Source organism: Monodon monoceros, unplaced genomic scaffold (genome assembly GCF_005190385.1).
Source record: "Monodon monoceros isolate NGI ecotype Baffin Bay Population unplaced genomic scaffold, NGI_Narwhal_1 Super_Scaffold_18, whole genome shotgun sequence".
Taxonomy (NCBI): Eukaryota; Metazoa; Chordata; class Mammalia; order Artiodactyla; family Monodontidae; genus Monodon; species Monodon monoceros.
The window spans coordinates 166,656,087-166,720,918 of record NW_021703774.1 but is presented as its reverse complement, the minus strand read 5'-3'; the positions used below and the strand labels follow the sequence as shown (position 1 = coordinate 166,720,918).

Sequence of the window (64,832 nt, the reverse complement as noted above, 5' to 3'; positions counted from 1 at the left end):
CAGCTAGAGTCCCAGCCCTACCACTCTCGCTGTCCTTGGCCAGTGGCTGCTAGACTATTCGACCGTGCAGGGCTGCATAGCGGCCAGCCCCCTACCTCAACTCGGGGGCTGCAGCCCCTGGAATGAGCCTGCTGCCCCTGGCTCTAGCCTCCTGGTTGGGACTCAGCCGCCCTCCACCTCCCGGCCTGGCGCGGGGCCACCCAGCTTCCTGAGGCCTAGCGCTTAGATAAATCAGCCTGCTTCTTTGCAGATTACGATCGATAAAAGATAAAACCGGAGCCAGTCTATGCTCAGGCTTTCCTTCAAAGCCTATGGAGGCGGAACCAGTTGCTCCTTTGCTTTATTTTTGCGCCCCGCACCAAAATTTGAATTTTCGGGGAAGTTTTCTGCCTGATGAACACGTGAACGTTATTTAAAACTCGGTTTCTGAAGTCTTCCAGAGGATGTAATCTTAGGGACCCATTCGATTCCTAAAGTACTGTTACAGCGTTTCTAACGCTCGCTTCTAATATATCTGTTTATATTTCCTCTAGCAGCGTGTACCGAGAACTTGCTTAGGAGTCAGAGTTCAGTTGCTGATCATGGTTTCTCCCTATGACAAGGGCGAAATACGTAATTCTTCCTGGGCTTCAGTTTCCAAGTCTGTAAAGTGGGGATAATAATACCCACCTTAGAACGCCCTCATTATTTCACGCTACTCCTTTCTCCAGGAGGGCACACTCTTTAAGGCACTTTGGAGAATTTAAACAGAATGGGGAGTGGGAAAGGAAACTACAGTCGTCTCTCGGTCTTGGTGGGGCCTTGGTTCCAGGAGCCCCTGCAGATACCAAATCCACGATGCTCAAGTCTCTTACATAAGATGGCACAGTACGGTCAGCCTTCCCTATCCAAGGATGAGAAACTTGCAGGTTCGGAGAGCCATTTGTACGTTAAGCACAAGTCTTAGAGATGGTAAAAAGTTAATTGGAATTGGCAGTGGCTGTTTTTCTTCATCCTTGAAGAAAACCCTAGTCACGGGCCCAGTTCACACAGGTCAATGTCTCCCTGAATTCAGCCATGAACAGAAAGAAACTAGAATATTGGACAGTGTCAAATCCAGAGCCTAGGAGGTAGCCTTTCAAGGGCACTGTGAGGAGGTTTATGAAATGGGGTTGATTGATTAACAGGACCTCAACTCCAAACCAGGCTATGCCAGTTATTCAGTCTGTGATCTCTCTGGCTCTCTTCCCCTTCTGTAAAATATGTATAATGATTTCTGCTTTAACTACTTCCGAAGATTTTATTGTGAGATGCAAATATAACAGGTGATGTGAAACTTCCCTATTTGATCACTAGTCAGCTAATTACTTTAGTGGTTATGTGGCCCACCATCCTCTTGCCCCTCCCCATCACCTCTTTATCCTTAATTTTTTTTATCCTTAATTTAAAAAAAAAAGGCACCATCAATTCTAAGACATTTCACTTTATTTAAAAGAAGCCAATATACAGGATATAAAGGGCATGATATTTACAACAGTACAGTAAACAGGTTGGTTTCCGGTAGGATCAGTAGTCTTTCCATGAATATAAACCCCCCCTTCCCCTTGACGCTAGACCCAGCTGGCAGACAAACAGCAACAGTGGGGTAGGATGGGACTTCAGGATAGAAAGTCTCCCTGGATGGGGCTAAAAATCAGGTAGATGCTAAAATGTCCACGAAGGGGTCTGTGGGTGGGTTTGCCTTTGCCTCATCTCTTTGAGGGCTTGGCAGAGGGAATGGTGAGGGATTTAGCCTGAGACTAACAAGCAGCCCACCCCGAGCCTGGAAATCTTCCACTCATGGAAAATTCCCTTCCAGAGAGAATCTGCCTTTGCCGACACCCACCTGGCTGCTTCCAGACTCCCCACTCTAGGAGAGTGCCCTCTAGAACCAGAGCTTAGTGTCTCAAGGTGGAGGACCCAGGAAGCTCCCAGCACCCTAGTTCCTCATCCAGGTCCCTGGAAGAGCACAGCAAGGACTACATCCCAGGCCTTGGCCTGGGGTTGGCACAGCCAGGGCTGGGCTGTAGGCATCTCATGGCGTTTGCACTCCTGCTCCAGCTGCCTGACAACCTTGGACCCACTGAGGCCCGGGCCCCAAGGAAGCTGTGGGCTCCGTGAACCAACAGCCCATTGCCACCCACACCCTACTGCTTCTCAGCTCTCTCCAAATACAGCTGACTTGGCAATGGATCTTGGCAGACCAGAGTTGGAGCAACTAATCGGAGCCCACCTTCTGAAGCAGAGCTTGTCCCCTACCTAGTGCCCCCCTTCCCTCCCACCACCCACCTCCGTTCTGAATTCCCCACTGCCCACCCACTCCCACAAGCGCCCAGCCCCCTGGACTTCCAAGGACCAAGGAGCTGGGGGATCAAGGGACAAGGAAATGAGGTGAGGGGTGACCTACACTCTGCTGAAGCCGCCCGTGGGTGTGGATGAGTAGGTGGTGATGATGTGGAGACAGGTGAGGGGTACTGATTATATTAAATCCAGCAGCAACATGCATCTTGTCCACAGAAAAATGCTGGGCTACCATAACTGCCTACCCTAGATTTAAAAAAAACTTTCATAAAAATAGATGAGTCTCTTCCTTTATAAATAGATTACATTTAGCTTAAGTTACACCTTATATGATCCCCTGCCCCACACCCTCTCCCCCATCCCAAGCCAAAGTGGTCTGATTCTCCACAGGTCATATGAGCTACATCCACAGAGCTAAATCCATGATGGACAGGCCCATCAGACACCTCTAGACATACTGCCACAAGAAAACAAAATGTGTTTACTTGCCAATCATTTTTTTTCCCTGTTCAGAGTCTCAGAGAAGTGTGTGTGTGTGTGTGCGTGTGTGTGCTCCACAACCAGGGAGCCCAAAGGAAGCTACTCTCCCTGTCCCTCCCCAATCCTCTCTTTTTATAAAACCCCCCAAAATAGGAGAGTGAGAGAGGGCAGCACAGGAGAGCCCATCTGAGACCAATTCTAAAATACCAATGTCAATATGACACTGGGCTGAGAAATAGAAAACCAAAATTACGTATTTACATCTTTACAAAGGATGGACCAGTTCATCCCAACTGGACCTGGTGCTGCCCCAGCGAGCGTTGGGGTCTTTCTCGGCAAGCTGTGGGCCCATGGCAAGGGTACAAGCGGGGCCCACTGGCAACTAACTCAAAAAAGAACTTGGTGGGGAGGGAGGCAGCCAGGCCAAAACCAGGATCGCACCCTGAAGGCAGGTCACTAACACTCTTGTTGTCCCCCCATCCACCAGCCCCAAGTCCTTGCTCCCCAGCGAGAACAGCTATTGAAAACCAGCAAGATGGATCTTTCTGGCCAGCATCTGACTCTGGCTCCTGCCATTTCCATACTCCCCAGATAAATTCAGAGTACGCTAGTCCCCAAAGACAAATATCCTATGTATCCAAGGGGGAAAGCAAAAATAATACCATTGGACAGCAATCACCATGGTAACCTTAGTTACCCCCCAATACTTACATTGTTGCCTAACTGTCTTAACTCTAAAGATAGGTCTGTCACCCTCCCACCACCTTGAGGAAAAATCCGGGGCAGGCCTCCACTCTGCCTACCTGTCCATGGAATTCAATGCCTCCCTCACCCTGGGCAGAGGAGGCCTGAGAGGCAGCCAGTTTCCCAGCCTCCCAGAAACGGAAAATCTTTTCAGCAGCTGAGGTCCAAGCCCAACTGGCTCTGATAACCTTTGGTTAAACTAAAACTAAAACAACAATAACAATAATGACAATAATAATCTGATATGTTTGAACCCTGTAACCTTGAGAACAAGTGTCAGTGAGGAGGAGGGGAAGGGGTGATCTCTCCTCCGAAACCTCGTCCCTCCACGTACCCGACAAGGGACTATTTGGCTAATAAGAGATTCTGGGAATGGAAGACTTTCAGCCAGACTTTCACAGGGAAAGAGCAGGAGGTTCCTCCACAACAACAACAACAAAAAAGGAAAAAACTCACAATAAAGGCCACCAAGTTCTGATAAATAAAATTACACACAATCACTAACAATCTCCTCTCTCTCCATAGATATATATTTATATAATATGAATATTATGTACAATGATTTTAAGACTGAAAAACAGGTGGGGGAAAACGGAAGAGAGAGGAGGTCCTTACAGATCACTGGTACCCTGGGAGAGAAAAGACAGGGGGCCTGATCTACACAAGGCCAGATTTCCCCCTCTGCCTGCAGACACAAGCAGTGGGTAGCAAGGAGCTCAGGTCCTTGGGCACATTTTGCTCCTCTGACCTCCAGGGGGAGCTCCTGGGCCAACAAAAACAAAAATCAGCAATCACACCCACAGTAGTGGGTCCAAAAAGAAATTTAAAAAACGAGCAAAGCTGGCTCTGCTGGCTCCAAGCTGAGATCTGGGGGTGGCCGCCACACAGTGCCCTTTGACTCAGGCCCTCTCAAGTCTGGGGAGATATGGCTCAGCTGAACTCCCCAACTGGTCAATCAGTGAATTATGGAAAAAGGTGAGCTTATGTCCATGAGCAGAACAAGGACGGCTCTCACTCGAGCTCCTCCTCTCACCACCTCCTCTCTGCCAGCAGGCCCCGCTAGCTCCCTCCCCTTCCCTTCCCAATGCCTGCCAGTGGCCAAAGAGTGGGCCACTGCGGCACCGTGGAGAAGCAAGATGGCGGCGGACGGTACCGACCCAGCTCCGAGGTGGAGGGGGTAGATACCAGGCCTGGCCCCCTCCAGACTTTCTCACAGAGAAATTACAGATCGATAGCCCCTTACTGTTGGCTGGGAAAAACATCAAGTCATCAGGGCAATAAAAGACCCGCTCCCCAACCCCAACCCACAGAGGTCCCAAGAAAGCAAGCAGTCAGGTGGCCGAGGGCCTTACGGGGCCCAGGCCTCGCTAACGACCTTGACCAAACTCCCTCCCAAGTCAGTGCTCACCCCCAGAGGTTGCGAGAGAGGTCGCCCTAGCTTCCTCCCTCCCAGCTCCAGGGGAAAACCAGGGATCTAGGAGAGGGCCTACCTTCCACAATGGTATAAGGCAAGCTGCTTTTTTTGTTTTGTTTTGTTTTTTGCATAGTAGTTTAAACACAGTGAGGTTCCGCCTTCCCCCACAGTGCCTTGTCCCTCTGCTTTGCCACTCGATCCAGAAAGAAAAGAAAAATTTGTCTTCCCTCCCTCCTTCCATCTTTTCTCTCTTTCAGCTCCGAGGCCTGGAGAGCTCGCAAAGGCCAACAGCTCCTTCCTGGGGGGAGGTGGGCCATCCCAAGTCCAACTCCAGCAGAGGAGGGAGGGCAGAGCTTATGGCCAATCAGAGGAGCAGGTGGGAGGGTAGAAAACGGCATTGTACCACTCCAGGGGCCCCCCCCCCCCGCCCTCACCTTAGAGTTTTGTATAAAAACACCTGCTAGGAATAATTCTTTGGAGCTCAAAGTGGCTCAGCTTAAGGGAAAAGGCACAGTTAACACTGCATCGTCCGGACAGAAGTCTGCATCTGTAATGTGGAGAACAATAGAAATTGACAGCACCATTCCTTGGGTGGGTGGATGGAGAAGGGGCACTGGTTGGTGGTGGGCGGAAGGAAGGAAGGAAGCAGCGGTCCCTTGGGGCCTCCAGAGAAGGGAGGGCATAGGAAGTCTGGCGTGGCGAGGGCTGGAGCCCCACTTCCTGGCCCCGTGGGGAGAGGCGGGCAGAGGCCCCATCACCAAGACCACCAGGCACGGGCTGGGGGACCTCAGTCATCAGCTGACCATGGGCTCCACATCCGCCTCCCGCTCAAACTCATCCTGGATCTCGTCTGTACTTCCTGAGTCGCTGCTGGCCATGGAGCTAGGCGACGGTGAATTCCTGGAAGGCACAAGAGAATGGGGGACATCAGAGGGCAGCCTGAGGACCTCTGAAGGGATTCAAAGAGCTGGAAAGATGGAGCAGCCATTCCTAGAAAACCTAGCCTCAGAGGGGGATCCTGCCCCGAGGTCCGCCCTTGCACCACTTGCCTTAGAATCTTCAAAGCCCAGGAGCTGAACATGGCTATAGAGACCTATTGGGACGCCCTGCACCCGCCTCTGTAATTGCTTGGTCCTGAGAGCTCCTTGGGAGCAGAAACCATGGGTCAAGCTCAGTTTTTACACTCCCATCACCTAACACATGTCTGGACAATTAACTCAGAGCCCAAAGGGAGGCCACACAGGACAGTGGTTAATAGCACTGGTTTTGAATCCTCACTCTATCACTGCTGAGCTGGGGGGCCTGGCGCAAGCTATTTTCCCTGCCTACGGGGCGCTCCTCCATCCCAACAATGGAAATAACAACAGTGGCTTCTGGGAATCAGTGAGCTAAAGGTGACATGCTAATAAGCCCAGGGCCACACACACACACACACACACACACGCAACCTCCCCCTGCCTCTCCCTCCCTTACAGCCCAAACAACGGCCTGCAAGAATATCGTCATGATAAGAGAACAATTATAATTAATATATCTGTGTTTGATGCCAAGCATTTTACGTGTATTATCTCATTTTATTATTAGCACGTCTGTCTTCCCCGAAAGGCTGCGTGTTCCTTGAGGGCAGGGGCTCTGTCTTGGTTCTGGTGTCCCCCAGCAAATAAAAGAGGCCTGATGCATGTCAGTCTCCCGGGGACAGACCCACATGGCCTCGGGTTGGAAGACGGGAAAGGAAGGAAAACGGCTTCCTAAGGACACATGTGAGCCCCGGCCACCACCTCCACCCACCAGCTCAGCAGGAAGTGGGGCGTGGGCTCCAGGAGGGCCAGGGCTGCGAATGTTCTGCTCCTAACTATATCCCCATGGCTTTACACAGAGCCAGCCTTCAACAGTAGCTGTTGAGTCAATGGGGGCAGGGTTGTTGTGAGTGGTCACGTGAGATTAGATGTGTGAGGCATTAACACATAGTAGCAGGCTAAAAGTCATCGGATGCATGGACAGGTGGATGGACGGATGGACCAATGGCCTGGGCAGGTGAAACCACCAGGCTATAAGTTGCAGCCCCACAAATCCCGCCACCCACCCCAAGGATGCCACCACTGCATTGCCAGGGAGGACAAGGCCAGGTACCTGTCTGCGGAGCCTTTGATGAGCCGGCGGCAGGTCTCCATCTGCACGTCCAGGCCCCGCTTCATGCTGCACATCTCCATGTACTCATGCAAGTGTCGGTTCATGTCGCTCTTGGCCGTGGCCAGCTCCAGCTGAGAGGAACCAACACGGCATAAAGGGGAGGCCAAGTCGTCCTCCCTCATAGCAGACCACTCAGCAACCTCCCGTCCTCAGTGGTGGCGGCAGCATCGGGGCCACCCCAGGACACCACGCCCTCAGGGCCCTCCCTCTGCTCCCTGCTCTCTACATACTGGTGCAGGGCCCCTAGAACCACTTCTGGTGGAAGGTGAATGGTTGCTTAGCAACCACTGGGGTAGCCCTAGCAACTCCACCCTGTCCAGCATCCCTGCAGTCCTTTCTGTGGACTGGATTAGAAAAGTCCTGAAGTCTCTCGTGTTTCTGACCCTTCTCCTCTACCAAGTGATACATCCCCCAGGAAAGGAGCTGGCCTTCTCTTTCTCCAGCGTGACAACAGCAGTGACTCTCACTGATAGATGTGGCCCAGCACACAGGCTCCAGAGCTGGGAGAACTGGGCTTACAGGCTGCTTCCTGGCTGGGGAGCCTTGGGCAAGTCACTTGGTCTCTTTTAACCTCAACTCCTCCTCTGTAAAATGGGGCACACAGTACCTACTGCATAGCGTGGAGGCACCCAGGTCCCTCTAGGTACATACATAAGGTATGCAGATACCAGGGAGGGTGTATTTTTAAAGGGCTGAGTGCCCAGTGTCGCTTGATGTCACTCAAATGTCAGTTCTCATTATTTTGAGATCATCATCTCAGTCAATAACTTAAAAAAAAAACCTCTCTGGGGCCAACATGGATCACCACCCCCATTTCACAGATTAGGAAACTGAGGCCCTAAGAGGGGTGTGACTTGCCCAACACTAGGCAGGGAATCAGCAGATGTCCTGACTTCCGATCCTGCATCTGCGTCGCTCTCCCAGCCCCTGTCCACACGGGCACCTAATCACCATGAGTCTTGGGGGTCACAACCGGGTGATGTGAACAAGCCAACGCCTCACCTCGATCTGGCCTATGGTCTCCTGGTACTCCTTGTCTCTCGTCTTGAAGAAGGATTCAGTCTCATGGATCAAGTTGCCCAGGTTTTCCTCTTGCTGGGGAAACAGAAAAGAGGGGACAACTTAGCTGGGTGGTAAGGGCTGCAGGGTAAGAGTGGGGGATGCGGGATCGTGGAAAGGAAGTGCTCCCAATGCCTACCTCCCAGCCTCTAAGAAGCCATGCCCGGCTCACCTCACCCTGCAGGTCAATGCTCGGATTGCAGTTAGTGAAGTCCTCCCAGAGCAGAAGTGTGTCTTCGTTCTCCTCCCACGTCAGGCTGTCACAGTCATCGTCGAAATCAAAGGTCTCCCGCCTGTTGGGGGGGGACACAGGAGGGCATGAGTGAACAGAGCCAGGCTCCAGGGGCCTGGACAGGGGAGAGCAAGGGACACTGCCCTGATGATTGGGCTCCTGCCAGGTGGCCATCCAAAAAGGCAGGGGCGGTGGCCAAAGGGGACGCATGCCTTCTCCTTGGAGTTTAACTCTTTTCAAATGCAGAGTGTATTTACATATTATTTATACAATTTAAAATGTACATTCCTAAAGATGCCAGGCTTTCATTAATGGAGACTAAAGATATTTTCCTCCCAAGTCCAATTTTGTTGACTGTTTTCCTTTCATTTAATAACTCATTCCTGGAGCCCCTGCTATGCCTGAGGTGATTCATATAACCTTTTCTGCAACTTGGAAAGGTGGGTATTATTATTATTCCCATTTTACAGATGAGGAAACTGCAGCTCAGAAAGAATAATTCACTTGTCCAAAGCCACACTAAGCTAGGCTGTACCAGAAACTAGGGCTGATAAAAAAGAACAAAATAATGCCATTTGTAGCAACATGGATGAACCTAGAGATTGCCATACCGAGTGAAGTAAGTCAGAGAAAGACAAATATCCTACGATATCGCTTATATGTGGAATCTAAAAAAAGGGTACAAATGGACTTATCTACAAAACAGAAATAGAGTCACAGATGTAGAAAACAAACTATGGTTACCAGGGGGTAAGGGGGGGAGAGATAAATTGGAAGATTGGGATTGACATATACACACTACTATATATAAAATAGATAATTAATAAGAACCTACTGTATAGCACAGGGAACTCTACTCAATACTTCGTAATGGCCTACATGGGAAAAGAATCTAAAAGAGTGGATATATGTATAACAGGTTCACTTTGCTGTGTACCTGAAACTAACACAACATTGTAAATCAACTATACTCTGATAAAAATTAAAAAAAAAAAAAGAACCTAGGGCTGAAAGCCAGATCTTTCTGTTTCCTACGGCTTTTTCCTGCCCATCAAAACATCACCAAGCACCTATTATGTGCTGGGCACGGGACAGGCCACCATGCATGTATTAAAATGCAATTCATTCCATCCTCACAACAATCCTTTGAGGTGAGCATGATTGTTAGTCCCATTTTACAGGTAAGGAAATTGAGGCTCAGAGGGATTAGGTGGACTTCTAGAATAATACATGCTGGAAATCAGACTTGAATGCAAAGCCTGAGCGATTTCTGGCCTTCCCTATTCACTAGAACTGGAAGTAGGGTGATGGACCATACAGGTGTGCCTGGGACTGAAGGGGTTCTGGAGGTGTACTGGTTACCCCAACTGGAGGGGACTGTAAAAATCATTCAGCCCAATATGCCCATTATCCAGATGGGAAGGCTGAGGCCTGCAGGAGTTAAATTGCTTGACCCGGTGAATCAGCTGCAGAGGAAGATGTGGGTCCCAAGTCCTGATTCCCATCCCAGGGCTCTCCCCACTGCCTACGCTCACTCCTTCAACTACTTTCTGGATCCTACAGGGCACTGCTCCCAACCTGCTGACCATGGACCAGGCTGGAGCCACCGGGCAGAGCCCAAGAGCACCCCTGGGAGCCAGGTTCCCCACCAAGAAGCGGTTCCTGCGGGAGCCTGCAGGTGGCTCCCTGCATCCAAGGACCAGAGCTGGGGCAGGGCTGCAGGGTGAGGCGCTGCCCACACCCCGCCCCCCACAGCAAGACAGCTCGGGGCGAGCCCCTGGGTCAAGCGTCATCGACCCATCGCCACCTCACATACTAGACTGCTGACCTCACTTCCTTCCCAGCAGCTGGGACAAGAAGGAAACCCCAGCTGAGTAATGGGGAACTAGAAAGGATAGGAAGCTGCCTGCACAAGAGAAAGGGCTGGGAAGAGGCGCCCCCCTCCCCCCAGATCTGGAGGGCAGGGCTGAGCAGGAAGGCTGGCCACTGGTGCAGAGAAAGTAGCAAATTTCTCCCCTTCTCCTGGGCCTGAAGCCCAAGCAACTGATTTTGATCAAAACAAAACAGCCCTGACACGGGTGCATTATTCAAGGAGTTCAGAGGAGCTGGCCCGGGGCAGTGGGGGCTCTAGCTTGGGTCTCAGCCCGTAGCCCGTGGAGATGTCAGCGGGAGGGGGCCAGGGCCCTGCCCTGGTGCCTTCTGCGTGGCCTTGGCTAGAACTACAAGGGTGGAGGGGTGATCAGAGGTTGGCCTTTTTTTTTTTTTTGAACTAGGCAACTTTACAACCAGATCAACCTAATTGGATACTGAACCCAGTTCAGACCTGTCAACGCTCAGGTGCCCATTTTAGCAGCAATGGAAAGAATGCTCTTTCATACACCTGGGAGCACAGCTTTTTAGCTCACGCCACTTCCTGGGCAGTCTATGGATTCCCGGTGACTTTATGAAAACCAGGGACAACACTTTCTTCAAAGCAGCCCTTTACTTCAACCAAATGAACCCAGCCTGGGTCTCTGGGGCATACAACCCTGCCCTACACTCAGAAATGCCCACAGCAACGTTCAGAAAACCTAGACCCGACCAAGGGTTCTCTTCCAAAGCCCCTCTCATCAGCGAAAGATGAGACTATGAGAACTGGGTGTGGGGGGAGATGGTGAAAGATGAATCGAGAGTCTAGGAATCTCCTTGTCACCCTCAAAACAGCAAAGCCCCAAACACAGCCCCATCTCCATGTTGTTTCAAGGGAACAGCAAGTATAGGTAAGTGCTGGGCAAACCCATCCCACCCAGATCCGATTCCCGTCTTCCTGACAAGTCACCAGGGTGGGGACGGTGTGGCAAGGAAACAGAAGAGGAAATCTCTTCTGAGCACGAAGACAGTGCTGGACCGGGAGTCAGGGGCCCGGCTCTGTCCCGACTTGCCCAGCCCTCTCTGAGCCTCATCTGTGCAATGAAGGGGCTGGGCAGAGTGATCTTGGGACTCTACCATGCTAGGCCGGCCCCCAGCATTGCAGGAAGCGTTAGGAGAGGCCTGTGCCCCTGGCTTTGGAAATGAGTATGACGGCAGGAGCACCTGCTGATAGGAGGTGCCCTCCTGGAGGGGCCTGGAAGGTCGGTGATGGCTCATCAGAGGCAAGCACTCGAATCCAGCCAGCCCCGCTGCTGGAAGCTCAGGGCTCCAGAGAACGGACATCAGGCCAGAAAGTGTGCTGGGGCCCTGGGACTCAGACGCAAGGGGTGGGGGAGGTAGGGGTGGGGAGGGAGGACTCCAGTCCTGCGCAAAAGCTGAGTTCCCAGGGCTCAGGGGAGAGAGCAGGCAAGAGCAGGCCAGTGGGGCAGGGGGAAAGGTGGACGTCAGAGACCCAGTCCCAGCCTGCTCTCTGACTCAAGGCCCTTAGGTGAGTCAGCCAATGCCCACAGCTGCACCCCTACCCTCCCCAAGCCCACACCGGGATACTCTACGGATTAGAGCCAAAGATGGATCAGGATTGCAAGTATAGCACTGCGTTCACCAAGGCTACAATGCACCCCTGCCCCGGATGACTGTGCGCAGCCAGGTTCTAGTAAGTCAGCTGTCCACAGGGGTGGGAGAGGGCTGCCCAGACTGGTAGCCCCTGACAATTTCCCATCGTGGCAAATGTTAAGCTACTAACATGCCATCGCTAAACCTGGAGTGGGCAGACATGCATACAATCAGCTTTTACAAGCTGGTACAAGCCAGCTCCAGCCCACCACTGACCACACCCAGCCCAACTCTGCCACTAACCCGGGCAGCAGCTCATCCCAAGGGAAAAAAAAAAATTGTAATTCTGTATGGTGATGGATGTTAACTAGACTTATTGTGGTGAGCATTTTACAACATATACAAATACCAAAACATGATGTTGCATATATGAAACTAACAGAACGTTACACGTCAGTCATATTATCTCAATAAAAAAAAAAAAAAAGAACTGCCCACAAATGTGACCACCATTACCAATTTGACCCTTTCTGAAAACGTGAAACTCCGAATCCAAATTCTTTCAGAGCACCGTGCTGGCCAAAGAAAACACCTGCAGGCTACTTCTGGCCCAGGTCACCGGTTTGCCACCCCTGCCCTGCCCAACCTGGGGAAACGGAGAGGAGGCCCCAGGCAGCAGGGATACTCACAGCTGGTTGAACATGCGTTTCATCTCGTCTGTGATGTTCACGGAGCCGACCTCGTCATCTGGGAACCGGTTCACCTCCCCGTCCTGCTCAGAGATGTCATCATCCAAAGCCACCTTACGCTCTTTCTTTTTGGGGACCACCTGACCCGGAAGGGAAAAGATCAAGGTCACTGGGAGGCTCTGCTGGGATGGAGGGCGGGGTGGACTGGGAAGGGAGCCGGCGTCCCATAGGATGGATGGAGCATGGCTGGTGCAGCCACTGCTTGATGCCGGGTCCTCTAAGAAGCAGGCGGCGTTCGCAGGAAGCGCGAGGCGGGGAGACATGCAGGATGGAGGGGCAGATGGCCTGGACCCTTCCCTGCCCTGGGAGGCCTGGTGGTTGGGCTAGCTCAGCTCACCCCTTCACCAGAGAGGCAGCCCCATCATTTGGGGTGAAGAGCAGGCCAGACTGGGGCACTGAGTTGCCTGGTATGTCTCAGAGGCAGCCAGAGAGACGGAGAACCCCTTACAGAGGCGCAGATGGCTCCACGCTTCCCAGAGCCTTCCTGTTCACATGCAAAGTTGACAGGCAGGCAGCCCCAGGTTCAACAAGCTCCCTCCACTCCAAGCAGACAAGACACGACAAACCAGACGAAGGCTGAAATGGTCCCTTGCTTCCCCGCAAAGGGGCAGCAAGAAGGCACGAGGTGGACAATGGGCCCCAGGGAAGCCCAGACCTCACCCCACTACATCCAAAGTCACATACTTAAAGCGACAACACGCCATACTGCCCTGGGCTCAAGCAAAAGCCAAACCACAACCCAAAACTCAAGCAGCAGCCTTCAGAGAATGACGCACGCCCTTTGGGCAGCTGGACCAGCCCCCAAGCCCTCCCTGGAGGACATTTGCCAGTGCTAACCCATCGCCTTCGCTTGGAACACACCCAGTCCCTTGCCGGTTGGAGGCGGGGTGGCGGGGGGCGGTATGGAGTGAGTCTCAATGTGGGACTGAAAGAGTCAACAGTCAACAGCTCCTCTTCTGAATTCTGAGGCTCGTGGACCAGGGCTCAGGCCAGCTCACCCAGTGCTCCCATAGCCTGGCCAGGGCTCCCTGACCATGGCATTTGTAGCCAGCTCCGGCTCCCAGAGGAAGAGGCAGGAAGCAGGGCAGTGGACGCAGGGTGGACGGATGGACTGAGCCCTGGAGGGTCCAGAGACCTGAGTCCTACTCCCAGCTCTGCCATGTCCGTCCTGGAGCCTGTCACGCCCACCACCTGCCTGGGTGAGCGGCGTCCTCAGCCATAGGATGAAGCGGTCAGCCTTGATGATGGAGTCAGACGTGCCTATGAGTCTATGCGTCCCTGATTCTACGTTTTCCTGGGGAGGCCAGAGGGTTGGGCAAACGCTACCTCGGGGGGAAGGGGCGTGGGCAGGGTGCGAGGAAAACGGGGGTTGGGTGGCCGGGCAGGGGCGGAGGGCGGTGGGCGGCTGGGAGTGGCAGCTGGTGAGCAGGGCAGCCCTAGTCACCTGGAAGATCTTGGACACGTCTTCCGAGTTCCGCTGCTGTGCGACATCGCACAGCTTGGCCGTGATATCGATTCGGCGGCAGATGTCCATGTCCACCTTCATGGCCTTTTCTTGGATCTTTGTGTCCAGGTCTGTCATGGGCTGCAGGGAGGACAGCAGGGGGTTACGTGAGCGAGGGATGGAGCAAGCATGGGGGTGGGGAGGCACTCCCAGGCTCCGACTGGACAGAGGGGTGGGGAGACCCCCAGGTGTCGGGCGGGAGGCCCCGCAGTCCGAGGGGGTCCTTGAGCCTTTTCTGGACTTGAAGGGTCGGGCCAGCTGCTCGGGTTCAGGGCAGGGGGCGGAGGGACTGTGGGAGCCTAGGGCTTCGGCGCCGACTGGACAGTGTGTTTGCTGGTCACCCTAAGGGCTGGAAGGCATCCTCTCAGCAGATACAGCGTCAGTGTTTATTTTGTCAGAGCAGAGAAAAAAGAAAGACAAGTCCCACTGCTGAAAGACCCCCCTGCTTTCCCACCGGGCCTGCTCCACCTGTACCCCACACAGAGATTCCTCCCACGGCTGATGGTTGGGGCTGCCTAGGATGGGGGGTCCACTGGACCCCGGTGAGGGGAAGCCACATGGCCTCTTCCAGCCACCCCAGCTCCACGCCTCTCGGGACCAGAACTGTTCCAGGCTGAGTCACCTGTACTGGACTCCTTCTCCTTTGTGGAGACTCTCTCTACATACTACCCGCTGCTTGAAGGTGGCAGGAAACCAGGTCCCCAGTAGGAAGAAGGCCCTTGCTGCCGTCAGCTGCCCCTGCCCACGGTTACTCAGAGGGGCTCCGATCGTCCCAAGGATGTGCACACTGGCCTGTCCCGACTTTACAAAGCAAACCCTGCTGAAGGCCGCTGGCCCGGGGAGCCTCTCAGGCCGGCGCAGATCAGACCCGGGGTCTCCTTCAACCTGCCATTGGCCGCCACTGCGCCCAGACACAGAGGCCCATGGCCACCACCCGCCCTCACCGTGGTGAGCTGGCAGGAGATGAAGCAAACACACACAGACCATCAGAAGAGCCCCAGGGAGGGCAGGATGGGTTAAAGCAGCGGATTAATGCATCTCTACTCAGACCAAGGGAAGCAGAAGTGGGGAGGGGACAGGGAGGGGGGCCTGGTCTCCGATGCATCCGTCATCCTCACGGGTCAAACGCAGCCAGCCAGGATTCTAACTAGAAGCCGAGCTCTGGAGCCTCGGAGTGAATGAAGCGTTTTGCATGATGGCTGTGGGGGGAAGTCATGATGCCTGGGGGTGGTGGTCGGTGGCACTTACGTCACTCATGAGCCCCTTAAACACCACCAGCTCGGCCTTGAGACGCTCAATCTTCTCATTCATCTCCTCCTGGATGGCTTCTGCTTCCTGCGCTGCCTACGGGGGATGAAGATGGGGGAGGTTTTAGGGGGGCTGGTCTCCCTGTTGGAGGGGAGGGGATGGACACCTGGGTCCAGCGCCCCAGACACCTGACATCCAACCAAGCCGGGTGCCTTTGTGCCAGGGAAGGAAGGGGTGCCAAGGACCTCATTCCAGCCTGGGTCCCCACTCAGCCCTCGCTCAGCACAGGGCATCGCTCAGCCTAAAACACTTCTCCAAGGATTATTTATTGTATGGAAAAATCCATGGCAGACGTTAAGAGAAAAAGTGGATGTAAAAGGGATCCCAGTAGTAGGTCAATTCACGTGAAAATGCCAATATATCTGACCATCTCCGATCTCCAGAATGGCAACGTCACACGTGCCACCCTAACCGAGCATGCACACCTCGGGCTTGTGTGTGTCTGCACAGAAAAGACCAGAAGGTCACACACCAATTTATCCACAGTGGAGCAGGGAGAACTGGAGGTGAGTTTTATTTTCTTCTCTGTGCTTTTCTGAATTTTCCAGGTATTTGACCATGAGCATGTTATGTGTATAAAGCAAAAAGTACTTTTCTTATAAAAGAAAGCGGGGTGGGGGGACGTTCATCCTTTTCCTTCTGCATATTGACATTATTTTAATCTGTCTCTAACTTCCTTAGAAGATCAGTGTTCATTTTCTTTCTTTCTTTCTTCTTTCTTTCTTTTTTTTTTTTTTGGTTATTATTTATTTATTTAGAGGATCAATACTTTAGATATCAGAAGGCAATTAAAGAGCTTTCCATGCCTTCTCATGGGGTTGCCATTCTTGTGCCCATTTGGCTGAGAGGAAAACAGAGGCCGAGAAGGTAAAGTTTGTTGCCCAGCGTACACAGCAGGCGAGTGAGAAGCAGGCCCACCCAGAACACAGAGCCACCGAGCCAGAAGAGCAAAAGAATGTCCTCATGCCCGCTGCTGAGCACCTGCCAGGGCTGGGAGCCCACCTGATGATGTGGCCACCCGCCCTCTGCAGGGCACTCAGCCCCGAGTCTGTTCCTGCATGCCAGGGGCAGCACCAGGATTCCCGTGCCCAAGCTTTTCTGCAACTCCTGTGCTGGTGCCTTCCCAGCCCCAAGGAGGGGAGGCGGGAGAGGCCCCCGGCTCCATTGAGGAGACACTGAGGCAGCAGGAGGTAGCAGAGCACAGAGGCTGTGCTGGGAACTGCCCCCGGCTTTGCCCCTTGGCCACGTGGTTCTCCTGCGAGCCTCTCCCGGTCGGGACGTCTCACCTCCTGCAGCGTGTCCACCATGGTCTGTAGGTTCATGCGCTTGGCGAGCTCCTCCTCCCATCTGCAAGAGACAAGAGGGACAGGTGGTCAGAGGGCGGCCTCCCCAGGCCAGTCCAGCCTCAGACACAATGCCAGCACCCACCCTGGGCCCGTCCCCGGGCTGGGCAAGGAAGGTGCAGCAGCGACTCTATCCTTGCCTGCCCCTCGGGAACCCCCAGTCTAGGGAGCTAGATGTGTGGGACAGCCAGGTGACCCATGATACCAGGTGGTGGTGACGGGTGCCAGGCTCCGGGCATGAGCACAGCACCACTGGGAGATGACGGCAGGAGGGACCGCCAGCCCCCCACACAAACTGTAAAGCATTGTATAAATGCTACTGCTCCTTCCATTCCTGTAAGACATGGTGCTGAAGCTGCTCTCAGGGGCAAGGCTGCAGCCAGCACCACTTTCAGGCTCTCCTTTGCAACCACAAGAAACAACTTTGATTGTGCCAACCATCGCAATCTCGGAGTCAATTTGTCCTACAACCTACCCTAACCAACAAAGACATCTCCTACCTAGCTGTTATCATCCCTATCTTACAGATGAGGAAACTGAGGCTCAGAGAGGTTAAATACCTTGCCCAAAGACACACAGCTAGTTAGGGGGTGGGGCTGGACTTCAAAACCAGGTCTGTTTCATTACATTAAAACAAAAAATAAATATAACTCTCCCTTATTTAATGCTTATTAAGTGCCAGGCTCTATTCCAGGGGTGTTACATACGTCATCTCGTTTGTATATATGTGGCCGGAAGTTGAACAGGAAAGGACAAAGGGGAGACGGCACATGGGGGCTCTGAGTGTACCCCCAGCATTAACCGGAGGCAGGACAGGATAATCATAGAGTTACCACAACAATACCAGCCCACCTTAACTGAGTGCTTACTTTGTACCAGGCACCACTCTACGTGATGTAATTCAATCCTCAAAACAACCCTCTAGCCTAGGTGCCACAATGCTCCCCACGTTACAGGTGAAGCAAGCAAGGAAGAGTCAGGTACCCAAGGTCAGGGTGAGGACAGGTGGGGCCAGGACTCAAACCCAGGCTGGAGACTCCAGATTGAGTGCTTGTAACCCTGCCAGGCTTCCTGTAGACCCAGGACCCATCAGAGCCCTAACCCACTCCCCACCCAGATGCCCCTCCTTCCCCAGAGGGACAGGTCCTTCTCCCCCCACCCCCATCCTGGGACAGACCGACCAGGAGTTTCTCTCTTTCTTCACCCTACGGCTGCCTCCCTACATGGCCTCAGAGCAGGCAGGTCTGGAAGCCTTTTAGGATGCTGTCGGGGCCAGCTAAAAATAGGCCAGAGGGGAGGGATGGCTGAAGAGTGGGTTACGTCACCAGCTTTTGGAAACAAGAGAAAACGGATACTGTTTGCACACACAGAGGAAAATTCCTCCTCTCTCCCACATGAGACATGACGGCCCCGGCCAGGGCTCCCAGAGGACACACTCGCCACTCACCCCCCATCCCCCGTTCCCTTCGGTCTTTACCAGCCCCCAGTGGTGGTGGCCAGGCCTAGATCTTCTGTGGGCTGCAGAGTTCAGAACCCAGTGGGCAGTGGGGCTGGGGTAGGGGTCCTGGCAGGGATGAGGAACACAGAGGAAGCTAAGGAGGGGCAGCAAGAGAATCTAAGGGTCTAACACCCTCGTTGTACAAATAGGAAAACTGAGTCCAGCCCCAGGCCCAGGGTGGGGAACAGGAATCCCAGGTGGGGAGAAGTTCAAGGCTGCCCTCACCTCGCCCAGCAGCATGGGGCATCTGGGGCTCCCCTCAAGGGAGGCCAAGGCCCAGAACACAGGTCCCAAGCTGAATCATCTCTACTGGCCACGCTGCCCTGAGGGGGGCAGGGGGCTCAATTCCAAAGCCGCTGAGCAGAGCAGGGACAAGGGAGAGCCCGGTGTGGCACTGGCTGCAGCCTGGCTCCTGAGGCCAGCCTCACTACGGCATCTTGCAGCAACACCAGGGGCAGCAGAGGAGTGGGCAGTGAGGGTTGAAGATGCGGGCACCCGGGGACATCTCTCCTCCACACACACTCATTTCCAAGACAGGCTTTTGGGGATAAGGCCCAGCCCCTCCTCACTTTTCCTTTAAGCAAACTTCTTGTGAGGAAGGTGGGGCAGGGGTCAACAGACCCATTGAACAGACGGGAAAAATGAGGCCCAGCAAAGGAAAGCAACTTGTCTCAAGTCAACTCAGAGCGAGAACTTAAGCCACGTCTTTGGATCTCCAGACACATTAGCTGTAGTAGCAGTAGCCACTGATTGGCAAGCACAGTCTGAGTCCCACGCACTGGGCTCAGTGCCTTGTACACATCTCATCGGCTTTCATGCGAATTATTAACACTCTCGGGTAAAGAAATTTTCCCCAAACCCATTTTGTAGATGAGAGAGCTGAGGTTCAGAGAGGTGAGGTAACTTGTCCAGGGTCACACAGCTAGTAAGCAAGGATGGGACTCAAGCCAAGCTCATGCTCTAAAGCATCCAGTTTCCAACTGTGATATGCATGGGAATCACCCAGGGAGCTTGTTCACGTGCAGACCCGGATTCAGCAGGTCTGGTGTGGGGCTCATTTCTAATGAGCTCCCCTGCAGAAGGCACTTCGGTGGCCCCCTCGCCTAAGCTGCACCCCAGTTGAGCTTGCACAAATGACTTCATGGGCCTTTTATTACCAGAGCTGGATAGGTGGGCAGCCGGTGCACCTGCCCCCAGCAGACCCAAGAAGGACCCCTGTGTGCTGACAGCAGCTGGCTTGACAGACCAAACCTGCTGCCTACGCTGACCTCCCCTCCCGGCAGCAGCGGGAAAGCTTGGCTTTGCCGGCTTCAATGTTGACAGTGCAGAAAAGCTTTGCCCTTCAGCTGCTCTGGCTGACCGGGGTGAAAGGATGGTCGAGTGATATTTCTTAAGGCACCCCAGATGCCCTGCATTTACTGCAACTCAGCCCAGAGAGAGGGAGCATGCAGCTTAACCAAAAACTGGTCAACCATGTTGTGGGCTCTGACGTTCCAAAACCTGCTTCCCAGGCACAGCCCCCTCTCCTGACCTGGATCTGCCCACAGGAGTAAGGTTTCAGCAGGATGGAAGTTTCAGGCAGCAGGACCAACATAAGCAAAGACGGGCCAGCAGGAAGGCCAGGGAGTAGCCAGCTGCCACCAAGAGGGGACACACCTACCACGGGTCAGGGGCTGGTGGATGTCATGTCATTTAAGCCTTTGCCCTCCTGACTTTCATGTGTGGCCCACTGCTGAGCACAGGAGCTCACACAGTGGGCTGTGGAGCTGCAGAGAAACCTCCTCCCCATTTTACAGGTGGGAAAATGAAGGCCCAGTGCACACAGAAACTCTAGCCAAGGCCAAGACAGCCTGAATCACTTAGATCCATCCCTGCCCGCCCTGACCCACCAGCTCATAAAACTTCCAAATTCTTTTCTCTTTCTTTTTAAATTTATTTGTATTATTTTTTAATTTTTGGCTGCATTAGGTCTTTGCTGCTGCGCATGGGCTTTCTCTAGTTGTGGCGAGCAGGGGCTACTCCTCATTGTGGTGTGAGGGCTTCCCTGGTGGTGGGCGCCACCAGGGAAGTCCCCAGATTCTTTTCTCTCGAAGGGAGTGGAGAGAGGGACATTTACTGGTCACCTTCTTGGTGGTGTACACCATGTTGGGCCTTCATATACATATAAAAGATAAGGGACTTCCCTGGTGGTGCAGTGGCTAAGAATCTGCCTGCCAATGCAGGGGACATGGGTTCGTTCGCTGGTCCGGGAAGATCCCACATGTCGCGGAGCAACTAAGCCCGTGCGCCACAACTACTGAGCCTGTGCTCTAGAGCCCGCGAGCCACACTACTGAACCCACGTGCCACAACTACTGAGGCTGCGCTCTAAAGCCCGTGCACCACAACTACTGAGTCTGTGTGCCACAACTACTGAAGTCCACGCGCCTAGAGCCGGTGCTCCGCAACAAACGGGAGCCACTGCATTGAGAAGCCCGCGCACCGCAACGAAGAGCAGCCCCTGCTCGCCGCAACTAGAGAAAGCCCGTGTGCAGCAACGAAGACCCAACACAGCCATAAATAAATTAATTAATTAATTAATAATAAAAAAAGATAAAATATCACTTAATCCTCCCCTAAGGACGGTCCCCATTTTGCAGACGAGGAAACAGAGAATCAGAGGTAACTCGATTCCCCTTTCCCTCCCTCCTCTTCAGCCTTCTGAAATCTATCCATTCTCCCAGGCTCGTCTCAAATGTCATCTCTTCCCTGAGCCTCCGCAGCCACCTCCATTGTTCTCCCTCCTTGAGCTCAGGCTTGAGGCAGCAGACCTCAGGAGGCCATCTTTCCCAGGCGGCTTGGCTGTGGCATCTCATCAAGCATGGCTCTCACCCAAAGAGCCGGCCCACGATGCCAGGGACAGCGATGGACCACCCTCCATCTTCTCCACCTCCAAAGAGTGCTCAGGCCCCAGATCTAGCTCCCGCCCCGACCACATCACAGGGACCTTCTCTCGCCCCCAGCATCCTCTCACTCTCCCCCCAGCTGCAGACACCCTTCAACAACAGCCTTGTAGGCATGCCAGCTCCTCAAAACGCTCTCAGGCTATGGATGCTCACGCCAGCCCCTGAAGCAGGTGGGATGGATGACGGTGGTGGTGATACTGACGCTGCTGCTGCTGCGATGATGTGATGGGGCAGCTAACACAGACTGAGTGCTTACGACGTGCCTGGCACCGTCCTCAGGGGCTTCACAGGCAGAGCCTCATTTTAGTTTCACAGTAACCTCTAAGTCGGGTTATTATTTTCTCCATGTCGTTGATGAAGAAGCTAAAGTCCAAAAGCATGAAGCACCTCCCCCCAAATCACACAGCCAGCAAGGGGGGGTTGTTTCTATTTTACAGAAACAAGAGACTCAGAGAATCTCCAGAAGCCAAGGCTGAAAAGGGGACCAGAGTTCCCCTAGACCACGCCTCTGAGTGTACAGATAAGGAAACTGAGGTGCAGGTCACCCAGGGAGTGGACAGCAGAGTGCCCTCCCCTCCCCCAGCCCAAGCGGCACTCATGAGGAGCGAGGTGGAAGGACACGAGTCTGAACCCCAGCTCTGCCTCCCCCACTCAGAGCCTCCATCTCTCCATCTGTCAGTGAGACACAGTGTGAGCCCAGCATACCCCAGGCTCGCTCCAGAAAAGCCATTCTGTTCCCACACTCTCTGACGGTCATATGACTGGCCCCCAGTCACGGGCTGGTTCTGGCCGGACTGGACCCCAGGCCCATCTCCCAGCCCCAGCCCAGCCTCCTGCCCCTGGACTCAGTCACTCCAATCCCCCTGCTTACCAGTGTCCAAACCCACTGGGTGTGATCCACAATACGGCAGTGCTGGATGAGGGTTAGTCGTGGGGGGCCTCTGTGCCAATGCAAAGGACAAGCAGGGGCTCAGACTGGGGAGCCCACAAATCGGGAATGTGAATGTGGGTACAGGTAGCACCCTGGTGCCCAGGCCAGGTGCCCTGGCCTGTTGGAGCACAGAGGAATCATGGGGGAGACACCTGTTCTAGGTGGGAAAAGGGGCACAGGAGGGCTGCCACTATACAAGTCATCGGAGGAGTCGGTTCTAAAGCTGGGGGTCTGCCCACTCCCCCAGCCGGAGAACTGGTTATAATTATCATTTCTGTGCTCACTGCTGTTCTCCCTGCACCTAAACCCACCCACACTTGGTAAGGAGTCAAAGAGTTATTGAATGGATTTGTTGAATGAATGAATGATCCCAGACGCAATCACTCCTCAGCCCCACTGCTTGCCCCTCCCCAGCCAGGGCCCCTTGGACATCCTCAATCTGCACAGCCCCAGCTTGGGGACTCGGCTGCTCCGTCCACTGGCTCCTGAGCTTCCCCTGGGAGAGGCCAGGCCAGCTGGAGGGCGGGCCAGGGCAGGAAGTGGGCAGGGAGAAGGAGAAAGCTTCCCTCTCCCACTTCCCACAGCTCCAGGCCCGGGATGGGAAAGCAGGGATGTCAGGGCAATGAGCGGGGAGAGGAAATGACTCCCCAGCCCTACACTGCTGCTGAGATCTCGGCGGGGCTCAGCCACCATCTTAGCAGAAGGAGCACATGTGTGAGAGGTGGCCAGGAGGGGGAGGTAGCTGCCCCGCCTCAGCCAGATGTGGTCTCCCCGCATTCCTGAGGAACCACCGCTGGACCACGTGATGGACGGGAAGTCTCAGCAAGCCACTGGGGGGAGGGGATTGGCAGCTTCAATGCCAGTCCCCACCCCCAGCTGACACTCGGGGCCAGTGTCTCCCCTCCCCCATCAGCTCGGGATGACACGCAGACCCACCGGCAAGGGGCCACAAAGCCTGGCCTACTGAGGGGCGGAAAGCCAAGCTGAAGTCACTGGCAGCGGGACTGACTCACAGACTCTGCACTTCCTGTGCAGTCACAGAAAGAGGCTCCGGGGCTCCAGCTCCAGAGGAAAGTGGGTGCAGCCCCAGGAGACAGCTTAGCTCTGGGGTAGCCCTGGGGCTTCTGAACAGAAAGTCCTAGAGACTCCCGGGCAGCAAGACACTGGGTTCGAATACTGCCCCTGCCGCTTCCCAGCTGTGTGACTTTGAGAAAGTCAATTAATTACCCTCTCTGGGCCTCAGTTGCCTCATCTGTGAGATGGGAAGCACACCACCCCTTTCGAGGGTGGGCTGTGAGAACTACATGAAGTGGGATGGTGTGGGTGAAAACACCCAGTCCCACCTCTGGCACACAGCAGACGACTGATGCTCCGAGGCTCAATTCAAACTGCAGAATCCCACAGCTGGCTCCAGTGGCCAGACCACAGAGAGCTGGAAGGCCCTCACAGGGATGGTCCGCACCTTTCCAAGGAAGGTCGGCCGCCGGCACGCCCAGGCCGACCCACTCAGGTGATGGAAAGCAAACTCAGGTGAGGCTAGGCCAGAGCTGTCAGTGGAAAACTTCATTCTGGGCCAAGCATGGGCCTTGCCTCTGGCGGAGGGTAATTTTCACCCGGGCACGGGGAGCTCACCCCACAGCAGCACAGCCGGCTGCAGGCTGCCGGGGGTGTGCTGGAGCCACTCCACACACCTGTCCCCAGGGCTCTGCGCTGCCCCTGGCTTCTGTGCGAGCCCACCCACAGGTGCAGAGGTGCCTTTCCCCTCCCCGCGTGGATGTGCCTTGCGCCACCCTCGCTGCAGAGCTGGGGCTGAGCTGGGGACCTGACTGGCAGGTCCTTCTCTAGACTTACATCCGAGCTAGAGGATGAGGCAGACCAGGGGAACCCTTCTTCAAATGCAGTTTTGCAGAAGCCGATGGGTAACAGATCAGAGTGGGCACGCGGCAGGCCCCCACCCCTTAGCTTCTGCTGAGCTCCCCCTAGAGAGCTTAAAAATCACAACTGGGTCAACTTCCTCATTCCACGCCACCACCCTTGTTGAAAATCACAAACAATTCATGTTTGTGGCAGAAAAAAAAAAATACAGATGAGCAAAAGGGCAGTGGGAGCGGGGTGGAGCCAGGGATACACGGTGAGAACCCACTTTTCTCTGAGGGAGATCCTCCTTCCGGGCAGCCCAATGCTGAAACACTTGGAGCCTCATTTCCTGACTGCCTCCCCTCATCTGCTTTGCTGTATCTTCCCTCTCCAGTAAAAGGAGGGCCGGGCCGCCCAGCCTGCGAGCCGAGAGGCCCTCCATCCCCCCGAGCCCCGCCCTCACGGGTACCTCCCGGCCCCCTCCCCGTGGACCCTGGTGCTCCCATAGGCACCCAGCCCCTCATCCGGGGAAGGGACTCCTCCCAGACGTGCCTATCCGAGGCGCAGCTGCCCAGCTGTACTCTACTGCTCGGAAGGAAACACAAATTAAACGTCAGCTGATTGTCTCTGCAGAGGAGGTATTAATTTAATGTGAGCACTTAACCAGGGCAGCTGATTCCATTACAGGCGGGCAGTAACAGCCCGGGCAGGCCAGAGCACAGGCTGGGAGCTGGTGATGGGCCGGGCTGAGCAGCCACCACATCAGGTGTGCACCTCTCCCGGCATGCTGCCACCGCGCGCGCACCCACACGCACGCACAAACGCACACGGACTTGCTCTCAACCTGAAACACCAGGCGCCTCCAGGGATCCCAGCGGAGAGGTCTGTGCAAGGATACTCGGGGTGGATGGGGGTCTAGCGTCCATAGGGAAGTACCCAGTGGGGGAGAGGGTTCTGGGCGAGGGGGCAGGAGATCCTGTTTCAAGTCCTGGCTCTGTTGCTAATTCACTGCACGACCCCAGCAAGACCCTTCCCCACCTGGGCCTCAGTCTTCCCATCTGTAATATGATCTCTAAAAGTCCCTCTGGATATGATGTGCAGACCCTGGATGTGGCCCTTCCTTGGAGCCCAAAAGAGGAGACAGCCTCAGGGATGTCACCGCCATCCAGAGATACCCTGGGTAACAGCATCAGGCCGCTGGCCCCTGCCCTCATCACCAGTGACCAGCAAGCAGGGGGTGGGATGGCAGCATGCACTGATTCAACGTTTGTCCACTCACTCATTCCATGATTGGTTCTGCAGCACTTGCCACGAGCTGCTCGGGCCTGATAGAATCAAAGGCTACAGGAGTCTCCACCAGCCCCACTGAGAAGGGCAGCAAACTGAGAAAGCCATCTGCCACTGTGTGGTCCCCGGAAGGTCTGCTTACCACTAGCTAGAAACCTCAATTTCCTCCTCTGTGAAATGGGGGTAGCAATCCTACCTTGTAGGGCTCATGGACATTAAACGAGCTCGAGCGAAGGTACACAGGTGCCCTTGCTGGACGGCCATTCTCATCACTGGCGTTGCCCTGCCTACGCCTGTCTGGGGGAGGCAGGGACAGGTGGGTGCGTAAGGCCCGGACCACCTAAGCAGGGACACTTCTCCATCCCGCCCTGACCCTCTGGGGATCTAGAAGCAACTGAGAGAGGTGGCGAATGAATTTTCCCAGCAAGTTGGTGATCGCAAGCCTGGCCAACGGACAGCGGTGCTGAGCTGCGTGGAGTCACTCTCCCTACCTGTTTCAGTGACCACGGGTACCCTTTACAGGGCAGCTGGCTGGCCTCTGGGGCTCTCCGCAGGGAGCCACCAGGCCTTTAGAGAGGAGGGAGGGAGAGACTGGCAAGCCTGTCCCTGGACCGCATTCCCCAGACCCACACCCCCTCAGGCAACGAGGCAGCCTGCGTTGTGCAGGCAGCCCTGTATCTGGTCCTGTCTCTGCCCCTAACTTGCGGTGCGACCTTGGGCAAGTCCCTTCCCCTCCTCTAGCATCACTTTCCCATTCTTAATGCAACGGTGTCAAACTGGATAAATTCGAAGGGCCCACCCAGCCAGGCCAGAAAACAATTTCCACAGTGCCTGGACAAACACCCCACGCTGACGGCAAAGCTATCTGATAAACTACAGAGTGTCAAAGCCAGCTGGGACATCAGCCTTTGGGTTCAAACCAGTGTGTGTAGTGGAGGGATGGGCAGGGGCTCTGGAGCCACAAGGTCCTGGGGTCAAACCCCAGCTTTACATCTTGCAGCTCTGTGACCTGGTGCAAGCTGCCAACCCTCTCTGAGCCTCAGTAAGACCACCCATCTCACAGGGTTTTTTTGCAAATAGTCAGTGGACTCGCGTATGACAGGTGCAGTCAGTGACATCATTCTCACCCCCGTGACCTCCCAACGGCAGATGGTCAGAGACACTGGGAGAATGGTCCTGGACCACACTGCAAGTGACAGGGCCAGACCTGAACCCAGGACTGGCTGACCCCACAGCCTCTATGCTGCCATAACCATCATGTTGATGATGGTGATGGGAAAGATCTAGATGCCACCATCACCTGGCTGGGGGACCAGGGGCACAGGGGGCTGGGGGTGGCCAAGGGAGCCAGATGCTGACACCACCGATTCCACTGCCAGCAAAACCCAGCGAGTGTCCTGCTTCTGCCCGCCATGCCCCCAGACGTGCCCCAAGAATGAATGGGCACGTGCTCAGGCTTTGAAGTCTGTCCTGACAAGGGCTGCCATGACAGCAGATGAGACTGAGGCAGGAGGGGTCCCTCCAGCCAGAGCCCAGCTATTCTCATGGGGCCACCCCAGCAGGCACAAGGCATTGAAGGCCATTCTCCCAGGCCGACAGGTGCCCCTGGTCACCTGTCCCACTGCCAATCCGAGGTTCCAGCTGTTTACACCAGTCTTCCATTCCAGTTACCCAGTGTCCATATCTGCCCAGGTGCATAGCATCACTCCCACTTTGGTGTCATTTATTGAAAGCCCCTTTGGAGACCCGGCAGCTCCGTGGATGCCGGTAACCCAGAACTCTGGGTGGGGAGGGGGGAGGGTTAGGTTGCTGTCCTTCCAGTGCTTCTGTCTAGAAACCACACCCAAGTGGGCACTGTCCCCCACCAAGCAGGCCGCTCCGAGAAGGAAAGTGGCTCAATGAGCATCTCATGGTGAGGAGGAATCTGTGTCCCAGAGTGCAGGCCACCGTGAAGTTTCTGGGGCACCATTTCCAACCTCTTCTAGGCTTGCGACACCTTCATCACCTCCTCCAGGAAGCCCTTCAGGACTTCCCCAGGATGAGTCACTACATCCATCCTAGTATTTCCAGCCCCAGCACATGCCTTCCTCACGGCATGCAGGTGCTGTTAAATATTCACTTCTCTGCCTCTCTCATCAGACTCTGCTCTCCTGGAGAAAGGGAGGACTTGCTTTCACTGTAAAATGCTTATTTTGTGCTAGTCTAGTCACTTTACTCCGACCATAGCTCTGTGAACCAGGCGTTATCCTTCCCACTTTACGGGTGAGAAAACTGAGGCCCAGGTGAAATGACTTGCTCCAGGCCCAGGTCCATCTGACTCCCATGTCTGAGCAGCCTCGCAGTAGTCAGAGCATCTCATCGGTTCCATAAACCCCACTGCCTACCATGCCTCCCAGTACGCTGCTCAGGAAACACCCCCAAATTACCCTGCCAGGGTCAGCACCGATGTGTACCCCTGGGTCACAGTCACTGACTTGGAAGAGAGCCGCTTAGCCAGGCATTTGCTTTGCCTGTTTACTCACTTCCTGGGCCCCAGAACCCAGGTGGAGAAAGGCCCTAGCGTTCCACCTCCACTGGCCAAGACACACCTGCCCACAGCCCTGCCACCCGTCCCACCCCTACGTGGCTGCGGCAAAGCACTGAACCTCCTGTGCTCCTGATTCCCATCTTTAAGGTGGGGGCCAGTGGAAGCACCTGCCTTGTGGGGCTGGTGTATTAAATGAGTCAGCATCCGCTATGCGCTTAGCACAGAGCTCAGCTCCTAGTAACGCTCAATAGATGGACACTGGTTAGCCACGGAACGTGGTCTTTATGTTGTCTCTCCTGCCATGGAGGATGGGCAGCTCAGCTTGGGGGGGCAGCTCTGCTGAGTGGACGGTCAGGGCCCCAGGCACCAGGCAGCATCCCCGGGTACCAAACCAGACTCCCTGCTCTCAACGCCTGGTGACACATGGGGCCGTCAAACAAGTCTTTGGAGGCTTGTCTCACTTCAGGAGGATGTCTCACCCCCCTCGTGTCCAATCCAGCGCCACATTCCAGCGCTGGCATAAGAGCCGGCACCGAGGACGCCCCAGTGAGTGAGTGTGGGGTGTTTCTGGGATGCCCAGCCCAGCAGACTCAGGGTCCACTGCAGCCCAACCCCTCTGGCTGTTGGCTTAGATTCTATCTTCTTTCTCCCACGACAGATTCAACAAACATTTCCCAAGTGCCCACTTAGAAGCACAGGACTGAATCAAGAACACTCTCCTCCCACTGCGAGAGGGACAGCGAGTGCCGGGGCTTTCCCCAGGCAGGACCTCTGCCCCATCTCCCAGCCTCCGGTCCTCAATCCCCCAACCCAACAGGGCTAGAAGCTCTGGGCACCGCTGCCTCGTGCCCTGGAAGTGGGGATGGGAGGGGGTGCTCATCCCAGGCTCTTGGAGTGGAAGGCATCTTTGCTCTGCTCATCAGTGAAGGGGCCTCATCCGAGTTGCCCCTGCCCAAGGTACCCAGGGCAGGAGGGCGGAAAGCAAGCAGTCTCCACCATGACACTGAAAACAGTGGTTGCCTCCAGAGGGGGAGCCTTGTGGCTGGGGACAGGGTGGGAGGGAGACTCATCACTCTGTCCCCTTCTGTACCATTTTCTAAATTGTAGTAAAATTCTCATAATATAAAATTTGTCATTTTAACCATTTTTAAGTGTACAGTTCAGTGGCATTAAGTACGTTTACACTGTTATGGAAACCCCACCCATCTCTAGAACTCTTCATCTTGCAAAGCTGAAACTCTGTCCCCGTTAAACAGTAACTTCCCATTCCCCCTCCCCGCCAGCCCCTGGCAACCACCATTCTATATACTTTCTGTCTCCAGGAATCTGGCTACTCTGGGTTCCTCATATAAGTGAAATCATACAGTACTTGTCTTTTTGTGACCGGCTTATCGGTCACACTTAGCATAATGTCCCCAAGGTTCATCCATGTTGTAGCATGCATCCAAATTTCTTCTGTATCGTTTAAATTTCGAATCATGTAATGTACCTCCTAGTCAAAAAAAACAAAGCCATTAAGACAAAAATACCCATTCGTTTTCCCCTTATTTTAAATTGCCTGAGTATTTTACGATTACACAAGAAACAGAAAAAACAAAAAAAATCAGGTAAGCCAAACAAACAAAAAAAGAATTGAAAAACCCACCCAATCCTCCATCCCTGAGAGAATCGCCATTAACACAGGCTGCACATCCTTCCCAATGCTTTCTTATGAGATTTTTTGTTCTCGTGTGAGATCTTTTAATAGTGAAAGTGGGATCAGACCATGTGCGATTTTCAAGTGTGCTTTTCCCACTTAACAACACGTAGCAAGCACCCTTCCCAGCAGGTGATACAGCGGGTGGCCGTGGCACCACTGACCTAATGGGTCCTGCAGTGTCATTCCCAAGTCCTGGCAATCTAATCAACACCGTAAGAGGATCTTAGTACATACATATCTGCATATTTGTCTAGTTACCTCCATGGAGTGGGTTGCTGTCTCAAGGGTATGGACATGGAAGAGGCTTCTGTGAACCTCAAAAGCTCTGGATGTGACAAAGCTGTACTCTCATGGGGCTCAGCAGCTGCCCAGCAAGCCAAGGAAAAGCAGGGTCCCTGGGTCCTGACTCCAGCTCAGCAGCAACATTGTTTTGTGCCTCAGTTTCCCCATTAGTCAAAAGGCTGCCTCTCCCATGGGTGGAGGAAGACCCCACCATAAATACTGTCCTTCCTCGCCCTCACTGGGTGGCACTCTGCCTTCTCCAAGGAGCAAGGGCTGTGCGATCAGGCTTATATGAGAAATGGGCCCCATCACCTCTCTTCCAAAAGGGTAGACATTCCCACCTGGTGTGTGATGAGCCCCGGAGCAAGTGGCCACGTGCTAGGGTGGGGCAAGATAAAACAGCGTCCCCTAGGGCACCTCCAGCCCGGCCTGACAAGCTGCATCGCACCTCCAAGCCTTTGCCTGTGCTGTATACTCTGCCTGGAAGGCTCCCTCTACATGCCACTTTGTCATTTCTTTCTCTGAAGCTTTTTCTGAAGCTTATGCCAACTTCAGGCCTCAGTTTGTATACCCGCTCCTCCAGGAAGCCTTCCCTGGCTCCTCAGTCAGGGTCAAACGCCCCTCTTCTGTACTCCAAAGGCACTGGTCATTTGCTACTGAGGTTATCTGTTCACCTGTTCGTTTCCTCTACTTAACTCAGCCCTTGTAAGATGAGACCCATCTCTGGCTCCCAGCTGCAACTCCAGAGTGCAGTATAGATCCTGGTACACAGTAGAAACTAAATATACGTTCGCTGGATAAAGGGCCCATGGAATATCCCCTCCAGGGCCTTCCTTAGGAGACCCTATCTGGAGTCAGTGTAGCACCAACTCACTGTGTGGCCTTGGACATGACCTCCCTGCCCACCCCGCCCCTCCCCGTCAGCCTCAGTTTCCCAGACAACCTCCACAGTCCCCGCCAGCTCTTCTAATCTCCTCCAACAATCCCCTTCCCTCACCTTGACACCCGCGCCTGCCTCTCATGGGGCCCCCGATGGGCAGGTTAGTGCTCACAGCTCTCCGTCCCCAGGACTCAGCCTCTCTGCCCAGGCCTGGCCGAGCCCCCAGGGACCCTCCACCCAACCCCCATCCCTGGTGTCAGCAGCTCTCAGCCTCTGGGACTCCATCTCTTGTTCATATCCAGAAGCCAGGAGGGGGTCTGGACACCAGGCCAAGAAGCTGGAGGCCCAGGGGGTCTGTGCCCAGGAGGCTGGGGGAGCCCCACCCAAGGATATGTTTATAGCTTTGAGGAAAAACAGCAACTCCCAAGGCTATTTTGGAAGCCTAATGTGCACTTTGGATCTCTCTGTTGTTTATTTCAAGTGACCTTGCCGTCCTGCAGGTAAATGCCCGACACTGCGGGTCTGCAGCTCAATGCCATCTCCCCATCACAGCCATGTCACTCACTCCGAGCTAAGCACGCCTGGACCAATGAGGGGTCGGCAACCAAGCAGATCCCACCAGGCAAGGGTTGGCATACACCTCATCCTGGGTTTAAACCTCCCCAGGTCACCTCTCTGTGCCTCAGTCTCCTCACCTGTGAAATGGGGGAGAATGACCCCCCTCTTGGATTAAATGAGGATTGGCAAGTACATCAGGCTCCAGGCGTAATGGGCGGAAAAAAAATCACAGAACATGAGCCCTCAGGACCTCAGAAGGGGATGCTCAGAAGCCCAGGCCATTTGTAAATGAGAAGCCCGAAGCTCAGAGTGGTGAAGTGACGTGCCCAAGGTCACACAGCCAGGCAGCGCCAGAGCAGGGACTGCAACCCAGAGCCTGTATGTTTCCTGCCATCCCGCTGGGAGGGAGGAGGACAGTCCTGAGCAATCACCAGGAAGGAAGGAGGGAAGAGTGACAAGGACCCCAGGAACCAATTACATGTGCAGCTGGTGCGACAAGGGATGGGTCATGGCAGCTACCACCTGCATGTGGAGCGCCATCAGTGTCATAACTGGCTGGGAAGGCTGCAGGCACAGCCGGGACAGGTAATTAGAATGCAGTCACCACACCAAGCGGGATTAGTGACTACACACAGCTCAAGGGGACGGACTCATGACTTAATACCAGCCTCCTGCCACCATGCAGCCCTGACATTCAACGTGATGTGAACCAGTGGGAAGGGCACTTCACACACACACACACACACACACACACACACACACAGCGCTCCTCCCATCCATCCACAGGGCTGGGGTACACCTCTAGAGGAGAGAGAGGTCAAAAATAGCAGACTCTCAGAGAACCTTCTGCGACAGTAACACCCCTGGCAGAGCACCTTATTGGAGCCTCTAGTTTCCTCACCCCCATTCTGCCAATGGGGAAACTGAGGCTCACAGAGGTAAGGCAACTTGTCCAGGTTCCCTAATCATAATAGTTAACAATATGAAATGTTAGGATGTGATAGGCACTATCAACTCATTTAATCCTCACAACAGCCTTATGAGGTAGGTGCTATTATTATGCCCATTTTACAGATGAGGAAACTGAGGCCCAGGGAAGTGAAGCAATGTGTGCAAGGTCACAGAGCTCAGAAGCGGTGGAGCCAGGACTTAAAGCCAGGCAGTCTGGCTCCAGAGCCCAAACTCATAACCACCAGACTCGCCCGCCTCTGCTCTCCATATGCAACAGCAGATGCTGCAGTAGGACACAGGTCTCTCTGACCCCAAGGCCTAGGCTCCTTTTCTCCGTGCCAGGTGGCGCCATGATGGAGAAGGTCAGGGAGCATGTACCTCAGTCTCCTGGGGGTCAGAATAGACCCCAAGTGGCATCACCTCCAAACTGTAAGAGCGAAGCACAGAGCCCCTACCCTGGGCCCCACTAGGCCCCAACAGAGGGGTTGCTGAAGTGAGGTTCTCCTAGGCCTGGCCCAGCCCCGAGGACCCTCAGATGGGCAGGGCTTCCTGCAGACACTAAAGATCCCCAAGCTGCCTGGATCCTGCCAGGTGCCCAGCCCAGGGCGAGGAGGCAGATGACCACCAATCCCAGCCCCGCCAAGGGACCGGCACAGATTCCCTTCTCAACTCAAACCCAATCGGGGCCTCTCTCCCCCTGAGACTCGGTCCTCCAGCCACACAACCCCTGGCCTGGACTCAGCAAGAAGCCAAAAAGGAGATGGTCCAAGACAGAGGGATGAGAAGGAGAAGCCTGGGGGAAGGGGTGAGGCCACTCACACGGCCCCACTGCTGCCTCTTTATCTCAAAAGATTTGTAAGTCAGAGAGAGAGACTCAGCCATGGCCATGCCCCAGCTGGTGACCTGGTAAAAGCGACTTTACCTCTCTGAGTCTCAGTTTCCTCATCTGTAAAATGGGATAACAGTACCTACCTCACTGGGTTGTGAAGATTATACAAGATCATGAGTACCAAGCATCTCATGTTACTTTGCTCACCTTAGTGAGCAGATCCCACTTCCAGCTGCTGGGGCTAGGGGGTTGGTCCAGGGTCCAGGGTCCTGGGCTTGGCTGAGATGTGCCATTTTGCCCCTCAGAGGCTTCATTCTCTGCGCCCCTCTCCCCCACACTGGGACTGGGGCGCTGTCTGGTAGACTTGGATACCAAGTACCCAGCACATGCAGGCCCTCAACTGGTATTTATGCACCGGATGAATGGATGAGCTTGGGGGCTGAAGCCCCGGGGAGGAGCAGCTAGCAGGGCCTGGGTGCAAGTCCCGCTCTGCCTGTGTTCCAGCCCGTCCCGGGACCCATCTGCACAAGGAAGCTCTGACCATCCCTGGGAGCTCAGGCTCTCCCTCCACCAGCCACCCCCCTGGGCAGCCTGCCAGTGGTGGGCCCTTTCCCAACCTGCCTGGCCTCCTAGGGACAGACGGCTGGTCCACGCCCACCCCAGCAGGCCCACAAAGAGAGCAGGCGGCTTCCTCCTGGTGACTTTGCCTTGGGAGAGATGAAACTTGGTGTGACGTCTGCCAAGCCAGATGGCCTGGTTGGCCTGAGGGGCCAGGACACCAGCTGGGACTCCTGCCCCAGCACACAGAGCTGCTCAACCCATTCCTGCCCTAGCACGGGAGCTAGCATCCCCCGGGCAACTTAATTACCGTCGTAACACTCAGGCCTCCTGCCCTCCACCCTTAGAGGTGAGAGGCCTCCCAGGGGCCAAAAGGGAGTCAGCGAGGCAGCGGGGTGAGAGGGAACCACGGAGCATGTGGGAGTGGAGGAGGTGCCACTGCCCGGCTCTGAGGGGTGGCCTGGCCCGCCAGGAATCTGCCAACCCAGAGAGTGAGCGGGGTGGGTACTGGCTCCTGGCTGTGGAGGACAATGAAGCCAGCTGCCTCGCTTCCAGGACACCCATCTGGGGCAGTGACTGCCAGGTCTGAGGGCCACCAGCTACCTTTAGCAGGCTGGAAAACCCACTCCCCGACCCAAACCCCAGAAACAGCACTGCCCTGTGAAGGCTGTCTGAATGGCTGCAGACATGCTAGCTCAACCTCTCTGGGCCTCAGTTTCCCCATCAGGAAAGGTGGGGCCAGGGTGATCCCTGGGCCCCAGGGCCACTTCCGGCTCAGAGGGCTCCATGACTCCAGGAGAAGAAATGTACCTCCTCCCTGTGCCCCGCCCCCGGCTCCCCCAGGAACTTGTGGAATCCTAGAGGGACCAGCCAGATCCTTTCTACACAAAAAGCATGTCCCAACGAGAGCATGCATGAGTCAAGAGGAACTTCAGGCAGGAAGAAGGTAAGCTTCTGAGATTCGGTGGGGGACTGATGCTGCCTGGAGAACTCAGGAAGGGTCTTCACCAGGCAGTGCCCACCCATTCCCCTACTCAATGGAAGGCTAAGCAAGGGGAAATGCAGCGTATGGGATTATGGCTAGAGACCAGGAAGCATTTCCCAATGGAAAAGCCTACAAGGATGCTAGAAGGCCCTGGAATGTCCTTCCCAGGCAGTAAAACCTTTAAGTGGGTTTTGCAGAGGTCCTACCCTCAAGGTGAGGGAGGAACAGATGACCTCTGGAGACCCTCTGGGGACAGCAAGCTGGAGTCCACAAGCAAAGCAGGGCCTCAGAGTCTCTGCACTCGGGTGCCCAGCCAACCTGACATTGCAAGTGGACAACGGTGTCATCTCAGGGTACAGCACAGCCAGGCCCAGCTCCAGCCTGGGGCCTGTACGCTGGTCCAACCAGGATCTCTGGATGTCTCTCAGGAGAGAGGCTGCAGAGGACTCCAGAAAAGCCCAAGAACACATCAAAACAGCCAAGGAAGGAAGGGCCAGGTGAGAGGGCTGCCAGCCAGGAATGGAGCCGTCTGTCAGCACAGCAGAGATGCAAGAACATGGGGCTGGGATCCACAGACCTGGCTGTGAGTCCTAGGTTTTCCACCAACTTGCTGTGTAACCTTTAGCAAGTCACTACTCCTCTGGAAAGTGTGTGCTGGGGGAGAAATCAAACATCTCTAAGGACTCTTGCAAGTCTGATTTCACAGTCATTTGGCAAGCTCCCTAGGGATAGAAGTCTGCCTTTCCAGTCCATGCAGCATCATCCCCAGGGCCCAAGCATAGGGCCAAGCACAAGCAGCCTAAAAATGATGGATGGATGGGTGGATGGATGGGTGAATAGGTGGATGAATGAATAGATGGATGGATGGATGAATGAATGATCAAGCAGAGTAATTCCTGAAAAAGAAGAGCAGAAGGTCCTAGGTGTCCCCTGGGATGATTCCTTACACTTGCCCTCAAGGGCTCCCTGGAATCACCTTTCCATGACTATAGACCTTCCAGCATCCAGCCCCCTTCTCTAACTTGTGCTCACACCCACACACACATTCTTAAATATGCAACACATGCTCCAAGCACCGTGACCCAACATCCTGAGAAGAGAAGCTATGGATCCCATCAGCTATCTGCTCCAGCCTTCCCCTGGGGCGCCTCAACCTCCTGAAGCACCCTCCCAAAGCTGGGTTTGAAATGAGACTGGACAGTAATGGAACCCCAGTGACGATCTTTTAAGACCCAAGTTCACATGCCAGCTCTGCCACTTTCTGGCCATGACAAGTAACAAGTCATTTCACCTGCCGAGACTGTGTCCTCATCTGTACAGTGCGCATTAACCACAGCTACCCTTCAAGAGTCTTACGAGGTTCAAGAGTCTTGTGCAGTTCAAAACATCCGTGAAGTTTTGAACAGGCACATGGGATGTGCTCGGGGAACGGTGAGAGGAGTATAATGGGGTTATGAGATCCTGGCTTCCTTCCTGGAGGAGGTGAGGGTGAGTGAAGCCTCCCAGAGTTTCTCTACAATCCCTTCCACCTCACTTCCCACCTCAGGAGGGTGATATGCCTGGACTTAAACCCAGCAGAAGCTACAAAGCAGCCTTTGTCTCAGAGGCGAAACCCTAAACCAGCTGCCTTGACATCAACTCTGGAAAAACAATGCCAGGACAGCCTTCAACGTCCGTCACCTCTCTGCCAAGGTCTGGGAGCGGGTGCTTCACCCACAAGGACTCGCAGCGATAGTCAGTGGGCTGGACAAGAACCCGGGAGCCATATTCCCATGGCCTTCAGGAAGAAGAGCTGCCCCGGTGATCCCTGAGGTGTAAGATAGGACTTGAACTCCTGTATCTCAGCCCAAGGGCCAGGGCCAGGAACATGCAGCCCATTCCTCAACCTGAAAGACTGAGCCTGGGAGTGTGGCCAGAATTATTCTGGAAGAGTCCACCAGATTCAGGTTCAAATCCCAGCTCTGCCCCGGCCTCACAGTGAGACCTCAGGCCAGGGATGGGTCCCAAGGCTGCCTCCGTATCCGCACAAGGATGCTGGGACTTAGGGGGTCCCTCCCCAGGGAGGCAGGGACACAGACAGACTCCCCATTCAAGACCGCTCTCCAGCAAGGCCACTGGAAGCCACAGGCTGCAGGTGACACAGAGTGCCGGCCACAGCCTCGAATGCTAGGTCTTGCCCTACCAGTGATCCTGTTCTGACAGTCTGCTGGGGAGGACAGGGGATGCGACCTCCTCCTTGCCAGCCAAGCAGGCAGCTCTGCTGGGGAAAGGAAGTGCTCTGAACACAAAGGCCGCTCTGCAGCTGGAATGGGGAGGGAAGAGGCAGTTCTCACTGTGTGGGGGCTTGGGGGCTGGTGAGGGCCAGGCTGGGACGGAAGGGACAGAGCAATAACAACTCAGGGGCCGGCACCCCACTCAGCCCTCGGCGTGCACCATCGCACTGAACCCTCTTTACTACCCGTGAGCTAAGGCTGTCGTCATCCCCATTTTACACCCATCCCCGAGGTGGTGATGGGAACCCAGGCGATCTCACTCCAGGATCAGAGCTCCCACCCGAGTGAAGGCCCCGATCGCAGGCTGACAATGCAACCGAGGAAGAGTGAACAAATAATTTCTTTTTAATTCCCCATGGATGTACTACGCCTTAAGGCCCAGAAAGGAACAACCTACACGTTGGGGCTTCCCTGAACTCAGCATCAGGTTAATCGTGGCTCTGTCAGTAGCCTGGTGAGCTCTGACCCCAGTTTTCCCAACTTGAATAAGTCCTGATGTTTTAAACATCAACACTTTCTTTAAAGGCAAGTGTCAAACCAGTTGCAATGTAATATCAAGACTTTCCATAGAAAACTGTGTACAGATCCAAACATACTATTTGTTAGGGCCCAGCCCCAGGCTGGGGACTCAAGAAACATGGTCTTTGTAAAGACTGGGGGATCAGCCTTTGTGGTTCACCCAACTCCTCACCGTGGGCAAAGTTCTCAGACCTCCAACTCCAGGGCTCACCCCAGAGAAAAGGGGATGGGAATGGCCCTCAGTGGGCCAGGCTCATCAACAACCCTGTGGGTCTCGTCATCCCATTTTATACAAGAGGAAACCAAGGCACAGAGAAATGCACAGCTGAGCACACGGCTGGCAGACAGGGACAGTAGGTCAGTCGGCCACTCAGTCAAGACGCCAACGCCAGGCCGATCTCAGGAAATTGCCTCTGGTTACGAGGAGACAAACCCAAGGTGACCTCAGGTGTCTCTCGTAGGCCAAGAGAGCCTCATCTGCAGCACTGAGGACCCGGATGTCTGGCCAAGGGTCACGGCTCAGTCTGTGTGGGCTCCACTTTGACAGGCTCCGAGGCCTCTTCACTCTACGTTCTCTGGCCTCTGCAAGTTTTCCAAAGCCCTCCTTAAAGGACCAGCAGCCTCCAGAAGGATCCCTTAGCCCAAGGGTTTCAAAGGAACTCTGTTTAGGGGACCTGGGTTCTAGCCCCTACTGTGCTGTGTGACCTCAAGGGAGCTGCTCTCCTTCTCTGGGCCTCAGTTTTCTCATCTGTAAAAGGGTCATGGGTATGTGGGTGGGGGTAGAGAGAAAAAGATAAAACACTGAGGGACGGACTCTCAGAAGGTCTTCTTCAAAAGACACCAGGCACATTTAGTCATCTGGGATGACAGGGGAACGGCATCTCCTAGAAGCAGGGGGATAGATTAAATGACCTCAGAGAGAGCCTCAAACCCTCTGGGCCCACCAGGGGGTATGAGGAAGGCACAGGTGTGAGGGAGAAGGGGCAGGTGGGGCAGTCAGGCGGGAGAGGTAAGGTGAGCAGCTTAGCCTCCCCAGCTCACTCCCCGACCGACCGGTGTCTAATCACAGGCCGAGACCTTGATAGGGGCGGGGGAGGCTGAGGCCCCCATGACGGCATTGACCTCTAACCTGGCAGCTATCCCTCTCACCAGGCAACCCCCCCGTCACCCAAACTGATGTCAAGACCCCAGGCCCATAGTACAAGGGGTCTGCCTTGGACAGAGGTGGGGTCCTGACCCCGGGGCCTCCAAGTCCACAGCGGGTAGAAAGAGGCTCTCAGCCCCATACTCACAGACACACGCGCACACCCACGGGCTCACGCACGGGCTCACAACGCCCCAGCAGCAAACAAAGAGCCCCCCACCAAGGCCTGGCATTGGGCGGGGGTGGGGGACAGAGACCCCCTCACAGCCCTCCCCTGCCTCCAGCCATAGGGAACAGAGACCAAAACAAGAAAGAAGGGAAAGAGGGAAAGGAGAGAGGAGGAGAGACAGCAAAACAGAGCAAAGAGAGCCAAGGAGGCCATGAGGAGGGAGGCAGGCCAGAAAGGCGGAGAAGAAAGAGCAGGCAGGCCAGGTTCTGGCTGTGTCCTGACTCCAGCCCGGGCCTGGGTTGTGCACCAGCATGGCAATCTCAGCTACAGGTCTTTGCACAAGCTGTTCTCTCTACCAGCAGCACCCTTCCCCCTTCTCTTCCACTCTTACTGGACCTTCAAAACACAACTCAGCTGATGTCTCCTCCAGGAAGCCTTCCTTGACTGGCCCTAAGCTGGCTCAGCTGTCTTCCAGAATCCCTGGATTTCAGGCACTACAGGGTCCCACCAGTGTCCCGCCTAGTGCTCCAAGGCTCTCTCTCTGGTCCAGTGTTCTGACTTTGCAACAAGCTTTCCCCACATCTATTCCAGTCTCAGTCTCCACCCACACCCCGCCCCCAGATGGCCTTCTGCCCATTAACCACAGCAGGCGGGGACAAAACGGGGGTGCCAGTGGGCCCCGGGAAGATATACCGACTCTGCCCAGAGAGAGGCCTGTCTGCTGGGGAATTTCACAAGGTCCACTTAGACCCAGCTCTTCCCCTCCCCCTAGACGGCAAACAGGTGGCAGCGAGCCAAGAAACTCCTTCAATAACCGAAGTAATAAAAATGCCAATTAAGAGGGCGGAAGGCAGTGTCTCCACTGTGGGGGTGTCTCTCCGTCGCGCAGCAGATGAGCAGGGGCTGTGTGCACCTGTACATCCTGCAGTCAGAGCACGCAGGCCAGAGAGCGCTGAGCAAGCATCTCAGAGCCGCCCTGGAGACAGCCCCGACCCAGCACAGCCCAGGCCGGGGCCCCAGTGCCACCGGAGTGCCCCCTTGCTTCTCTCCCCAGGACCCCCAGTCTCACTGAAGAATCACCATGGCACATATATACACTACTATGTATAAAATAGATAACTAATGAGAACCTACTGTATAGCTCAGGGAACTCTACTCAAGGCTCTGTGGTGACCTAAATGGGAAGGAAATCCAAAAAAGAGGGGATATATGTATACATATAGCTGATTCACTTTGCTGTACAGTAGCAACTAACACAACATTGTAAAGCAACTATACTCCAATAAAAATTAATTTAAAAAATCATCACAGCAGCTGCCAGTGTCTGAGGGCCGTCACCTCAGTCCCTTTCTCATGCCACCCATGCAATATGCCTATCCATCCCCATTTTGCAGGTAAGGAAGCAAGGACTCTCTCAAGGTCACGGAGCTGATAAGCAGTGGAAACACTCTTGGACTCCTCTCTTCCCAGCTTCCAAGTTCCACACAAACGCTCTGCTCCGAGCTGTTTAGTTCCAAAGGTTTTTGTCCTTTGACTTGGGATCTAGGGGAGATGTGATATAAAGGCAAGGGGAGGACAAGACCTTTCATGGAACTTCAAGTAGCCCCAGGTTGCATGAGAAGTTGGAGAAGAAACAGCAGTGTGGGTGTGGCCCAGGGCTTCCGATCACTTAGTCACCATGGGCACAGCACTCAACAGTTTATAAGATGCTTCCACAGGCATCACTTCGTTTAATCTTCCAAACGGCCTCATGAAGCCAGATTTATTACCCCCATTACACAGAAGGGAAAACTGAGGCTCAGAGCAGGAAAGCTGCTTGCAATGCACATGCCCCTTCCCGGGTACCACACAGGATAAAAGGTTGGATCTGGAGCCTGACTTCCTGGGTTTGAATCTTGACTCGCCACTTACTGTCTTGGCCCGGCTTCCCTCAATGTCTCTATGGTTCAGTTTCAGCATCTCTAAAATGGGCTAATGATAGTATCCAACTCATAGAGTTGTTATGAGGTCATATAAATTAAATATTTGTAAACTGCTTTGAATGGAGCCTGGCAAAGGGTACATGGTATATAAATATTTTTTAAATTAATTACTATTTATTGTGCCTCTAGTATGCACAGGCACTATTTGGGCAGGTACTTGTCACGTGACATTGTCCCATTTGTCTGTGTCCCCAGACACCGAGCTCCTGAGGGCAGGGGCTGTGTCTGCTTCACCCCAGTGCCCAGCATGGGGCCTGGCACACGGTGGGTGCCCAGCCACTGTCCAGAGAACAGAACCTTGGTTTCTCAGACACCCACATCCAGCAACCTCATCTTCCCCAACAAGAGGCACAGAATGACTGTAACAAGTTCCCTATACCCTGGCAAAGTTCACAGCACCAACCGAAAGCAAAAGTCAGACCTGAGCCCAGGGTGGAGGCCAGCTTCCCTCTGGCCACCAGAATGTCCACTGCTCTCTCCTGCTCGTCATCAGGCAGTGAGCCCCTGACCACTGACCTGGGAGTGCTCAGGTGCTGGGCATGAAAAGGAGCATTGAAACTTAGAGTCTGAGACCCACATCCAGTCCTGACTTTGCTGTGTGACTTGGGGCAAGTTAATTTTCCTCTCTGAGCCTCGGTTTCCATCGTGCAGGGTTGTCACAAGGTTTAAATCAGATCACATGGAAAGTGCCTGACAGGTAACGATTAGTGTTCCTAGCTCGCCATCCCTTCCCCCACCCTCACCACCAGGTCTCCCAGCCTAGCTTTGCCAACCCAGGAACTCCCCCTCCCCAGAGCTCAATCCTCAGAGATCAGGGGGGCTGGCCTGCCCTCTATGGCGGCCCAGGAGGCTCATCTGCCTGCGTTGCCAGTGATTCATTGGCTTTGCCAGAAATAATTACTCTAAAGTCACAGCAGGAAGTCTTCCCTGCATGGTGGCCACCTCCTGTTCCGCCACCCGCCCCGGCAATATTGTGACAGGTGCCGGGGAGACCCACACCTCAGCCTGCCTCTCGTCTGCTTCCTCCACCCTGTGCCAGCATCACCAGCCTCCAGGCCGCATGAGACGAAGCCAGCCTGCGTCTCTGCCAGGCAGAGCACTGAACTTGGGGTCTGGAGACTGAGGCTGGACTCGCTGGGAGATCTGGGGCAGAGTTCTTCACCCTTCTGAAACTCTCATCTGTAAAATGAACAGAATCAATCCTACCTCTTGGAATTGCTCTAATAATTAAATCTCACTTATTTAAAGAATTCATCACAGAGCTTAGCACGTAGTAGGTACTCAATTAATGGTGGCTATGAACTCACTATGATTTATTTTATTTTATTATTTTTTAAATTATTTTATTTTATTATTTATTTTTGGCTGTGTTGGGTCTTTCTTTGTTGCTGTGCACGGGCTTTCCCTAGTTACGGTGCACAGGCTGGTTATCACGGTGGCTTCTCTTGCTGTGGAGCACGGGCTCTAGGCTCGCAGGGCTTCAGTAGTTTTGGCAAGCAGGCTCAGTAGTTGTGGCTCACAGGCTCTAGAGCACAGGCTCAGTAGTTGTGGCGCACGGGCTTAGTTGCTCCGCGGCATGTGGGATCTTCCCGGACCAGGGATCGAACCCGTGTCCCCTGCACTGGCAGGCGGATTCTCAACCACTGCACCACCAGGGAAGCCCCTCAACTGATTCTTATAACAACACTGGGAAGCAGAACGCATAAGAAAACTTATCCCCATTTTACAGAGCAACACATCAAGGTGCAAGAGATTAAATGGCATGCACAGAATGCAGATCACTCCAATAGAGTTATAGAGACAACAGTGTTCCTAGGGCACTGGGCGAGCCCATCTTCCCAGTGTCCCCACGCCCAGGTGGGCAACACCCTAGGCAAGCCAGGACCACGACCTGGACTCCACAGGGCTCTAACTGCCCCCTGCTACACCCCAGGGGGCTCAGCCAGGCCACAGGCCCTCAAGGGAACCTGAGGCATTTGCCAGATTTAGTATTGGGTGACAACTACTCTTGTACCAAGAACTAGAGCAAGAAACTACATCCTGCCCAGGAAGCCAAGCATGGGTGCCCACTGGGGTTGGGAGGGCACTGCCCTGGCAGGCAGGCGGCAGCATCAGAAATATTCACCAGCCTCCCACCTGGCCTGGAATCTTCTAAGCACCAGTCCTGCCAAGAGGCTTCACAACCCCCAGATGCTGCCAGCAAGGTCATGGACTACCCTCTCCCCAGGTTCAAGCCCCGTTCTTGACTTCTGCCCAACTCACAAAGCCAGCACTGCTCACCCCTTCTGCCCTGTGAAATCTGGCTGTGTAACTCTTGGAACTTCACCACCTACAATGTACTGTAGCTCTGTGAGCCCATTTACTGCTCTCACAATGTTGGGACACAGATCTCAGCATCCCCCTTTTCCAGATGAGGAAACTGAGGCTCAGAGAGGCAAAGTGATAGCCCAAGCTCGTTCAGCTTTTAACTCCTGCACTGGCGGCCCAGCATGTGGCACCAGGAGACAGGTATTCATTCAAACTTGTTGAACTGATGTGTCAGGACTGGAGCGCGTGTCTCCTGACTCCAGGTCCAGACCCTGCTCTCCACAAGCTGTGAGTCCGCCGGATGTAGAGTCCATGCGTGTCAGTTATCGTGTCAACCCAGCCTCACTGGGGCCTACCAGCACGCAGCAGCCGGGCACAGAGCGCCCCTCACTGCACAAATACTTGCTCAGCATGGACTCTGCCCAGGCCCTGGATGGGTTCTCTGTGTACAAGGCGAAGAAGACAGACCCGGAGCCGGCCCCCACAGAGCTTACAGTCAGTGGAGGGGGCAGATACATCCCAGCCAATTACAATTCAGGGTGTACGGTCCTGTGATGGGGAGGCAGTGGGTGCTCAGGAATGCCCAATGCAAGAAAGTCAGGGGAGAGCAACATATCCTGACCCTGAGGTTACAATAGGGCTGCCTCCTTCCCTGCCGTGGGCCTCCTGCCATCTATGACCTGGGAAATAAACGGAGCACCAACCCGGTTGAATCTCATCAACGTGATCGAAAGCCAGGACTCCACATGCGAAGTCCGCAGCCTCCGGTATCACTGACACGTGGCATGGTTCAAATCAATTCCCTTGGAAGTCCATGCATCTCTTAGCAGCAAGGGATGTGTGAAAGTTCTGGGTCTACCCTTCTATGTCTTTCAAATACCGACACGTGTGGGGATGCAGCCACGGGCTTGGAGAGAGAGCCTGAGAGCACGCTTGTGCGTGCGTGCGTGCATGCGTGTGTGCGTGTGTGTCTGTGTGTGTGTGTATGTAAGCTGGTGGGGCCCAGGGGCCTGTATCCGGTGGCCAAGGCAAAAGCCCCGCCTCAAATTCCTGGGAGAAGGAATCTTCAGCGTCAGCTGTATCCCTGCTTCCTGCTTCCTGTTTCCTTTTCTTTTCTGGGACCTCATTCCCCTTCTTCTAGCATGAGGCTCTGAAAAGCCCTCCCAAATTTGTTCCCAAAGAGTCTGCCAGCCTAACCCAAGAGACTTGGAATACCGAGGAGCTAAATGAAGGCGGGGTTGGGGTTGGGGGCGGGGGGCGGGGGCGTGCTTCTTTTAAAGGAGGTTGGGAGAAAGGGCAGAGGGTGGCCAGAGATTCCCGGAGGCACAAATCAACCACTAAGACTAGGAAGAACAGCCTCCTTAGATGCTGGACAAAGAAGTAGCCCTTTCTCCCTCCGCCCCCAGCACCATCTCTGGCGCCTTCCACAGGACAGAGAGCGACGATGGGTCCTGAAATGGATATGTCAGTCCAGCGCTGTGCTGAGAGATCCTTGTAAATGAAGGGAACAGATATTGCAGGGGCGGGGGGAGGGCTCTGGGATGGGGGACGTCCCGGGAGCTTCATGTGCCTTAACACATGAGCTTATTTACTCCTTTCAGATCCCTAGGGGAGTTATTCTCCCTCTTTTACAGAAAGCAGTGTCTCAGGCAGCTCAGAGAGGCCAAGCAATTGCCCATAGTCCCACAGAGAGTGGCAGAACCGGGATTCAATCCCTTTTTCCACCATCCCAGGCTGCCTCCCAGGAAAATCAGAAATAAAGACTCCATATCAGCAGCTTCGGAAACAATGGAAGTGGCAGGGAACGAAGCCCTCTGACCAGCTTTCCAGGGCAGTCTTGTGGCTTTGGGGCACTTAGGGGCCAGCACCCACCTGCTCAAGGGCCTCCCAGCACATGACGGGAAAAGGCAAGGGACGCTCCAGCTGGCTCACCCACCAGCCCTTTTTGGAGCCCTCCATTCGGGCCCAGCCGCTTCCGGCTCATGATCAGAAATAGCTGTGACAAAAGTCCCGCCTATCTCTGAAAGTGGCTTTTTAAAAAATGCTTAAAGGCAGACACATAAAAAGGTGGAGAGAATTCTGCCAAGCCCCAGTGGAAGGCAAGTGATGCGGCCATCACCTCAGGGCAGGGAAGAAAGCTCTCAATGGCAGACAGAAGTTCTGCCTGGCTCGGCTTTGTGGGTCAGCTCCCTCTGGGCCTCAGTTTCCCCAACTCTAAAATGAAAGTATTTAGCTGAATCAGTGATTTCTTTCTTTCTTTTCTTCTAAACTGTAAAACCCTGGTTTCCAATTGAATCTCCCTCAGAATATTAATCTGAGAATCATGAAAGTGGAGCTGCTGTGTTTGATGTTGGCCGAATCCTAGGTGGTCAGCCCCCCGGACTGTCCCCAGAATCATCCCCAAGACACCCTCTTCTAGACTCCAGGGCTCCAAAGAGTCCACTTGCAAACCACTAGGCTAAATGATCACTGTGGTCATCCTGGCTCTCAAACAAAGCTCCAGGGAAAACAAACCAAGAACTTTCAGGCTGACTGGAGTCAGGGGCACAGACACTCAGCAACTTGCAAGGGGAGGCAACAAAACCAGCTGGTTCCAAACCACACGGGGCCTGAGGCAGGAGAGGGGGAGGCCCGGAACAGAGAAAGGCCACACTGTCATCTCAGGAGGCAGAAAGAGCAGCCCTGAACTGGGCCCCTCCAAATCACAGACCGAAATGTAGAGCGAGCTGGCAGGGATCACCTAAAGGAACCCTGTTGTGTATAGGTAGGGGACCTAAGGCTCAGAGAGGGCAGGAATTGGCCTGAGGTCACACAGCGCCTAATGGTAGAGCCAGACCTGGAGTCTGGGTCTCTAGGATGCCCATTTAGAAAACTCTCTGCCTGTCTAAAGTTTATCTAGTTTCAGCAGGAATCTCCCAGGGAAAGCTTGCAAACTCAGAACAGGGTATTTTGGTGGCACTGCATGGTGACAGGGTAGAGATGTTTGTTTTGGTTTTCAAATCAATGCTTGACAACCTTGTCGGCTACAGTTTCAGTGACCACATTTCCCTCATGGTAAAGAGCTCAGAGCTGATTGGACCAAAAGGAAACCAAAGCAGGAGTGATCGGGGCCAGGGCCCAGTCACCCCCAGGCCAGGGGCTCTGGTTTGGGTTGGTATTTCCAAAGCACGGATCCTGTAGCACTGACAGCACACAAGATGATGTGACGTAGCACACAGGTGACTTGTTAAATTTACATTTTATTGACTATGTATGTGAATGGATATACAAAATGTAGTCTACCCATACAGTGGAATATTATTCAGCATTATAAAGGAATGTACTGCTGATATAAGCTATAGCATGGATGGACTGTACAAGCATCATCTAAGTGAAAGAAGCCAGACACAAAAGACTACAAACTGTATGACTCCATTTATATGAAATGCCCAGGAAAGGCAAATCTATAGAAATAGGAAGCATATCAGTGGTGCCTGGTCTGGGGTGGGAACAGGGATTCACTGCAAAAGGGCAGAAGTGTTGCAAGTGTTCTAGAACTGGATTGTACTGATAGTTGCACAACTCAGTGGACTGGCTAAAAGTCATTGAACTGTACACCTAAAATGGGAGAATTTCATGATATGTAAATTATACCCCATAAGGCTATATAAAATATTTTACGTAAGAAATAATATGGATGGTGGTACATGAATATGGCCACAGTTCATGGAGGTGGAACCCCAAAAGTCCCCAGCTTGGAGAACACTGAGCTACACAACCCAGGGTGCCCTTTGGAGACGCAGAATGAACATCTCCAAGGCTGCGAGTTCCTCCAGGTGGACCAGAGGAAACCCTGGAACCTTTCCTTTCCTGGCACAGGCTCCTTCTGTTGGCCACTGCTTGGGGCTCCACGCTAGACATCCTGGAACGATCTGAAGCCTTCAGTGGCCAAGAGCCCAGGTAAACACCTTGGGCTCATTCTCTTACGAACAGGAGATCAGAAGTGTGCAGGGAGTTCAAACTCAGATTTACATATTGTCAAGGCTGGGAAGACCCTTTGAGATCATCTAACCCAGTGGTTCTTAAGCTTTTCAAAAAGCTGATCGTATGCCTGCCCTCTTCCCAAAAGAAAATTCTTATGATAAACCCAAATACAGAAACAAGTAAAAACAGAATGTTACTTGTATACATTTATATTGTAGGCTCAGTGATATAGCAGTTACCTATTCTAAATTCAATCCATGAGGTTGATAAGGCTATTTTGATCCATTAACATTTAGAACTGGGATTATGGATGACAGGTCCACCTTCGCTTTAATTCTATCTCTGGTTTTGGCTACAGAGTATTAAGAAAATCCTGACTCACGCAGATTAGTAGCTACAAACGGGACCAGCTTTAAGCAGTTTGCTTTGTAATCTCAGAGTACTCTTCTGACAAAGAGAAGGCAGGGGAAGGCTCTAACTTGAGGCCAAGTACTAACAAATCAATGTTAAGTAGACTTCCATGAGTTAACAGTAAGAACTTAAAAGTGACTGAGCACACCTTTATGACCATTTTAACATTTTTAAAACATTAACTTTTATTTAATATTCAAGGAACTGCCTAAGGTATCTCTGAGGCAGCCGGGGGCTTCAGGGACAGTTCTAGACCACCCTCCTCTCGCTTTTACAGATAGGGAAACTGAGGCTCAAAGACGGGAGTAAACTTGCTTTGAAAAAATCCAACTTGAGCCCTGAATCAACTTCAGAAAAGATGCGCCTCCCCAGTTCACAAAAAAAAGAAAAAAAATGGGGAAAGAGAAGGTACACACTCACCCCAGAAGGGCGAGAAGAGAGACACCCACACTCCACCTGTCTCAGCAGCACCCATGTCACTCCAGGCCAGTGCCAGAAGCTGACATCACACCCCACACCCTGGGTGCAACTTGAACAGGGCATTGCTCAATGCCGACCCATCTCCCTCTAAGATTGGGCACGGTTTTTTCATCTCCTTAGTAGCCAGGTCCCAAAAGCACACACACAATAAAACAAACACAGCGCAAGCCTGGGGCATGACGACACAATCAACAGTGGCAGACAGAAGGGCCCATCCCTCCAAGTTTCACCATCGAGAGCAAGTGCCTGTTTCTCTGCCCCACCCCAAGGAAGCTGCCCACTAGGGGCAGAGAGGTGGCCGCCGCATGGCGAGGCACCAGGCCATTCTCAAGTCCTCAGGAGAAACAACCAGCCCAGAAGAGTAGCTTGCTCCCCGCAGGGTCCAAGACCTACCCCCAGGAAGCCAAGCCCTGCATGAGAGACCTGAGACTCCAGGCAACTGCTCCCTGACAGCTTGACAGAGCTGATCATCTTTAATAATGTCAAGTTGATTACTGTATACCTTCCAAAAAGCATCACCAGCCTACTCACCCCTTGGGCAACTGTGGATGGATTTTATTATTCCCATTTCTCTGATAAGTAAACAGGCTTCCGAGTGGTTCCGTGACCACGTGGTTCAGCCAGTGGTTCTCACAGGCAGGTAATGGAGCTGGCACGTGAATCCCGCCCAGTGGCCAGCCTGCCAGTAGAGGAAAAGGAAGGAGACCCATGCCCAGCTCTCTGTGCTCATGTGAGCACTAGGACTCGAGGAATGGAGGAAAGATGCTTCTCAGTGCATCCTCCAAGCCCTGAAGTTCAGAGCCACAGCTCCCAATGCAGAGTTGCCCATGCCTGGGACAGCAGAGGGCCCTGCCCCTATCCATGCCTGAGATGCTACAGACAGACCCCTCTACTCTTATCAGAAGGCCGATTTGACAATACTGTCAGCCAGGTTGCAGGCAGGAAGCAATGTCAGTTTCCCAGCTAGGGAATCTGGGCTGGGCAGGAAGGTGCTAGCCAGTTCAGCAGGCAGTCTGTGCCATACTCCAGCAGAGACAGTGGTCTGGGTCCATTCGGTGCCCAGTCTTCCAGCCTAAGGTTATCTCCTTCTGTGGGCCTTTAGGGCTGAGTTTGTTGGGGTCCAAAAAACCATGAGAATTAGGGGTGGGGAGAAGAGAGGTGAAGGTAGCTGTTTCTAAAAGCTCGTGGCCAGTCTGATGTAGGTCTGGTTATCCAGCCCAGCCAGCTGGACCTTACAGAGCTGGAGCAAGACAGCAGACCCTGGCCTCGGTGGACAGATCCAACCATTCTTAAACACATGACTTTTTAATTCAAGGAACAAGAAGCCAGTGGATTACTTAAGAGTTATTTCTTTTCATCCATTGACAGAGGAGAGCCCACCTTCTACATCCTTGGGAAAATACCTAAGCTGGAAGACAGACTAGCCAGGTAGTATTTCACATCCTGGCTTCACCACCTATTAGCCAAGCCATCTTAGGCAAGTCACTTGCATCTCTGTGCCTCGGTTCTCTCATCTACAAAATGAGGATAAGAATGCCCCACACTTTGCGTTGCCATGAGGATTAGATGAGATCACGGAAAACACCAATGGTCACTATGTCACCTAGAAAACAATGTGCCTGGTCCAGTGACGGAGCGGAGGTGTCCCCCACCATAGTTAGCGCCCGCTCCCATTCTTGGAACTAGATAACTGAGTTTTTCCAAGCGTGTGTAGGGCGTTCTGCAAATACAGCTTCCAGCCCACCTGCCAGGACCAGCTGCCGCACCCGGCCCCTCCCGAACGCACACATTCCTTGGCCGCGGAGACAGGGAAGACCCCCCCCCCGGCCGGGAGTGCGGGGGCAGGAGCGGGGCCCCACTCACCTCCGCTTGTACTCGTCGCGCTCGCGCTTCACCTTGGCCAGCACGTTGTAGAGCGCGCGGATCTCGGGCGTGATGGTGTCGATCTGCACGCCCACGCCGTCGGGGTGCACCCACGACACGCCGGGGCCCTGCACGGTCTCCACGCCGCCGCCGCCCGTGCGCCGCACCTGCGTGTAGCTCCAGATGGTCCCGGGCAGGCGGCCGTAGTGCTGCGGCTGCGAGCCGCCGCCGGGGGGCAGGCCGCCCAGAGCCGCGGCGTTGGCGTTGGCTCCGGCCGCCGCGCCGCTGCCGTGCCCGCCGCCGGGCGCGGGTGGCTGCAGCAGCTCGGGCCCGGTCTGCACGGCCTGCTCGCGGGAGAAGGTCTTGTAGCGCAGCCTCCGCTCGCGCTCGCTCTGCTGCTGCTCCAGCTGCTTCTCCAGCAGCCGGTTGCGCCGCTCCAGCTCGTGCACTTTGGCCAGGAAGCAGCGGAAGCGCACGTTGAGCCCCTTCAGTAGGTGGATGTTGGAGCCCAGGTCGTCCCGCAGCGCCGCCGTCACCGGCGATGGCCCTGGCCCGGCCCCGCCGCCGCCACCCGCGCCGGGGCAGGTCCCCCCGGAGCCGCTCGGCGGGCAGACGGAGGCCAAGGCCATCTCCCCGAATATCAGCGAGTTCACCATGCGCCGGCTACGCGGCTCAGGGACCCGGGCCCGCGGCTCCAAGTGCGGCTCCAGCTCCGGGCAGGGCTCCCGGCGCGGCCGGGCCAGGGAGGGCGCAGGATCCAGCGCGACCTGCCGGTCGGTTCCAGATGCACACCAGATGCGGCCTCCGCAGAGACAGCGAGCCGGACCGCCCCCGGATGTGGGCGCCGAGGCGAGGGACTGGACTTGGGTCGTGGTGGAGGCCGCGGCGGCTTGTGCGAGGTATCGAGGATCGCTGATACCGGCGCCGGGGCTGTCAGAGACGCTGTGGAGGCTCCGCGGTTATTAGCGCGCAGAGGACTCTCAGCCTGCACTGCCCCTCTGCGGCGGGCCCCGCCCACTGCAGACACAGGCCCCGCTCCCAAGCTCGCCCCGCCCACCCCGCCCTCCTCTGCGGCGCTCCCAAAGCTGGAGGCAGGGTCCCCGAAGCCCGCAGCGCCGGGCCCCGCCCACGGCCCCGTGGCTCCTCCCATTCCCGGGCTCCACCGTTTTCTCGGCTCGGTGGACTTGCTGTCTGCAGCTTTGGCTCCGCCCAGCTCCGGGCTGGACCACTCCCTCCCCTGCGCCGGGTCCAGCCCTCCAGCCGGGCTAGGATTCTTTGCCCGGGGACACAGACCGCAGAGCTGCACCAGGCACGCGGTTAGGTGGAACCGCCGCAGAGCCAGCCCGGCCTCTTAAAGGGACAAGCAGCCACGGCAGCGCTCGTTTCCCCCTTTAGGAAGTCCCCTCCCCCACGTCCTCTGTCAAGGAGACCCCGCTTCTCTTCCACCCCACCCCAACTCCCCGGCCCCAGATTACCACGAGGTGAGGGAGACCTCGGCCTGGAAGAGCCGGGGGACCAGAGCCTCCGAAGGTGTATCCGAACCCCACCCCCACTCCAGCCTGGGGCGGCCTAGTTCGACCTTCCCAGGATAAGGCAGCGTTTCCAGCGGCAGGTCCCCCACGCGGTGGACCCGGGAGCGCTCCTCTACCGCTTGCCCCCGCCTCTAACTGCGGGCCTCGTCGTCCCGAGACTGGCCTGGGCAATGCCGAGCCCGCTGGTCCCCGGGTCCAAAGATGCGCCGCACGGATGGTGGGGACAGGAGTGGGGAGACTGAGCGAAGACCCTCCCGGAATGTGACACGCGCAAGCTCAGCCTGGGCTGCTGCCGCGCCCCCGCCCTGAATGACCACCTCCGCACCACCGCACACTCATATGCTGAGATGCAGCTGACCCCAGAGCGGGCCATCGAACTGCTTGGGGGGCAGCTTGAGGGCAGAACAGGTATAGAGGGCGGAGCCCACCAGAGGACGCATTCATTCATTCATTCACTCATTCATTCAAGTCTGTTTTCATATTTACCACCGTAAAGACGAAGTTCTCCAGTCTCCTGGTGTCTCTTAAACCAGTTTGCAAACATCTATGGTAATTTTTTGAACGCTAATAGTAGTTCCCATTATTGAGTGCTAAGTATATGTCAGGTGCCATAGTTGTTATCCCGATTTTACAGAGGTCGCTGAGACCAGAGGAACAGCGATCCATCCCCAAACACATGCTCTAACCCGCCTACCGATGCTGCTGGCCTCTTGTCCATTTCCCCGTTGGATCCTCACCACAAACCTCAGAGGGCCATCATCAAAAAATCTAGAAACAATAAATGCTGGAGAGGGTGTGGAGAAAAGGGAACACTCCTGCACTGCTGGTGGGAATGTAAATTGATACAGCCACTATGGAGAACAGTATGGAGGTTCCTTAAAAAACTACAAATAGAACTACCATATGACCCAGCAATCCCACTACTGGGCATATACCCTGAGAAAACCAAAATTCAAAAAGAGTCATGTACCAAAATGTTCATTGCAGCTCTATTTACAATAGCCCAGAGATGGAAACAACCTAAGCGCCCATCATCGGATGAATGGATAAAGAAAATGTGGCACATATATACAATGGAATATTACTCAGCCTTAAAAAGAAATGAAATTGAGCTATTTGTAATGAGATGGATAGACCTAGAGTCTGTCATACAGAGTGAAGTAAGTCAGAAAGAAAAAGACAAATACCGTATGCTAACACATATATATGGAATTTAAGGGGAAAAAAGATGTCATGAAGAACCTAGGGGTAAGACAGGAATAAAGACGCAGACCTACTGGAGAACGGACTTGAGGATATGGGGAGGGGGAGGGGTGAGCTTTGACAGGGCGAGAGAGAGTCATGGACATATACACACTAACAAACGTAGTAAGGTAGATAGCTAGGGGGAAGCAGCCGCAAGGCAAAGGATATTAGCTCGGTGCTTTGTGACAGCCTGGAGGGGTGGGATAGGGAGAGTGGGAGGGAGGGAGACGCAAGAGGGAAGACATATGGGAACATATGTATATGTATAACTGTTTCACTTTTTTATAAAGCAGAAACTAACACACCATTGTAAAGCAATTATACCCCAATAAAGATGTTTAAAAAAAAAAAAAAAAACTAAAAATAGAACTACCATATGACCCAGCAATCCCACTACTGGGCATATACCCTGAGAAAACCATAATTCAAAATGAGTCATGTACCAAAATGTTTATTGCAGCTCTGTTTACAATAGCCAGGACATGGAAGCAACCTAAGTGTCCATCATCGGATGAATGGATAAAGAAGATGTGGCACATATATACAATGGAATATTACTCAGCCATAAAAAGAAACGAAATTGAGCTATTTGTAGTGAGGTAGATGGACCTAGAGTCAGTCACACAGCGTGAAGTAAGACAGAAAGAGAAAAACAAATACCGTATGCTAACACATATATATGGAATCTAAGGGAAAAAAAAGTTCTGAAGAACCTAGGGGCAGGACAGGAATAAAGACACAGACCTACTAGAGCATGGACTTGAGGATGTGGGGAGGGGGAAGGGTAAACTGTGACAAAGTGAGAGAGTGGCATGGACATACATACACTACCAAATGTAAAATAGATAGCTAGTGGGAAGCAGCCGCATAGCACAGGGAGATCAGCTCGGTGGTTTTTGTGACCACCTAGAGGGGTGGGATAGGGAGGGTGGGAGTGAGGGAGATGCAAGAGGGAAGAGATATGGGAACATATGTATATGTATAACTGATTCACTTTGTTATAAAGCAGAAACTAACACACCATTGTAAAGCAATTATACTCCAATAAAGATGTCTAAAAAAAAAAAAAAAACCTCAGAGGGGAGGTAACCCGTACCTTTGAACGCCTGCGGCTTGCACTGTGTGCACATAACCAGGTATGTGGCATGTTCCACATTCTTCAGGCTGCATTTTTTCAATTGCAATTTAATTTTTGTCTTGTTATTAATTTTTGTGTTTGTTCCATTTCTTTGTGTGTAAGGTTGCGGGCAGGTAGTCTCACAGGGACAATGGCTTGGTGTTCTCAGTGACAGAAGAGACACAAAGGAGACACAGGCATACTCTGGGGTGAGGTCGTGGCTGTGATGTTAGTCGGCTGTTTAGTCACAGGAGCCAACCCTCCCCAGTTTCCTTCCCTCAACCCCCAGTTCCTTGCTCCCTTCTGAAAATAGGCTCACCTTTCCAACACTCAGAGCTGAAACTCACCTGTCTTGAAACATTTCTCTTTTTAACCCAACCCAATGTGGTCACTGCTCTTCACTCTTTGTTCTCTCCTCTCTTGGTGATTTTCTTGTTTAACCTAAAGAATCAAAACCCTTTGCCTTAAAACAGGAGTTCACGGACCCTGGGGGGGATGAGGATAGAATTCTGAGAGGTCCATGCCATGGACAAAAATTATATCTTTATTTTCATTAATCCCTAAATGGCATTCAGCATCTCCCTTGATCATGAATGCAGGCAACAAATAGAAGTCCCTGTGATTTTGTCACTAATAGAAATCACAGGTATTTTCACATCACCTTCAGTTTCTATATATCTCAAAGTATCACTTAAGCTACCACGCTCTGAAATTAAGATCGTATTCGACTCACCACTAAATCTTACTTAATGTATTAACACATGTTACTATATCACAAATTTTTTTAGTACTTTGATAGTTGTATTTTAGTAAAATTGTTTTCACTGTTGTCCGAATGCAATTTTTAAAAATTTATTATGAGGTGGATCCACAGGCTTCACCAGATGCCTAAGGGGCCTTAACCCACAGAAAGGGTTAAGAAGCCACACCTGGGGAGTGGTTCCCTGCTGTCTTTTCTCTGAAGGATCTGCCCTGCCAACAGCATTGCCCTGGAATTGGAGTGTGAAGCCCTCCTGGAGGGGCGGGGTGGGGTGGGAGGCGCCCAGCCCTGTCCTGGGCCTGGAGAGATCCAGACATTCCAAGATTATTTTTTGAGCTCCTGCTTTAGCACAGACCCTGCCCTAACACTAGAGAAACAGCCGTGAGCAATGCAAGAGCTCCAGGAGCCCTGGGGGAGCTAATGGAGACAAACAACCCAACGGACCATCCTGAGACCGGGCCGAAGTGCAGCGGAGGGAAGCCTGACCAGGAAGAGATGGCTGCGCAAGGCCAGGAGATCCAAAGGAAATGGACGAAGTGGTACCTGGACTTGAAGGGCTTTTCAACTGAGTCCTAGAAACATGATTTGTACAAACAAAATGGCTAGAAAGTAGTTCTGTGGCCACATAGGTGCAAAAGCGAGATGCTATGTGTCTTGCTCTTTGTGGGCAAGATGAGAGGGGAGGCCAGCCTAATGCCCTTGCAGCTAGAGTGACCAACTGTCCCCATTTGCCCAGGATCAAGGAGTTTTCCTTGATGTGGGGCTTTCAATGCTAAAACCCAGAAAGTTCCAGGCAAACCGGGATGAGTTGGTCACTCTTTTTCCAGCCCATATAGTTCCTGAGACTTCTATAGCCAGAAGTCATGGTCATCAATGTCAGCCAGACAGAGCTTAGAGAGCAGCAAGCCCAATGCTCCCATTTTAGAGACAAGAGAATTGAGGCCCAGAGAGGGGTGGGAACTAGCCCCAGATAATTAGTGGCAAAGTCTGGTCTAGAATTCTGGCCCCCACTCCCTCTCCAATGCTCAGTACCACCCCAAGCCAGACAGTGAAATCAGTGGTCCCTTCCCTTCAGCCCTGGGTACCCTCACCTCCCCCATCAATAATCCAAAGGGGCTACAGATGGGCCCTCACCAGGTGGAGGGAGGAGTTGTTCCAACAGACAAGGGAATATCCCCAGGAAGGATGCCAGCCTCCACTTGCTGATCAAGGATGGGTTTTCTTAGCAGGATACCTACCCGTGGCCCTCAGATTCACAGCAGTGTGTCTGACCTGCCTGGCCTCTTCTTCCAGAGATGGGCTTTTGAACAAAAGCTGGCTTAGGTTTGTATCTCTGCTCCAGCTGTGTAAACTGGCAAGTCACTTGACCTCTCTGAGGCCCATCAGTGAAATGGGTATGACTTCACCCACAAGGCCCTTATACCCTCTGCCTCTGCCACCTGCCCTGTCAAAGTGCCAGGCCCCTGGCAGACTGTCAATAAACAGTTACAGAAAGAAAGAAAGAAAGAGAGAAAGAGAGAAAGAGAAGAAAGAAAGAGAGAAAGAGAGAGAGAGAAAGAGAGAAAGAGAAAGAGAGAAAGAAAGAAAGAAAGAAAGAAAGAAAAGAAAGAAAAGAAAGATAAGAAAGAAAGAATAGTCAAACAACTTTCATTTTCCCCACTGTAGCCCTCTGCCATTTCACCAGCTAACTACCCCCTCATCCTTCAGGTCCCAGCCTCCCTGTCCTCCCAGCACCTGCCAGGTCTGAATGGGGTTGCTTCCTCTGGGCTATACCAGCACCATGCCTACAACATGACAGCCCCAGATACACTCTCTTGCCATTGCTGGCTTTTTCATTGTCATCTCCACCCCACCCCCGCCCTACTCCCCAACACCTGCTAGACCGTGATTTCCAGCAGGGCAGGGATCTTGAACAAGAACCAGGTCCAGTTCACTACTGTACCCCCATGTTCTGGCATGGTGCCTGGCACATAATAGGTGCTCAACAAAGATGAGTTTAGGTAAACAACTGAATGAGCTGTTGGCACTGGAAAAAATTCCTGTAAAGTGCCTAAGAGGTGTTCAATAAGGGTTAGGTTTTCACATTTTAATTACATTTCTTGGTTTGACAACTTTATTGAGGCATTTTTTTACATATCATACAATCCACCCACTTCAACAGTTTTTAGTGCATTAACCAAGTTGCACAGCTATCACTATAAATCAGTTTTAGAATATGTCACCTCTCCCAGTATGATCTCTCACTCACGCCATTTACTGTTACTCCTTGTTTCCACCTCCTGCCCTCGGCAACCACTAATCTACTTTCTGTTTCTTTAGATTTGCCTTTTGTGGACATTCCCTATAAATGGAATCATACAATATGTGATCTCTCGTGTCTGGCTTCTTTCACTAAGCATCATGTTTTTGAAGTTCATCCACATTATGGCATTGGTAGGGCCTTGCTTTCTATTGCCAATCTCTTTTAAAATTTTGGTAGTTTGAATTTTTCATTACCTTATTTACTTTACTTTTCTGCATATCAATTCCCCATCTGGAAATAGGACTAATAAGAGTAGTTACCCCAGAGGGGGGTTGTAAGGGTTAAATGAGTTAATGCATATAAAGTCAGCATGAAGTAAATGCTCAATAAATATTAGCTATTATCACCATAATTTTTTTTCATTCTTTTTGCTTATGCCAGTGTGAAAAGCCCATAAATGTCTTAAGAAGCAGGGGAAAAAATAAGCGTCTCCCATGATCCCACACCCAATGGCCCTCTCTGACATCTGAGCCCAGTCCTACTGCCAGGGAGAATGAACTGCCCTCCCCCTGAGTCCCCCATCCCCAACCCCAGGCTGCAGTTTCTAGAATACTCCCATCAGGTTTCTTCATGGTGAAATGAAAGAAAGCAATCAAACATGATGGCACAGAGGAAAGGGAGTGGTTATTAGTCCCACGTGATGCTACAGGTGAAAATTAATCCTTTACAAGGCACAGGGAAATTCTTGAGATGGCCCATCTCACCTCCCCAAAAACAACAGTGACAATAAAAACAGTCACAAAAAAAAAAAAACTCTGGCAGAAAGGGCGACTTCGGCAGCATGTTGCCCAGCCTCATCCCTCCTGGACATCTGCAGGCTTACAGGCGGCTTAAGCTGCCTGTTGGCTCAACAATTATTCTGGGTGGGTTTGCCTTCCTCGTAAAGGGTGTGGGTTTCACTGATGTCAGGGCACCAGAGTGTCCTGGCTGCCTGGACATCCCTGATCTTGGTCAGCAGCCTTGGGGGAGCCCTGGTTGCTTCCAGCACCTTCTCCAGGCCTCCGCAGGCCTCTCTCATGAAGGCCAGCTGGGCTGTATGGCAGTGTGGTTACGAGCAGGGGATGCAGGTCCAGGCTCAATCAATTAACTGTGTGACTGTGGGTAAGTTACTCAACTGCTCTGTACCTCAGTTTCTCCCTCTGTAAAATGGGATGGTAGTCGTTCATGGGGTTACCCTGAGGGTGAAACAAGTCCACAGAGCTGAAAGCAGCACCTGACATGTATTAAGCACCGGCTGTCATGAGTCAACATTCCTCAGCACCCTGCCAGGCACCGTTCTAGGGAGTGGTTTGAGCTCCACGAGGTAGGAAATCAAGGCTGAGGGTTGCAGAAGGCTAAGCAGGGTCATGCTGGATCATTTTAGGGGGAGCCACAAATTTGGGGAGGCCCTTGCTTTCAGGCCTTATTCCTTCATTTCCACATGACTGGCATCTGTTAAACATCTTCTCTACCCTGACTCTGTCACTGAAACCCTACCTGTTAAAGATCCATCTTACAGATGGGGAGGCTGAGGCTTAGGGGGTGAAGGGCCTACCCCAAAACACACAATTAATGGAACAGTTGAGCTTTGAACCCAACTTTTAACTCCAAGTCCCATCCGACCTGCTCCAGCTCCAGCCTCTTCCTCAACAACCCAAAGATGGAACAGTCAGATGTTGATCTGAGAAGGGAGCCATTGAAGTGAGTTCTGCCACCCTGTTCCACGGTGACGGCCTTCGAGTGAGTAGAAAGGGGCACAGGGAAGCGAGGGGCAGGAGCTTCATCAGATGAGCGCAGAGCCACGATGAGAAGCAACACCATGCAACCCTGCCTCTGGGCCTTTGCACATGCTGGTTCCGCCTCCAGGGACACTTGTCTCCTTCTCACTAGCTAGCACTTACTTATCCTCCAGATCTTGGTTTTGGTAGCAGTCTCCTTCTTCATTTGCTGTCTTGTTTTGACTTTGCATTAAGGGATAATGTACGTTCAGCAAATATTCTGTGCATGGCTCAACGAATTTCTATGTATGCACACCCCAGGGTACTCCACACCCAGCTCATTTCCCACACACAGAAGGCTCCCTGGTGACCCCATTCAGAGACACCTCCCAAAGGTTATCCGGTTCTGACTCTTCTCACCATGGATTCCTTTCTAGCCTCATGCACACAGAATCAGACAGTAAGTTTTTTACTTCTTTTGCTCAATCTTCTCTGTAAGAGATCCATCCATGTAGTTGAGTGTGGCAGCATTGTACTCTTCTTCTTTGCTGGGTAATAACACACGCTATGAACATGTCACAATGTATTTGTCCATTCTACCACGGTTGGACATTTGGGTGGTTTCTAGTTTGGGGCTATTTGGAGTACAGCTGCTGTGAGCCTTCTCATCTCTCTCTTTAGGTGAACATAGCACTTGTTCTTCCTGGGTGGAAATCAAGCGACGGGATTGCTGTGTCGCAGGATATGTGTATGTTTAGAGTTAGCAGATCCTGCCAGTTTCCCAAGTTGGCTCTGTAAATGTACCCCCTCAGCGGTGTATGAGAGTCCTGACTGCTCCAGATCCCAGCTAATACTTAGTACAGAGATAAACAAGCAGGACTTACTGAATAGCACAGGGAACGATATTCAATAACTTGTACTAACCTATAATGGAAAATACTCTGAAAAAAATACATTAAAAAATCACATTGCTGTACACCTGAAACGAACACAATATTGTAAATCAACTATACTTCCATTAGAAAAAATATTTAGCATAGTCAGTCCTTTTTTATTTTAAGGGTTAGGGTTAGGATTAGGGTGAAGGGTAGCACTTCTCCCTAGAACCACTCTGCACCCCCAAAACCAGGATAGGTAGGGGCCTCTTGCTCTCCCCCATCGTAGACTCATCTATCTGTAGCATTCCCACCAATTCCTTGTCTCCCTCATCTCAAGAAGGGAGGGCTCCTTGCGGGAGGGAAGGACACCGTCTATCTGACCCGGAGCTCCTTGGGAAAGAGAAGTAATATCCTGTCGCCCCAGTCCCAGGCCACTCACCCTTTGCCAGTGCAGCCAGAAGACCAGCCCCAAGGATGCACGGCCCCTCTCTTTGATGTGCCCTAATCCATTTTGAGCCCAGAGCTTAACAAGATGACTCCTTACTGGATGTGTGATACAGGACCCCTCTGAGCCTCAGTTTCCCCATCTATAAAATAGGAATGAAACCTCTGCCCTATAGGGTTGTGGTAGGGGCTAAGTGAAATGTTATTAAGTTCCTGGGAGGGAGCCTGACGGAGGGGGATGGCTCTCTGAGGTCACTCTAAAGCCCACAGCCCTCTCTCAGAGGAGATGACCTCTCAGGCCTCATTCTTCTCATCGTCGGAAAGCTCTACAAAGGGCTCAGCTGCGTGATGCGACATGTCCATCTCTGTCCAAAGAGATGGGCCCCTGACCTCAAGAACCAACAGGTACTGAGAGTCTTCGCTCTGCTTCACATGTGGCATTTCACTTATTCCTCACGTTGTCCTGCTCAGATCAGTTCCAGCAGAAGTAGTTTGTGTGCCAGGCATCGTATACGTGCTTCACATGGATCATCTCATTCTATCCAAACCTCGTCAATTTGACGGAAGGACCTCATTCCCCTTTTACAGTTGGAGAAACTGAAGCTTGGAGAGGAGAAGCTAGATTCTTTGCCCGGTTCCAAGGCCTGGAGATCCAAGGTCCGAAACCTTAAGCCAGGTCCTGCTTGGATACTGCAAAATCCACACCAACCTCAGGGTGAGAGAGGGCCCTGCAGCTTCATGGGGGACCAGGATGTGTGGATTGTTGCCAGGGAGGCCCTGGGAGTTCCAGAAACCACAAGGCAGGCCTGACAGGGGAGTCCTTACCCCGTGGGGACGCTTCTGCTTCTCTACTGGCTTGCTTTGCTTCCATTAGGAGGTGAGCTAGGTAAATCCCCACGTACCTTACCCCTGATTTCTGGTTTGCAAACAGACTTTGACGTGTCAGGGAAATCCCTCAGAGGAAGGCAGGCAGGTCCTCTGTGACCTCGTGGTCCTATTTCTGCTGAAACAGACATCCCAGCAGTGGGGACACCTCCCACCTCCCAGGAGGCGACTGTCAGCAAGGAGTGAGTCAAAGCCCTTCTTCCCAGTAGGCCTGCCACTTCCAGCGCCATGAAAAGGAGGAATATGTCTGAACTCATCCCTCATCTGGTAACAGGACCAGCTCCCTAATTGTCCTTAACGAAAGTTTGAAATTATTCGCCACAGAAGTCACCACGTCAGCCTTCTTGGTGACTTCCCCAATGGCTATTTCGTAACTGCAGAGACCTCAGCCAGCCAGAGGCTTCCTCGGTCTACACCTGCCCTGCACCTTCCAGCCCAACTCAGATGATAGGCAACATCTCGGTGTCCAGCAACTGGGGATTGACTACGTATGTCATGGCACATCCATAAGAAGTCATACTCAAGCGATCCTAAGGATAATACACACTTATCTTTATTGGCTTAGAGAGAGGTCCTCCAGTTATCACTGAAGTGAAAAAGCAGACTGTAAAACCGTATCACTTATATGTGGAATCTAAAAAATAAAACAAACTAGTGAATATAACAAAAAATAAACAGACTCACAGATACAGAAAATAAACTAGTGGCTGCCAGTGAGGGAGAGGGAAGCGGGGAGGGACAAGACAGGTGTAGGGGAGTAACAGGTATAAACTATTATGTATAAAATAAGTAAGCTACAGCAAGGGAATACAGCCAATATCTTGTAGTAACTGTAACCTTTAAAAATTGTGAATCACTATGTTGTACACCTATAACTTATGTAATATTGTACATCAACTATACTTCAATTAGAAAATGAAAAAAGCTATAAAACCCCACTTTTAAAGTATTCATCTTATGTCTGTGGGTTTGTCTACGTGTATAGACATAGGAAAAAATCTGTAAGGACATGCAAAAGGTCAGCTGATGGTTTTTGTTCTTTTACCTACCTTTCTGTGTTTTCTGAATAATAATAACATATATATATATATATATATATATACAAAACATATATAATAACAGTTACAAGCCACAATGGTAAAGACGACACCACCATCACCTCATTTAAGCCTCACATCATTTGACAAAGCCAAATTCTTTCCCCATTTTTTTTTTTTTTCGGTATGTGGGCCTCTCACTGTTGTGGCCTCCCCTGCTTGCAGAGCACAGGCTCTGGACACGCAGGCTCAACGGCCATGGCTCACGGGCTCAGCCGCTCTGCGGCACGTGGGATCCTCCCGGACCGGGGCACGAACCCATGTCCCCTGCATCGGCAGGCGGACTCCCAACCACTGCGCCATCAGGGAAGCCCTCTTTCCCCATTTTAAAATGAGCACTTATTGCTTTTAAAAGGAGAAAAATAGAAAAGGTATTTTCCTTTGAAAAAAAAGTTATTGCATAACATAAAAGGCACTGGGCCAGGTGGAAGATCTAAAGATGCATGGGATGTGGCCTTTGACATCAAGAAGGTTCCAGCCCCAGGTCCCTGAATAACTAGACACTAGTTCACCTCTAGTAAGTGGGACCAAGAGAGGCACCAAGAAAAAGTGTTATGAGGACACGGAGCAAAAGATATTGCTTTAGGGGCAACAAAACAATTTGGTTAGCACCTACTATGTGCCTTCTGTTCTGAGCATCTTATCTCATTTGGGGCTCACAATGGCCCTTGAGGTGGGCATAACTTCTGCCGTTGTACTCACGAAAATATCCAGCCTCTACAAGGCTCTGGGATTTTCCCAGAGCTGTGAAGCTAGCAATAGTGGAGATGGGATCCTAACCTCTGGCTCTAAAGCCAATGCCTTCTCTCCCACTTCTGACACTCCCACTATTCCTGGCTGGGAGGGGTGTTCAGGACAAAGCAGCTTCTGATTCTAAACTTGCTTTATAAGTAATATTGCAACAGCAGGAGAGGCAAGAGAGAGCAATTCTCTCTCCAGGCCTCCGTTTTCCCACCTTTAAATCAGAGGCAATAATACCTACATCATAGGGCTAGTGTGAGGGTTAAAAGAGAAATCCAACGTATTGCCAGACAGAGAAAGTAGAGACAATCATGTGTATAAAGCATCTTGAAAACACGCCTGGTGCACACTGAGTGCTCGGTTAAATAGAGGCTGTAGTGGGCTCTGAAGTCAGGCTGCCTGGGTTTGCGCCCCTTCTCTGCCACTTACTGTGTGACATGGGACTACTTACTTAAGTTCTCTGTGCCTTACTTTCTTCATCTATAAAGTGGGGTGACAATAAAAGTCCCAACTTCATGCTTTTGTTGGGACAATTAAATAAGGGAAAGCACATAAGGGATTCAGAGCAACGTCTGGCACATGGTAGGTGGTTCATAAGTGGCCATTATTGTTATTAATATTATTTTGCACTGCAAAGACTTCTGAAGTCACCAGAGCCTGATCCTTGCTGTTAGGGGTTTCAAAGGACTGCTTGAAATGAAAACATCCCCGGCAGGAGCAGTAACATCACTGGTTTCCATCTGCCCACCTTTTGCAAAGAGGAAGGTGATGGTGTCACAGGTAACAGTGAGAGATGGAGAATCGGGGGTCAGAGGGGCTTTGGAGGGAAGGGGAAGAACCTCTCCCAGGAGAGCCTAAACTGGGAGGAAAGGTCACCTTGGGCATAACCCTAACATTTAGCTCTTCTCCCAGCCCAATCCGAGCAGCTGAAGATCAGGCAGAAAATGGTGATTAATTATAGCTCACCTTGCCAAGCAGTTGTTAAAGATCAGGCACTTACTTCCCTCAGCTTTATTCACACAGGCAATCATTTAATCCTCATGTGATGCTATGAGCACATGCTCACATCCCCATTTTACAGATGAGGAAATCAAGGCCCAGGAAGCTCAAATGACTTGCAAACGTCACACAGCTAATTTGTGGTCCAGACAGTATTGCAACTCGGGCCATAAAAAGCCAAAACCCATATTCTTTCTCTAACCCCACAGTCTGTCCCTTTGACTTGTACATCCCCGATACGGTGGATGGACAGACCCCTCCCTTTATCCCCTGGTTTCCCAAAGTCAGACGGTCCCCACCTCCCGTGCCGCCGAGGCAAACCTCTGCCATTGGGCTGGAATCCATCCTCGGGACCTTCTGGTCTCCTTTGGAGACAATGACTGGGGTCGTCTGGGGGGAAGAGCTAGTCTGGCCAGTTGTCAGGAGCCTCCAGATCCACGCCCTCCTCTGGTGGTCCCATTCAAGGTTAGCCACCACGCCTACCTGTTGGGGAGGTTCAAACCACCTGGCCCACAGGCAGGATTGACGTCTGTTTTGGAGGAGGCTTTGGGGAGGCATAGCTCATCTCCTGTGACCCAGACATTGGTCACCTGACCTGGAGTCCAGACCCGCCTCCCTGTGCCCAGCCATGCCATGGGTCAGATAAGAGGGTGGCAAGCAGCTAGAGAGACACCTCTGGGGGAGCCAGTAGGATACAGGGTCAAGGCCCAGGTCTTGTGACACCTGTTTCTGTCCTGCCGCTCACTCAAGTGTGAATCGCCCCTCTCTGGGCCTCAGCCTTCCCAGCTGAAGAGTGAGGGGTTGGAATAGGCAATCTCCCAGGACCTTTCAACTCCCCCCAAATTCAGTGTTTCTATGATAGAATTCCCTGCCTTCTTGGTGTCCACAAAGGAACAGGAAGGCACAATCCCTACTCTCAAGGAATTCAAGTCGGGTGGTGGGGATAGTGGGAAGACAGTGAGCTTTGTAACCCCCCAGTTCAAATCCCAGATCCAAGTGTTACCAAGTCCAAGCTGGTACTGCTTACCGCATGACAGGACAATAAATCAAGAGACAAGTTGTTGGGGCCAGGAATAGCGACTTTATTTGGAAAGCCAGCAAACCGAGAAGGTGGTGGACTCGTGTCCCAAAGAACCATCTTGCCTGAGTTAGAATTCAGGCTTCTTTTATACTAAAAGGGGAGGGAGTAAAGTCAAACATTTCCTGGCTCCAGTCAGCCTCTGGAGTCATTCACAGGTAGGCCTGGTCAGGATGTTTCCTGTGAGCTAAACAAAGGTATTTGAGCTTAATGTCATTACCTGGGAGGCAGGGTTCTCAGAGAGGGGCCACTATGTATAATTTAAGCTTATAGGCAACATCCCTTTAGTGATTCACTTGTAATAGAATACAAAGGTTCTTCCCTATAGCACAAGTATGTGACCTCAAGTTATTTAA

The 64,832-nt window shown here is 53.0% G+C and overlaps 1 protein-coding gene across 1 annotated transcript; it reads right to left on the bottom strand.

Annotated features, from left to right (window-relative positions):
• Positions 1–5,396: 5,396 nt before the first annotated feature.
• Positions 5,397–50,503, bottom strand: IFFO2 (intermediate filament family orphan 2). Its single transcript, XM_029227194.1, has 9 exons — positions 49,702–50,503; positions 16,748–16,808; positions 15,402–15,497; positions 14,094–14,234; positions 12,590–12,729; positions 8,379–8,499; positions 8,150–8,242; positions 7,088–7,218; positions 5,397–5,857 (listed from the first exon to the last, which is right to left on the bottom strand). The coding sequence occupies exons 1-9, from the start codon at positions 50,355–50,357 to the stop codon at positions 5,752–5,754; spliced, it is 1,545 nt and encodes a 514-aa protein (XP_029083027.1). The 5' UTR covers positions 50,358–50,503; the 3' UTR covers positions 5,397–5,751.
• Positions 50,504–64,832: the final 14,329 nt, after the last annotated feature.

Bases quoted from the DNA above. Each gene is read 5' to 3' on its own strand.
- IFFO2 (XM_029227194.1), bottom strand. From the start codon at position 50,357: ATGGTGAACTCGCTGATATTCGGGGAGATGGCCTTGGCCTCCGTCTGC. The intron at 15,498-16,747 runs GTGAGACGTCCC...CATCCCCCGTAG, and splicing joins TGGTGGACACGCTGCAGGAG to GCAGCGCAGGAAGCAGAAGC. The intron at 5,858-7,087 runs GTACCTGGCCTT...TGTGCCTTCCAG, and splicing joins ATCAAAGGCTCCGCAGACAG to GAATTCACCGTCGCCTAGCT.